Consider the following 72,089-nt stretch of genomic DNA (forward strand, 5'->3'; position numbering starts at 1 on the left):
TTCATATACATACTTAAACTCATTTCTACTCCATAATCACTTCTTTAAACTCAAAATTCTATCTTTCATATGGAATTCAAGAATCATACTAAATTTTCTACTTGTTCTAAATTCAATTCCATAACTTCATATCTCTTAATTAGGTTGAGGACAAGTCAAATTCATCCTTAGAATTTTAAAAATCATTATATATCAAGAGTTCATTTCTAAACTCTTAATAGAAATTCCTTTCTAATTCTCTCTTCTTGATGTTTTAAGCTTATATAAGCTTTCCTTAAGCTTATATAACCCCCAAAAATTCAAAACCAACTTATAAATTCAAGAAATTAACAGTATCAAATCAAACTTACCTTTAAGCTTAAGCTACGGGAAGAAGAAGAAGAGAGAAAGAAGAAGGCTTCCAGAAATCTCCCAAAACCTACGTGTATAACTCTTATTTAAAGGGAAAAAATATCCTTTAAGCTGAAAAGACTAAATTGCCCCTTTAATTATCCATCTATGATATTTAATCCATCATCAAAATTCTTTACTTAAATCCCATAACTTTAACTTATTTCAAAATTGAGCACAAAACTTTCAAAATTCTCATTTTAGTCACTAGCCAGATTTTGGGATATTACATATATAACACCCAACAATGAATTTTTAATTTATTTCCTTGTCTAATGACCATTATGCCCTTCCAACTCTCAATCTTTGCTAAAAAACCTACACAAATAATTTCCAAATAAATCTTTGAAGTTTTCCATTTATCTACTTTAAATCACAAAATTTTAAAATCTTACACTTTGGTCACTAGCCCGGTGTTTCGGATGTTACATCCCTTACAATGAGTGTGTTTGCACAATTCAGAACAAATATAACACTTGCTAAAATAAAATAAGGAAGTACACAAGTGTTCTTGAAAGCAAAAAGAATATTTGAGATTGTTGACTTGAATTTTTAACTCTATGTGATTGCTTCGGCTTTCTCTTTTATCTCTTGTTCTCACATATGAGTTAGAATATTGTTTTTACACGCCTTCATTTAATTCTAGTCGTTTGGGTAATTTTGGGAGTTAATAGAGCTGTTAAGATAAAGTTTCTCGCAATAAATGCTACTAAGACACCTCGAGTATTGGTACTCGAGCTTGGAGTATCGATACTACCTGCATTAATTGCAAAAATATAGTCATTGTGAAAATAAGGGAATCGGTATTGCATCAAAGGAGTATCAATACTAATGTTATAAGTAGTATTGATACTAGATGAATATCAGTACCAAAATGGTATACTGGAATCTAACATTCTCAAAAACATAAGGGAAGTATCGGTAAATCGATACTGACATGGTATCGGTACCAAAATAGCTTACTAGTATTTGCAAAACAACGGAAGTATAAGTACTACTATGTAATTTTAAGCTTTTAGCATCGGTACTACATCGATACCACATAAATAGTATCGGTACTATTCTTGAGGTATAGGTACTACTAGGCTTAAAATAATTTTTGATTCGATTAAAGTTCAAATCCCTTTGTAAAATTATTTTAAAAATAATTTTCAGTATATGACTCAATTTTCAATAAAGTAAGGAGTAAAATGGAGTTTTTGGCATTAAAAAGAATTTATATATTCGAATAATCGAATCAATTATAATCTTAAAATTTTAAAAATATTAATTACTTTTGGCATATCAAAATATCGAAGTATGTTCAATAGGACAAAGAGAGTATATGTTTTTTGTTGATACATGCACCAATGCCCATGATCGTGATTGAATGATTTTCCCATTTGGCCCAATCACACGGAAAAAGTCAAGACAACTAGAGGCTCGATTACGTGCAACTGTGCAAAATTTTGTAAGCATAATCTTCAAGCCTTCTTGAAGAATACAAAAATTACAGCAACATAATCATATATTTAAAAATGAAGCTCAATCGAGAAGCATAGTCTTCAAGCCCAAGACAATGTCGATGATTACAACCTGATAACCACCTGGAAGCTTCCACAAGCCCCATAGCTCTCGTTCGAGCTATCGTAACCCTCGTCTCCAAAACCTAATACGTGGGCATCACCTTAATCAATTGAGAAGCAAACTTTGCAGCTGACTCCATAACTGAGCTTCACACGAATCCTGATTGCTCCACCAATATCTTCCGGTTCCCCCTAAAACCCTCATTGATACTCTCTAGAGATAAAACTAGCTCTCCTCACATGAGGAGTGGTATTCATATGATGTAAAGGCTCTCTGCCTCTTCCCTATTCAAAAAAAAAAAAGGAAGCTCAATAAGAATGAAGTCTAATACATACCCACGTGCGTCCAATGATAATTGGGTCATTAGTTTACAATTAGCTGCCTCAATTAATCCACATGCTCAAGCCTTGGAAGAGAAGTCTTCAGTTAATTGTGAAGTCCATTAGTGGAGTCAATTAATTGTAATAATTCAACTCAAATCTAACTTATAAAGTCTTTTAAACCAACAAATTTTTATTTTAAGGGTAAATTATATGTTTAGTACCTAAAATATCAGTTTTGGCCCGTTTTGGTACCTAAACTTTTAATATTTCAAAATCATACCTAAAGTTTAGTTTTTATTTCATTTTAGTACACTCGTTCAAAATCTAATGTTAAATTTTGAATTTCTTTTAAGTTTAGGTACTAAAACTGATCAAAACTGATAGTTTAGGTACTAGATGTGTTAAACTTTTTAACGGTAGGGTGCTAAAATGAAACAAAAACTAAACATTAGGTATGGTTTTTGAAAAAAAAAATAAAACTTTAGATACTAAATACATAATATAACCTTATTTTAATTATGCTGTAGGCTTTAAATTAAATAATTAGTGATCCATGTGACTATAACTTTAGTCGTTGCATCTAAAATTGGTGAAGATTCAGTCGCCAAAATCTTTGTATCTAACGCAACTTTTATTTTAATTTTAACCTAAAGACTAATATTATTGAAAGAAACAACCTTGGAAGTTAAAAGTAACGTAAAATAAAAAAAAATTATATTAACTCTCTATAGTACAACTAAAAAAATATTAACCCTCTACATAATTAAGGTAAATCAAGTGAAAACAAATTATTAAAAAAATACACGGAACCATTAAACATAACCAATGAACACCTTGGTTTAGCTATAGGCTTTTCTTCTTTATATGTTTCTAAAACTTTTCAAGCCTTTAGGTTTAGCAATGAATATGGATGGATATTTAGGTGACCAAAAGCTATCAATTTAATGCACCTTCGCTTAGTTGGTAAGCTATAAAAGACTCAGCCAGGTCAAGAGAATACCCTTTTCATTGTTTTTATTTAACGAAAACAAAATCATTTTGGATACGTAAATGGGCATACAACTTTTAAAAATGTAATTTATTAAAATAATATTATTATTCTTATTATTAAACTTGATGTGCTGTGTGATATATGAAAATTGTATACATATTTTAGGATCATAATCGGTTACTTTCTTGGTAATCTCTGTATAAAGAAGCATTGAGGGTTGGTACGGCCTTGAGCCCCTAAATGATAAAGTTATTGTTTAATCCCTTTAAATTTTAGATTAAGACATATTCTAATTTAACATAATACTTTAAATTTAATACATTAAACATTTAAAACAAATACTTTAATACATTGTCAAAATTTATATTTTTGAGGATCATCTCTATAATTCTCATTTTTTTTTAAATTTTAGTCTACTAAAAATTACTTAAATTTTACATTAATGTAATGTCTAAATTTATATTTCTGACGTTTGTAAATAGAGCATATTGAGTTAGAAAGATCGTCCTTCAAAACACAATCTAATAAAGTGATCGTATATCATATTCCGATGACTAAACCAAAAAAATTATATTTTGACTTGTTAAAACAATGAATTTAACATTGACTCCTCAAAATTTATTACGGCGTCGTCTCGATCTCCTCACTTATGTTAAAACATGTTTGAGACAATATCTTTTTATATATCGTAATAATAACGGTATTAATTAAATCAAAATTCAATCAACAAGTTGTAAATGCACATTAAGAAGTTAGTAAATAGTTTATTATGATGGACGTGCAATAAGTGATAAATATGCTTATTATATGTACGCATTTTCAATATAAACTCACAAATGGGCGTACTTATACATTACATTGTTAATTTTATAATCTGAACTCAATCCAAGTTGTATGACAAATTTTCACTATTATACTAAACAAGTTTCCAGGCATATATCAATATATTTGTTGAAATATCAATTTCCACCAAACAAAGGAGACGAGACTTTTTGGAATAAAATCAGTTGTGATGAGTTTGCATAGTAATTTACAATCATGTCCACAAAAGATTATTTTTTTATTTTCATATGCAGTTTAAGTGTTTAACCAAATTAATATCAATTAAAAAATGCAACCATTAAAAAAACTCCATTAATATTCTATCGAATAATTATTTTAAACTAAAAATATTAAATATTGTTATTAGAACATCAAAGAAAATCCAAGCAATAACTACATGAACAGGTGGCACCAATTCATGGTACTTCATGTTTGGTTATACGTGCATATACACTATAATTCATGGTCCCCTTCAATAGTGACGGTACTTTTAGGACTGTGCCTTTCATAATTTGGATTAATTTTCTTGAGCAATGAAAAACGTTTTTGTTTATATTTCATTCTAAAATGTGTTCAAATTGGTATATTTTTATTTTATTTTTTAATATTTAATATCAACTCTTATTTCAATCCCTAAATCCACGTCAATCATCGTTGTTTGACGTCAATCGGACCTCCACCAAAACCTCCACTCTACGACAAGCCAAACTCGACGACAACACCGCATCTCCAATGAAGGAAACGACAAAATCGTGACACCCACAAACCCTAAATTCGTGACACCCAAGCAAGGAGACAACAGACGACAATGGAGATGACAAGGGCGGCATCGACGACGACCGTGGCCAACAAGGGTGATTACGGTTAGGGTTAGAGATTTGAGATTTTTAGGGATTTGTGATTTTTTTGTAATTTTAGAAAAATAGTTTTTTATAAATATTTTTTTAAAATTTCTTTAAAAATATTTTTTTAATTACCAGAATGTGACACAAGTCACTTAACAGAATTATTTAACGACTTTTACAGTCCGAACACCTAAAATGATAACGTTTGTAACACTAGACACCTAGATGAATAAAAAAAATTGGACACTTATTTGAGAAAAGTGGTATAACTTAGGCACTTATTTTCTAATTAAGCATTATAGATAATATCTTTTTTTTTAATATTTCCTTACCGACAAAACTAGGGTAAATACTTGCTATTAAATGAATAGGTCAAAAGTTCTCACTGGTCCTTGTATTGGACAAAAATTATAGATTTCATTTATATGCCCTAATTTAGTTAATTTTAGTCTTTATACTTTTAAAATTTGGAATTTAAGTCTTAGCACTAGTAATACATGGATAGTATACCTAAATTATAAGGACTTCAAATAATCAAATTAGTGAAAAGTAATTGAATCTACAACTTATGTAGAATATACGAACTAATAGAAGAATTTAACTCAAGATTAAATGCTGCTGTTTGTGTTAGGATCAAATTTCAAAGTTTGAGAAGCACAAGGATTAAAAAAATTATGCACAAAAATAAATACATTTCTTAATCATATCATAAATACCAATAAAATAATTTTACCAAAATAATAGCTTAGAAGTAGAGTACACCACTTAATCGTGTGTTTGGACGAGAGATTTCGAGGATAATTTCTATTTTTTTTCAAGGTTTTAAAAGTCTAAAAAATGGATTCTAAAAAATAAATTTTATTATTTGAGAAAAATTAGGAAAATTTTAACAGTTACAATCAATTTTAGAATAAGATTTTGATACTCCAAATTTCTTATTCAAATATCATTTAAAAAAGCTTTTTAATATAAAGAAAAAAAATATTTTATTTTTATTTTCTAAATACATATGATTTTTTATTAAATAAAGGCTTTTTTGAAAAATGAATATTCAAATTATTTATTTTATTTTAAGTGTTTGAAGATTGTTTTACCAAAATACTTACATAATCTTTTATTTCGTAATAATTTTCAGATCGTCGGTTAAAAAGTGGTTAATGAATTCTCCAAGTCATGCAACTTTTTTATTCACTCACTATTAAACATTTAGTACTTAAGTTATTATTATTTGGTAAATTACATGTTTAGGGTTATAATTGTATTTTTTTCATTTATGATGTAATGTGGATTTATATTGTGTATTATATTAAGTGTTGTGTATATACCAAATAACAGAAAACACTTTGATTGGGAGAAGACAGTTGTGTACAGAAAAATGAAAAAGAAAATAAAAACTGAGTCCACTCAGTCAGAGAGTGTACAAAAAGTTCTTCCATTACCCCTTCGACACTGCTGATCATCCACGTGTACGGATTTGGATTTGGATTTGGATTTGGATTTGGATTTGGATTTGGATTTGAGTGTTTTTTTTTTTGGTTTTAGCTGAATTAATTCGATTAATACGGTCGGTCACCAAATTAATTCGATCGGTTAACGATTAATAATTTTTTTAGAATTCGGTTAACGGTTAATTCAGTTCGAAATCGATTAATTAACCTAATTAATCGAAATTAAATTTTAAATTTTAAATATATTATATATAACATATAGGGTCAGCTCAAACCATTTAAAATCTAATTAATAATTTAAGATTTAATAACTTTTAAACCTAAATCAATATTAATTAATTAAAAAATCATATAAAATTTTTATTTTATAATTATATATTATTTAAAGTAATTCTAAACTGTTTTTAATTAAAAATATTCAATTTTTATATAAATTAGAGAATTTAAAAAAAATCGGTTAATTCAAAAATTAACATAAATTTATTCGGTTCGGTTAATATTTTGAAAAAAAATCGGTTCAATTAACGGTTAAAAAAAATTTGATTAATGATAATTCAGTTCGATCGACCATCGTTTTAACCGAATTAACACCCCTAACTTCGCCATAAAAGTTTGAGTTACACCCCTCTTCATTTTTGCAAAATACACTATATTTTAATCTCAGTTTATTTCATCATATGTTTAATTTACGAATCTATTGTAATTTTAAATATTTTTTAAAATAAAATTAGTTGTTTTATTGAAAAATATATATTAAAACGTCACCATATGCGAAATTCAATATCCGAATAACATTTTCTACCCTACTAATATTAGATTTAGTTGTTTTAATTTATCGAATTAATTTAAAAGTGATAACATACATTTAAATTGATGTGATTATTTTATTAGTATTGAAGTGATGATGCCAGCTAAATTATTTTGATAAATTTGACCAAAAATATTTGTATTAATATTTAATGTATATTAATGAAAAACTGCTAGATATATAGTTTATATTTAGATTTTTTTAAATAACATTACTCTATTTTATTATTGAGATTATTTAATTGATTAATATATTAGAGATTAGAAACTTTTATTTTCTGATTAATCGAGATTAGAAGCTTGAATAAAAGGAAAACAACTTGGGATCTTACTGCAAAATATGAACTAGAGATGGCTTATACTTTAACTCTTTTTTGTCTGTATCTTTTTTATGGTTGGTTTTGCTGTGCGGCGTCTAAAAACGGCTAAAAAACGACGTGACCTGTTAAATAAGTGACTGGTTAAAATTTAGACCGGTTATGTTATATCATTTAACCGAAAATATTTTTAAGTACAATAATATATTAGGTAGCGCTTATATAATGTAATAGATAGCGCTTATATTGACCTATTTTTTAATTAAACATGTATATTTAAATCGGAAACATTACAAATTTACCTATTACATTATAATTATCGGTTTTGATATTTTTGGGATTGATACAATTTTAAATGTATCGACACTTTATGTGTGCACCTCGTTGTGCTTTCATTTTGGGGAAAAAGTATCGACACATATTTAAAGAGTGTGATACATAATGTTAACCTATTTGTTAATTAACCAGTATATTTTTACCGGTTACATTGTAAATTTACCTGTTACATAATAATTATCGATTTCGATGTTTTTTGAATCGATACTTTTCATAAATACTTCGACACTTATGCGTGCACTAGTTTGAGTTCTTCAATCATAAGTTTATTCTTTAAGAAACTAAATCTGACCTAACTTTATCCTATGGAGATAATAAGAGTATATCATAAGTTTGCGTTGAGAGATGTTTGTTTTTCGGTTTTTGTTCTTTGAGAAACTGATAATATGATGGGTTTCCCAATGTTATTATTTTGTTACTGCAAAGTTTTTGTTATTTTCTTACTAGGTTTTGCTTAAAATATCCAACTTTTTGTATTAAAAAATAAAAATTCTGAAAAAAAATGATTACAGAAGCACACTTTTTTACTATCGATTTTATCATTTCGAGATCGATTTTATCATATTTTTACTGTTATATTGTTATGGATTAATACATTTTTATAAATTATCGATACTTTATTGGTACTATAACTTCTTTTCTTTTAAATTCCAAAAGTGTTAATACTTATAATAAAGTATCGACACTATCAACATATCCGGTAGCTCTTTACCTGTTTTGTCATTTATAGACCGATTTTATTATTTTTTTTACCTGTTTTATTATTATGGATCGATACATTTTTATAAAGTATCGATACTATCAACATATCCGGTAGCGCTTTACTTGTTTTGTCATTTATAGACCAGTTTTGTCATTTTTTACCTGTTATATTGTTATGGATCGATACATTTTTATAAAGTATCGACACTTTCAATATATTCGGTAACGCTTTACCTGTTTTGTCATTTATAGACCGGTTTTATCATTTTTTTACTGTTATATTATTATAGATCGATACATTTTTATAAAGTATCGACATTTTCAATATATCCGGTAGCGCTTTACCTGTTATGTCATTTATAGACCGGTTTTGTTATTTTTTTATTTGTTATATTGTTACGGATAGATACGTTTTTATAAAGTATTGACACTTTCAATATATCCGGTAGCGCTTTATCTGTTTTGTCATTTATAGACCGATTTTGTCATTTTTTTACTTGTTATATTATTATGGATCAATATATTTTTATAAAGTATCGATATAAATCGATAAATTAAATTTGCCGGTTGTCAATTTTTTTAATATTTCTTTATGATTTCCAATGCTTGCCATCTCTGTTAAAGTTTGTCATGGATAGTTCTTGCTTATAACAGCGGCAAAGCTAACGACTCTCTCGTTGAAAGACTAATGCAAAGAACCTCTCTTTTTTTTAAAAAAAAAAAAAGAAATTATGTTGCCTTTCTCACACTCCTTTTAGAGTTCGAAACTTTCAGACAACAAAGAAGAGAACTCTGGAACTTCAACTGAAAGTAAGGAATTTTCCTTTGATAGAAAACTTGTTGGTTATAGTAAAGACTTTTTTTTTCAAGACAGTTTGACTTGCTGGGTTGTCTTAAATTTTTTGAAGTTTAAGGTCTCAAATATGAGGTTTCTTTCATGTATTTGTCGTGCTTTTTAAAATGAAACTTTTTCAACCTACTTCATGCGCTTTCTGTGTTGGGATTTTAGCTTAGAGATCAAAGTCATTCAAAGCTCATGTGGGTGCAAACATAAGAGCTTTTAGTCTTTGGGTTTGTTTTGGTGAATTTGATTGGATTGGAAGGGGATTACTGTTCATACTGTGTTATGAAGGGGAATTGGGAGATTATTCTTTTGTTTGTGGTTGATTTGGAAGACTAATGTGATTTATGATTGTGAGGGAAATCTGAGTTCTTTAGTGATTATTTCCCAAAAGAGAAAACCCTTTCTGGATTTAAGCTTTGGCAATGGCCAGAACAAGGAAAAGAAGCATACAGTTGAGCAAACTTTGCTCATTTGCTTGTTGTCGGTCGGATTCGCTAGACGAACATGTGCAAATCGGGCAAAAAGGGTACTCGAGAGTGGTGTATTGCAATGAACCCGATAGTGAAGAGCAAATTCGACTCAAGTACAGGGGGAATTATGTCTCCACTACCAAGTATACAGCAATTAATTTCATCCCAAAGTCTTTGTTTGAGCAGTTTAGGAGGGTTGCAAATATATACTTTCTTGTTGTAGCTTGTGTTTCGTTCAGTCCGTTGGCACCATATTCGGCACCAAGCATCATTCTGCCCCTCATGGTGGTGATTGGAGCTACTATGGCCAAAGAGGGTGTCGAAGATTGGAGGCGAAGAATGCAGGTGATGTTTAAATATCTTATTCTACTTTCAGTGCTTTTCTATTACTATAGTTTGCTTCCTATTGAATCTTTAGGTTTAAATTGTATACGTTAAGTTAAAAGCAACAAATTTCGAGCTAAAACATGTATTTAGCAAAGAGGACAAATCATATCGTTTAAATTGAAACTTATTTAGCTATATTGTTGGAATTTAATCTAGATGTAATTTTCATTTTCTTATTGTTTACATACTGAAATGTATTTCTCGGTGTTTTATTGGCCCTTCATTTGTTATTTGGTTATGATATTTGTTACTTTTCTTGCTTCAGTAGGGTGCTCTTCCTTCCTGTTAGTTTCCAATTGAATTTATGTAAGACATCTAAAGTAGCTTTTCTATGGTTTTCAGGATATAGAAGCAAACAATCGAAAGGTTAAAGTTTATGATAAAATTTCTTGTTCGTTCAAACCAAATAAATGGAAGGATCTCCGTGTCGGTGAGCTTGTTAAAGTGTGCAAGGATGAATATTTTCCTGCTGATATACTCCTACTTTCATCTAACTACGAAGATGGTGTTTGCTATGTCGAGACAATGAACCTTGATGGAGAGACTAATCTAAAGTTGAAGCATGCCCTTGAGGTAACATCCTCCTTGCGTGACACAGGGCGCTTTAAGGACTTTAGAGCTTTGATCAAGTGTGAGGATCCGAACGAACATCTTTATTCTTTTGTTGGAACATTGTACTACGATTGTCAACAATACTCACTTTCCCCACAGCAGATACTTTTGAGAGATTCGAAACTGAAGAATACTGATTATATCTCTGGTGTGGTTATTTTCACCGGACATGACACGAAAGTAATGCAGAATGCAACGGACCCTCCTTCAAAGAGGACAAAGATTGAGAAGAGGATGGATAGGATAATTTATGTCCTTTTCAGTACTCTGATTTTAATATCATTCATAGGGTCCTTCTTCTTCGGAATCGAAACTAAGAAAGATATTAGTGGTGGAAATTATAGAAGGTGGTATCTCCGACCAGATGAAACGACTGTATTCTTCGACCCCAGAAGACCAGCAGTATCCGCATTTTTTCATTGCCTGACCGGCCTTATGTTGTATGGATATTTGATACCAATATCATTGTACATTTCGATTGAGATTTGCAAGGTTTTACAAAGCATTTTCATTAACCAAGATCAGGCTATGTATGATGAGGAAACAGATAGGCCGGCACATGCACAAACATCTAATTTGAACGAGGAACTCGGTCAAGTCCATACTATACTTTCTGACAAAACTGGAACTTTGACATGCAACTCGATGGGGTTTGTGAAATGCTCGATAGCGGGCACTGCCTATGGTCGTGGCATGACAGAGGTCGAAATTGCACTGGCAAGGAAAAGAAGTCAGCAATTGACTGAACTGACACCTATAGATGAATTTGAGTCAAAAAAGTCTGTCAAGGGTTTCAACTTCTGGGATGAACGCATTATGAATGGACAATGGGTGCTTCATGAACAAAAGGACGCCATACAGAAGTTCTTTCGGGTCCTTGCAACTTGCCATACTGCAGTGCCTGAAGTAATGGATTCTGGTGAGATTATTTACGAAGCTGAGTCACCGGATGAAGCAGCATTTGTCATTGCTGCTCGAGAGGTTGGTTTTCAGTTTTTCGTAAGGAATCAGACAAGCATACAATTGCATGAATTAGATCCCACGAGGGGCGAAACAGTTGACAGGTAACCTTTCCGTAACCTTTCACATCATGTGCTTAATCATTTTATGCATATTATCTCTCTAATTTCGGGGTAGAAAAAAATTATATCTATATTTTCTGATTCATGTATCATCACTCTCGACAGTTTCAACGAGGGCAAGAAATAGGGTAGTGTTTAACGGGCAAATTATTCATCATTTGAACTTAAGTCTGCTTTGCATGTGATTCTATTTTGCAGAGTATACAACCTTCTTCACGTGTTGGAGTTCAGTAGTGCTCGGAAAAGGATGTCTGTAATCGTAAGGAATCCAGAGAACCAGTTGTTGCTCCTTACCAAGGGTGCGGACAGGTCAGAACTCGGAACCCTCAATGCTGATATATTGTGGTAACATTTTATCAAGTTGTGAAATAGGTCAGGTAATGTAGTATTTTAGTTAATCTCTATGTATTCAGTGTAATATTTGAAAGGCTTTCGAAACAAGGTCGGGCATTTGAGGAAAACACCAAAGAGCATATCGAAGGATACTCTGAGGCAGGGTTACGAACCATGGCAGTTGCATATCGTGAGCTTGATGATGATGAGTATAAAACATGGGAAAAAGAATTTTTGAATGCCAAAACTTCTGTAACCGCTGATCGAGATGTTTTGGTGGATGAGTTGGCTGATCGGATTGAAAGGGACTTGATTCTTCTTGGTGCCACGGCAGTTGAAGACAAATTGCAAAAGGGGGTCAGTTAAACTAGTTCAGAAATCGTTGCAACTATTTTTTTTTTATAATTTCTAGTAGAACTTCTGAAATCACTGACCTATCTCAAAGCTTGCTTTTAGTATATCATCTTATCAATTTACATTGAAACATGCACAATATCTTGACAAAAGAATGTAAGTGCCAAATTGTGTACATAAATCGATCATGTTGCTATGGTTTCTATAAACTACTATGTTTCTCCGTAAGTAGGTCCCAGCCTGTATTGACAAGCTTGCACGTGCTGGAATCGGAATATGGGTCTTGACAGGAGATAAAAGGGGAACTGCTATTAATATTGGGTACGGTAACAAGTTGAATCGATCTATAGTTCAATAAATGCAAATGCTATAAATACTACATTTCCCCAGGTATGCATGCAGTCTACTAAGACATGGAATGAAACAGATTGTGGTCACTCTAGAGTTGCCGGAAATTGAAGCCTTGGTAAAACATGGGGATAAGGAGGCCATTGCCGAGGTATAGACTATATTGTTCGAAAGTTATGTTAATGCAATCCGTATTGGGAAAAATCTGAATATGTCATTATTATTATTATTAGGCTTCTCTTGATTGCGTAAAGAAGCAAATACACGACGGAAAATCGCAAGTGGGTAAAGAAAGTTCAACTGAGTTTGGTTTGATCATCGATGGCAAGTCCTTGACTTTTGCTATGGACATGACACTGGTGAATGATTTTATGGATCTTGCGATGAGTTGTGCTACTGTTATATGTTGTCGATCTTCGCCGAAACAAAAGGCTGTTGTAAGCATCATGTTTACAGAACTATGTATGCTATGGGATTTTCATAAAGATTAGCAGACATTGTAGTAATTGACGTGACAATAATTTGATGGAATTCTGGTTTATGTACAGATTACAAGACTGGTGAAATCTGTTACGGGTAAAACAACACTAGCAATCGGTGATGGAGCAAACGATGTCAGCATGCTTCAAGAGGCTGATATTGGAGTAGGAATCAGTGGAGTCGAAGGGATGCAAGTAAAAACATCTTTCTTTGACATCGTATTCTTCACCTATATTGCTCTTTCTTTTAAGAATTGGATTCCTGCTTATTCGATTCCAAGACCTTCTCATATTTTTGTTTCGACCATAAATGTCTTCAAGCTATTAACTTTGTCTTCTTTCAAACTTCTAATAACTACCTTGAATTCCAGGCTGTTATGGCTAGTGATTTTGCAATAGCTCAATTTCGTTTTTTGGAACATTTACTACTTGTGCATGGCCATTGGTGTTACAGGAGAATATCGATGATGGTAAGAATGCTTTCTTCAGTTTTCCCATTGTTGCAGAGCTAAACTCAGAATGATTGTCTTTGTTGCAGTTTATTACCTTTTCCGGGAATAGATTAGGCAAACATTTAACAAAAGAAAATGAACATCCGTGCTGAAATCTTAGTTCTCTTTCCGGTCATTGCAGATCTGCTACTTTTTCTACAAGAACATCACTTTCGGATTCACTCTGTTTTGGTTCGAGGCCTACACCTCTTTCTCTGGCCAACCTGCTTATAATGACTGGTACATGTCGAGCTACAACGTCTTCTTCACTTCGCTTCCTGTAATCGCGCTTGGTGTTTTGATCAGGATGTTTCGGCCAGACTTTGCCTCAAGGTAAACAATTCCGTATATTTATTTCATAGTTGCAATATCGCTTGTTTATCCGTATCCGGACCCACTATCTGTTGTGCCTATGAGCTTAGAATGTCGATCTCTTTGTGCAGCATCCTTTATTATACCAGGAGGGCGTGCAAAATCTCCTCTTCAACTGGACCCTTATTCTTGGGTGGATGTTTAATGGACTTCTTAGTTCAATAATCATATACTTCTTAACGACCAACTCGATAATCGGTCAAGCATTCCGCAAAGACGGTCAAGTTGCCGATTATTCGATTCTTGGGGTGACGATGTATACATGTGTAGTTTGGACCGTAAATTGCCAAATGGCGCTTTCGATCAATTACTTCACATGGATCCAGCATCTGTTCATATGGGGAAGCATTGCCCTTTGGTATATATTCCTGGTGGTTTATGGTTCAATCCCGCCAACATTATCTACAACGGCGTACAAGGTTCTTGTTGAAGCTTGTGGTCCGAGCTTTCTGTATTGGCTCACCACCCTTCTCGTTGTTACCTCCGCGCTACTACCTCTGCTTACCTATAGAGCATTTCAGATTCGATTTCGACCTATGGAATATGATAAAATACATATACAAAGACGTAGGCCGGAAAACTTGGAAAGCGATGTAGCACAAAGCAGACTTTCGGAAAGCTCGGAGACCCGGAATTCTAGTGAGTTGCCGGAAGAGGTTAGAAGAAGAATAAACAGTTTGAAGGGAAGTTCGAGGCGAAAGGAGTCGTAGGGATGTTTTTCTCTCTCGGCGGTTTTAAGCATAGGCGCCGTGAGATGGGGACAAACACCAGAATTGCTTCTGCTCGACACCGGTGTGTAGATTAGGGATGTAAATACGATTTATGCAAGTCTTATTGATGCATAGGTATGATTTTAATATACGGACCTCACCGATATGTAACTTTTTTTTGTTTGTTTGTCCAACTTTTGAATTTCAATGAATTTACTCATGGAGTTTTCTTAGCAACCAAACATTGTTTCCCCTAATTGGTTGATAGTATTCGATTATTATTTTTAAATTATATCTCATATTACGTTTAATTCTATTTTGATCACTCATCGTTAAAAAATTAACAATGATACTAGCAATGTATTTTTTAATTTATTCTTCTTCAATTTTCACGTAATTATTCTTTTTATTGTTTTTTATAAGATGGACCATGACCTGTTTAAAAGAGTATATGCTTGTTTTTTTTAGCGGTTGAGTGATTAATAAAATTTCTTTTTGTTTTGGAATAATGTCAAAAAATATTCATAAACATTTAATCAAACAGTCGCATTCACCCTTATTCTTATTTTAGAGTATTTTGGCCTCTAATATTTTATTTTGGGGGCGAAAAGGCACTTATGTGAATGAAAACTATTAGTTAAAAACATATAACGCTCCAAAATATGGCATTTTGACCTTAAAATGAAACGTTGAGGGTCAGAATACTATAAGAAAAAGAATAAGGTTCAAAGTAATTATTTGGCCAAACATTTGGGACTTTTTCCCCTAAAATGAAATGTTATGGCTAAAATACTATAGGTAAAAGAATAAAGGTCAAAGTAATTATTTGATCAAATATTTGGGATTTTTTACCCTACAATGAAACGTTAGGGTCAAAATGCTAAAAAAATATGGATCAAAATGTTAATTTTATTAAACGTTAGAAACTAATTTTTGATATTATACTTAATTTTTCTATTTAAAATTTAATGTATTTATTAGATAACTCGTTAATGAAAATACATTTCACAAACAAATTAATTTATTTTTACTTGTAATTTGGTTTTCTTTTCAATTCTTATTATTAAAGGACTTCAGGACCATCAAAATTTCAAACATGGGCCCGGACACATGCAATCACAACCTAGTCCAATCCAAATGAGTGTCAGTGTAAGATGAACAGGTACAGTCCTAGCAGCGTATCAAGAGGCGTAGGATAAGGCAACAACATATCCGTAAATCCTCATAGAAAATTTCGTAGTTAATATAACAACAATTATTATTACATAACAAACATTTTAAAAACATCTGAACCATCAACGACTATAATTTCACATGCCGCCGCAAATACCGTTAAAATCACAGCTGTAATTGCTACTGAACAACATATAACATGACAACAATAACCTAAAAATTCTTGGATCCTTTTGCGAGAATGGCAATAACATGACAACATCTTTAGGTACATAAAACACGAGGCATGCTATTTCCAACTCTTTAGCTTTCAAATATTCCTATGGTTTTATTTTAGGCTTAATTATACTTGAGGTCCTCAAACTTTTAAAAATAATCAATATGATCCTTGAATTAATTCTACATCCAATGTAGCCTTGAACCAAAAAAAACCCTTAATTTAGCCCCTTAACCAATTGATTACTTACGATACTGATGCGGTAGTCCGTAATGCTAACATGACGTTTATGATATAGACATGATGGTATATTATAGATGATGACGCAATAAAGGATTTAATTAATTCTTTTGGAAAATTCGAGGCTTAACTAATTTTTATAGGAATTTTAAAGATTTATTTATTTTTTTTAGAAAATTTAAATTAAGTGATTATTTGAATTTTAAAATATTTTAAATAAAAAAATAAATTTAAATATAAAAACACCAAAAATAAAAATATTAAAAATAAAAAACTAAAACCACTATTAAAATTTTTAAAAATAAATATTAAATAAGACTATAAACTGTAAAATGATAAATTATTTATTTATTAAAAATTAAAATTTAAAATATCTAAAAAGAATTAAAAATATAAACACTTTCATCCGGAACATCTTTATCGTCTCTTGTTAATCTAAAAGTCTTTAAATGTCTCTTGTTAGCTTGAGTCTAATTTATTTATTGGATATATTCTTTGTTAAAAATATAATAATTTTTATATTTTTTATTTTTTGAATACTTTATGCATACATTTAGACACAAAGGAAATGTAATTTATCATATAATCATACTCATATTATAAGTCATTAAACAAGACAAACACATTTAATCGTTGTTATAATCAAATCACTTAAAAAAATTATATTTATAATTTAATCGTATAACATTCATTATATATTTAAACGTATATATATATATATATATATATATATATCAATCATATTATATTGTTGCACAAACTTCTTTAATATAATATAAACACACCAACAACTGCAACAGAGTGGTTGAGCGTTTATTATCAAATAATTAAGAGTGTATAGAACATATAATACTTTATAATTAACTTAACTTAATCAAAACTAAATATAAACACACAAATATATTTTAAGAACGAAAATAATAGAAAGATATTATTTATCACAAACGTAATATGGTAACACCTAACGTACAAAGTACACTATCACTGTTATTTCGAATTAAATTTTTTATGAAATTATGAACTTATATTCAATGAATATTAAAAAATGAAAATTTTATTATTATACTTTTTTGCTGAAAACATGTTCAACAAATAGCAATATACTCAGGTAACGGGGCATAGTCGAGGATTTTTTTTATATAAAATTATAAAAAAATTAATTCAATAGTTTTAATAATTTATAATTAACCCTTTAATAGTTTCAAATATTTTTAAAATTTTATTTTTTAATAGTATTTTTTTAGTATGTTTATTTCTAAATTATCTAATTTTAGTATTTTTATATTTATTTTTTAAATATTTTAAAATTTTAGTAATTTTTTATTTTTTAAAAAACTAAATGAATCGTCACACTTTCTAAAAGAAACAATTAAGTCCTTGAACTTTCTAAATGAATTAATTAAGTCTCTTTACCTTGTTATCATCTATCATAGACGGTCACGTTGATACCGTGTAATGTCACATCAATATTATGAACCACCAAATTAATATTATAACGATCAACACGATGATTTTCATTGTCACATCAACATTATGAACTACCAAATAATATTGTAATGATCAACACGATGATTTTAATTAGTTAGTCAAAAAGGCATATTGATTTTTTTTCTTAGTTTAGAGGTCGTATTGGGTATAAAAAAATAAGTTTAGGGGCCAAATTTATTTTTTCCAACGTTTGAGTTAAGCCTTTGTTTTATTGTTAAAAATGTTGACACTTTTACAAGAACCAAACGATACATATAACATCAGTTTGCAATAATAAAGGATCCTCCGATTTTGTAGTTAAGGACGTCAAATACTCTTCAAAATAATTTGTAAGGGACTAGCAATTTGAAGATTCGCACAACTCACAGTGCTTGTTGGATCATTCATTTTTCTTGTGGAAGAAACAAGAAATTTACGCAAATTTTTCTAGGAAGTTGGATCGAATATGACCGTTTTCAGAGGGAGGCGGTGGGTTAAGCAAGCAAAGCCAGCCGTGCACGACGGACTGACCCTTCAACGCTACGCAATGGTTGATCGCCGGATATCCCAGCAGAGAACCAATCTAATTTAATTAGCTTTCCAGGAACAAGAATTTGGTGATGTCCAAACGGCATATGCTATGCTGAATTTCAATCGTTAAATTGCTTTCTTTTTCACCATTCCTCATGTTCTTTATCGAGTACTATGTTACTAGAGAATACTTATATTTAAATATGTAAAATACTATAATACTTATTTTGATCCCATTTTTTAGTTTGTGCGAAAATCCTTTTAGCCGAGGTACAACAGTGATAAAAATTAATTAAAATCCAGTGTCTCTGAAATTAAGGGTAAAACCATAGCTAGGTCCTCTCATCTCATGAGTATAGCATATTAATTTGTTCCTTTGTGAATGAAGACGTAGGAGAGTATTTTGTCACGATGCTAGCAAATGGAGAAAGTTGGAGGGAAGACAAATGAAGGGCATAGCGTAGAATATGTGGACATAACGCAAAAGTAAATGGTTTGAAAAGAAGATGAGAAGCAGAAAACAGATGATGGGGAGCCATGTTTTAGAGATAGGGTCTTATCTTCATCACCAACACCTCTAATGTTTTTCACCCATTCATTCATCTCTTCCTCGATCACCTTTGGGTTTGTTCCATTATATTACACGTGTTGCTCTCTTGTTTGTTTTGTTTTGATATTTATGTGGAGGATGGGCATTGCATGCATGTGTTAAGATATCATGGTAATAAATTGATGATCATACGTTTAGGAAGAGAGTAAAATAAAATTTGATCTCCAACGCCCAAACCTCATCTACAAAGGAAGAAGCTCTCCTTCACCAAGCTTTCCTTTTCATTATCCGGATTCCGGGTCAAGAATAGTTAATAAAAACATTGGTATAAATCTAGTGCATTGTGTGACACATAGTGGCAATGTCGACTGCTTCCATTAACGGCTGGTGCCTAACCTCCTCCGCCACCGCTTCTTCCTCTCCCCGCCAACCCACTTTACGTCCCTCCGCCATTGTTGCCTCCCTCAACTCTTCCCCTTCTCCTCCTACCCTCATTCGTAGCCAACCTGTTTTCGCCGCTCCTGTTCCTTTGCTCAACCCTTCTAATTGGGTACATACACGCACACCCTTTCTTTCCTTTTTCAATATCGTTTTTAGTCACGTAACTCACTTTGGTTCTATTTTAGTCACTTAACTTCTTTTTCCTGTTAATACTTTAAATCATTATTAACATGTTATGTTTTGATTTCATTTTGTTCATCCGGTGTTAAAAATTTAACAAAATTATTGATGTAACATTTCTTATTTTTCAATGATTATATGACATTAATTTATGGTGACATGTTAACAGAACTAAAAATTTATTATAGTGGGGGTTAAAATATTTTTTTTTATTTTCCATAAATACAAATTTTAATTGAGGGGCCGATAAATTTTTCTTTATTTATTTTTTAAAAATATATATTTTTCTATATTAATTCATAATTAAAAATATAATTGGAGGGGCCAAGGCTCCCCTTGCCCTCCCCTGATTCTGCCCATGATCACCATTAAATTTTTAAAAGTGGATGACCAAAATAAAACCAAAACATAATGTTAGTAATAATTTAAAAAAATTATTGGGTGACCAAAACAAAACCAAAATAATAATTAAATAACTAAATACGTAATTTACCCTATCGTATAATATATACATTACTCCCTTTTCCTTCGTTACTTTCATTAAAAATATATATTTATTTTTAAAAAAGGCATGTTTCATTGAGATGCAAAGATTAGAAAAAAGGTATTAATGTGGCAATGCGGTAGAGTTTTGCATGTGAAAATCTATATTCATTGCTTAAAGACGTTGGTAGATCGTGAAAATCTATATGCAAATCACGTTTTATCTCAAGATTTGGAAACAACGTGGCATGTCATCAATGGTTCTAAGACACTTACCTGGTCTAGTGACACCTGTGTTGCTTTGATTAACCCCCCAACCAACCAATCAAATTAATGCCATCTCCTTTTTGGCTAAATATCACTAACAATCCACCATAAAATAACTGAATCTGAGCTAAATTAAAATTAAACATATTCAATACAGACAGAGATTACATATATATATATATACATGCAATAACAAGTAAGTGTGAAATAGTTTATGAATGGTTTGAGAATTGGCAGAGAGAAGACATGGGAGACAAGACATACGAGGAAGCCATTGAAGGTCTCAAGAAACTGCTCAGGTAATATATGTACACACATTGACGTTTTAACTGCCAATTTTTCTCGTTTGTATTTGTTATTTGATTGTAGTGGGAAAGGAGAACTGAAAGCTGTAGCAGCTGCAAAGGTAGACCAAGTGACAGCTGAGTTAAAAACATCAGCATCTGGTGACTCAGTGGAGAGGTTGAAGCAAGGATTCATTCACTTCAAAAAAGAAAAATACGAGTTAGTCATCACCCTTACTACATTCATTTCATCATTTTTCTCTTCTTCTGTTGTACTTTTTTTTTTTTTGAAAAAAAAATGCTACGTTTTTGCAGAAAGAATCCTGCTTTGTACGCTGAACTTGCCAAGGGCCAAAGCCCCAAGGTACACACACTACAATATATGTATTGTTGCAATACTTTTTATAGTACTAAATGTTGGTTTAATTTGTTGCAGTATATGATTGTTGCCTGCTCCGACTCCAGGGTGTGCCCATCGCATGTGCTGGACATGCAACCGGGGGAAGCTTTTGTGGTCCGCAATGTTGCTAACATGGTGCCACCATACGATCAGGTAACTTTTTGATCCCTCCGGATAAGACCAAGTTATTACAGATGTTGAAATTCAGACAAATTTAGCTCATTGTCCATGTTATGACAGATTAAATACGCTGGAATCGGTTCTGCTGTTGAATATGCTGTTTTGCATCTCAAGGTAAAATATGTAAAAAATCTGGAACAGTTGATAGTTTATTGGAAATCTCAGCGTGAATCAACGTGTTAAAATCCCCTTTTCAGGTTCAAGAAATCGTGGTCATTGGTCACAGTGCCTGTGGTGGAATCAAAGGGCTCATGTCTTTCCCATTTGATGGAACCACCTCTACGTATGTGTCCTTGTTGCTTTACAAAACAACTTTCTACATTTACAAACAATAAGTTTATTGTAACCTGATTCATATTTGCAGTGATTTCATAGAAGAGTGGGTTAAGATTGGAATCCCTGCTAAGAAAAAGGTTCTAGCAGACCACGCTAGCGAGCCTTTGGGAGCTCAATGTACACATTGTGAGAAGGTGGACACCTTATCCCTCAGCTTCTCCATAAAGATAGATAGATAGATAAATAGATTGCATGAACCAATTGGGTTAAGTCCTGAGTTCGGTCCATGCAAGTTTCGAACTAATGATGGGTGTATTATAATTTGCAGGAAGCAGTGAATGTGTCACTTGGAAACCTGCTAAGTTATCCATTGTGAAATGGACTGGCCAACAAAACTCTGGCACTCAAGGGTGCTTACTACGATTTCGTCAAAGGAACTTTCGAGCTCTGGAGTCTCAATTTCGAGCTTTCGCCGCCTCTCTCTGTTTGAAACAACCAACCATGACCATCATCAGTTAGACAATGACACATCTTTGTGGTGTTCCTGAATCACTTGTCTTTTTTACTGCAATGTACTACTTTGTATGCTTATGTCTTTCTGAGCTAATAAACATCGATGGAGTTCTTATTTACTAATTAATATATATTTCAACAACTTTCGAGTCCTTCAAACTCATTCAATAGTGTTCATCTTTCTCACTCTTCCATTATTACACATCATTGAACAAGGGATGGGTTTCTCTGCTCTGTTCATTCAAGAACTTGGAGCACTTTTAATTGCCATTCAAGAGTCATGTGGACATGTTTCTCTCCAGTAGGGTATATATACATATACTATTATGTTCCTTTATTTATTGAAAAGATTCGAAACTTATATTACCTGATTTTTTTTTTTAAAAAAGTATGTGTTTAATATTTGAATCTTACATATTCGGTGGGTATAAATATATTTATATTAAATAAATCCATATCTGACATCCACCCAAATTTAAATAAACAAAATTTCATTCAATACTGTTTCTATAAATGTATACTGCATCTACGGGAAAAAAATTAATAATTGAATCTGACCTTACACAAAGTGAATGTATATTGAATAAAAATTTATTAGACCTTTTCGTCATGTTAGCATTTTATGGGTTTCAAACTATTTAACACCTTAATCTTCAAACACATGAAAGGAACATGGTTTAAAGGTTAAACAAGTGGTTTTTAATGTATCTGAAAATTGAACATTGTCATGTTAGACAAGCATCCATACCCGAAAATAATTCCCTAGTTGTAGCTACAGTTTGTAGCTATTAAGCAAGATCAAAAGAAGAATATCCATTGAAGTGGTCAATCATAGCAAGTGTACTTAGCTCATAATCAGCGTCAGGAATCCAGGAAGTGTTCATATAACTGGTGCTGACAATTGATTCTTGAGTGTCGTTTAAGACCCTATGATCAATGGCTTGCTTGTTGCTTTGATCCACTGTTATTTCAATGGTTTCAGTACTGGTGATGCCATCTCCAGGACTTGGATCCACGGCTGCCTGATGATGATCATGACCCGCTTTCACTTGCTTTTAACTTCGACGAAAATAGACCCTTTTCTCATTTTGATCATTGATTCCTAGTTTCTTCCTCAAATGACTGTTCCAGTAATTCTTCACCCGATTGTCAGTTCATCCTGGAACTCGTTTTGCAATCAAAGACCATCTGCGAAGAGATTAATGAAATATCACCTGGACTCGAAAAGATTTGAACTGGAGAGTTGTGATATAGGAGAAAAAAACCTGTTTCCAAGAAGCTAGTGAAGTCTAATGATAAGCTCTTCTTCTTCCCTATAGAATTCGCCCTTTTTAATGTTGGGGCTCAGAGAATTCATCCACCTTAGCCGACAACTTTTCCCACGTCTCTTCAAACCTGTAAGAAAACACACACAAAAACAATAGATTATTTATAACAAAGAAGAAAATAATGAAGAGGGTGTGTGCGTTGTTAAGAACCTGTTCTGTTGGCTATTTTATTCCATTGTCCTTTTCCATGGACCTTGACATAATCAATGAGTAAGTTGCACGTCTCTTCAAACCTGTAAGAAAACACACACAAAAACAATAGATTATTTATAACAAAAGAAAATAATGAAGAGGGTGTGTGCGTTGTTAAGAACCTGTTCTGTTGGCTATTTTATTCCATTGTCCTTTTCCATGGACCTTGACATAATCAATGAGTAATTTGTCTTCCTCCTTTGTCCATAACCCTTCTTTGTATGGAATTTCACCTTCTTTTTTCATGCTCTTTCTTGTTGGAGTTGGTTGATATCTGTAGAAGATCACGAAGGATAGGATCCTGGTTTCATATACAGGTATGGAGATAATGATTGGGATGGTAGATTTTTTTTCTTTTGGATAAATTGCTGGTTAGTAGCTTAGGCACACATCTTTATATATTGTGTGAGCTCTCTCTTGAATAGATGAATGCCAAATTAATGAGATTACAGTATGTCCAATAAAAGAAAATTACAAAACCCAAAGGTCGATGGGTTGAAAGAATTTCCTCTTACCTAATGTCTGGTTTATCCTTGAAAAAATAGATTACATAAATGTACTTGGATTGAAAGCAAGTTATAGAACTTCATTTTCATCAGGTGTAACTTTAATACATAATAATTAGACGGTTTTAAATATTAGGAGTATGAAAAGTATTAAATTGCAGAGCAACAACTAAGTGCATGTAGGAGCAGAGGACCTTAACAAATGCACATTTATCCAAAACTGGAAACCCCACCAATGCCTACGTGCCAAGGGCATCTCTTGCTTTTTGGGACAATCAATTCCCCTTTCCTCTTTTCTGTACTTCCACCTATACACTTTGCTGTGCTAAGCTTAGCTGGCATATCCTATTTTCATACTCAAATATTTGTCAACAATTCATAAACAAAAAAAAAAAGGGAGAAAATTTGGTGAACATAATTTCTATATATGTAAAGGAAAGAAATAGCAACATTTCCATGCCTCCAAAGGAATCTACGAACACTTATTAATCAACTTGTATGAAACATAGATGTATAAATAAACCTTTGCATGGCATGGCTAAGTGATCAACCTCTCAGAAAAATAAACCTGTTTTTCGACCTTTGCATCGACGACCCATTTTTCTTTCGAGTGTCCATATTCGACATATTTTCTATACAAATCTGAGAATGTGATCCTCCAAAACAAGGGATGGATGCATTTTTTACAAATGTAAATGCCTTCTGCTTCACAATGTGTCAAAGATGATACAAGTTGATGGCGTACGTACAAAAGGATCATTTCCAGTTGATAATCACATTTCCTGGCATATCTACTATACTTAAGGTTACACAACTTACAGAAACACATTTTACGACTCGTCCGGCTTTGGTTCGAGTACTACAGGGATCTTCTCCTTGTGATCTCCACGCATCACCTCTACGGTAACCTAAGAATTAAGATTATGTCAAAGTTTGTACATCAAAAATTATTTAACATATATATATATATAGAGAGAAGTTGATATAAGTAGTATTCAATTCTATACCGTATCGCCAACTTTGCATTGATCAAGAATTCTGTACAAATCACTGCCATTAGTGACCTTCATCCCATTAACGGATGTTATTATGTCACCCAAAACAAGTCTACCATAAGCATCACGCTTTGTCGGCAGCAGACCCTGTAATATATTAAAAGGTTAGCCTTGCAATAGAAACAAAAGAAATCTTCAACATGTCATTGAAGCATAATGACCAAAGAGTTTAATACAGACATGAACGTTGTAGCAAATTTCAATAAAACATTAAAGTCTGTTGCAGAAACATAGTACGCATACCGCCTTGCCGGCTGGACCATTTGCAGGAGCATCCAAGACAAGTACACCACTTACACCCAACTGTTCGACAGATTGATCCGGTGCAAATTTAATGCCTAAAATAGGTCTCGTCACCTTCCCGAACTTCACCAACTGATCAACAATGCCAATGACCTAGAAATGTAGGAATTCCAAGCAAAGAAAAAAAAAAAAAATACTTGCATCTCAGCACACACACACATCAGATCAAATGAATACAAGGTCTGCAGTAATACTCACTGTGTCAACAGGAATCGAAAACCCAACACCAGAAGGAGAATATATAGCAGTATTTATCCCGATAAGATTTCCAGAACTGTCTAGGAGTGGCCCTCCACTATTACCAGGATTAATGGCAGCAGAACTGATTTCTCTACGAAGCCCACTATAGGCAATAGAAAAGATCCATTAGCAAAACCCTAATTCACATAAAAACCAGTATAAGTAGGAGGAAAATAAATCAGACATATCAATCACAATAGTTGGTCTTGGAACCTGATAACGCCTGTTGTAAGAGTATGATCAAGTCCAAACTGCAAAAACATAAAAAAAATTAGGATACACACCTGAAGAAGCTATCAAAGAGAGCTCCAATTAGCAGTAAAAGAACATGATCACTGAAGTCTTCACCAGGCACTTACAAACTGCATTACCAGCAAGGACAATTTTCAAGTAATAAATACATAGACCTGCCAGTCTTCAATATGTATGCAAATTGAAAAACAACTCTCTTTTCCATGACAGTCCTTTTAAACATCATAAGAAACATGTTCGGATTTCGGAGAAAGCAATCCATTTCATATGGTGTATCAGTAATAAAACATAAGATATATGATGCACAAATGGTAAAAAATAACCGTTCATTCCTAGGAAATAAGAAATATTATTTTCTAAAGATAAGTAGATAAATATGTTCATATCTAGCCTCACCACAGACAATTTCCAATGAAATGAAAAATGAAATATTGAAGGGTATAGATTATAACTCAGTGTAATATAATAAACATTTACTCACTGGGTTACCAATAGCATATACTTTCTGGCCCACAAGCAAATCTGCCGAAACACCAACAGGTATAGGCCTTAGTTTGTCTTTGGGTGCGTCGACACACAATACAGCAACATCCTTGTCTTGGTCGAATCCAACAATTTTTGCATCATACATTGTCTGGTCAGCAAGAGTAACCCTGCAAGTGATTAGCATTTAGAACCAACATAAAATTTTAAACATTCACAACAGTATAAAATCATTTTTATCAATTATATCCCCAGGACCCAAGGCCAGGCAATTTCTAAGGTTCGCTCAAAGTTTTCAGTATAACATTACTTTAGTGTAAAAAAATTCGATGTAAACAGCAACCTAAAGTGAGTGCAAAACCTCCAAAATCAATCAAGTATTCCATCCGAATGATAGACATAGAATGATCCCTTCCGTTGCTCAAACAAGATCAAAACAAAGATACCATCGTAACCGACTGAACGTGTCACAAGCCCCATTTTGCTCCTATGCCAAATAGGCTAAAATAAACCCCTCCGGATTAAAGAAATAAAATAAACGCATCCCGATTCCCGGGCAAAAAGTTTTAAAGCATCTTTATCTTGTGCATCCCCAGGGTAGGAGGCCAGGTACTTTCCAAGGTTAGCTCACATTTTCCACAGGAGACTACTTTAGAGGCTTAGAACCAATGTTAACAGCAACCTAAAGAAAGTCTTAAACCTCCAAAAGCAGTCACGACTCACGAATTTCATCCCAGTTACAGGACGCACCCTTCCTTTGTTTGATCAAGAAAAACCAGCGACATCATCAAGATCATGTCTTCAAGCAAAGATAATGTTAATCCAACCATATACATACAAATCCAAATTTCAGCATCTCGCATCACCCTTCTCTTAGAGGTGGCATTGTTTGAGATTCAAATTTCAGCATCCGCATACCCTTCCTATATTATACAGGGTAGGATCCATTTACACAATGTAAAATTTTTAAGTTTTAACCGACTGAACGTGTCACAAGCCCCATTTTGCTCCTATGCCAAATAGGCTAAAATAAACCCCTCCGGATTAAAGAAATAAAATAAACGCATCCCGATTCCCGGGCAAAAAGTTTTAAAGCATCTTTATCTTGTGCATCCCCAGGGTAGGAGGCCAGGTACTTTCCAAGGTTAGCTCACATTTTCCACAGGAGACTACTTTAGAGGCTTAGAACCAATGTTAACAGCAACCTAAAGAAAGTCTTAAACCTCCAAAAGCAGTCACGACTCACGAATTTCATCCCAGTTACAGGACGCACCCTTCCTTTGTTTGATCAAGAAAAACCAGCGACATCATCAAGATCATGTCACAGACCCAATTCTCATGCCTAAATCACCCCCTCTCCCAACAAAAAGATGATTCCAATCCTTTCATATTTGTCCTTCAAGATAAAATGTTTAGGAATCAAATAGATTACAAAAGTCCATGCTTTTCCTATCCATCCCCAGAACTTCAAGCAAAGATAATGTCTAATTCCAACCATATACATACAAATCCGAACCCGGAGCTCAGCTCAGTTGGCTCAAGCAACCATCTCTTAGAGGTGGCATTGTTTGAGATTCAAATTTCAGCATCCGCATACCCTTCCTATATTATACAGGGTAGGATCCATTTACACAATGTAAAATTTTTAAGTTTTACACATTTTTAGGATAGTTATAGGAAAAAAATAAGAAGATAATTTCAGTTGTCTATTTTCAATTATTTAAAATTGTGTAACTGTATACTAACCCTATTATATATATATACTCATAGATACATTCACTACCATTCTACAATTATTCAATCTCAATCATTTACATTTACAGCAAACGCAGAAAACAGGAAACAATAAATTAAATCTTTTTTTATAAAGAAAAACGAACTTGAGATCAGAAGCTCCACGAATAACATGATAATTGGTGACAACATGACCATCTTTATCCCAAACGAAACCCGACCCGGATCCTTGTGGGACCTCCAGCACATCCAATGTAAAAGCATCCTGCCTAAAAAAACCAATTACCCAAGAAAACCCTTAAAAACAGAAGAAAAAAATTGGAAACTATCCAAAGAAGAAAGGGGAAATTTTGAGTGAACCTTACTGCGAGATTGGTGATGTAAACAACAGATGGAGTGTTCTCTTGAAATAGACGAACCGTAGCCAACTCATCGGTCTGTAACTTCCTGGGAGTGGTTACCACAAAGGCAGAGGCGGATCCCACATCGGTTACAAACAAGGAGAAAGATAGAGCAAGGGAGGCGCAGAGAAGAAACAAGGAATCGAAAGCTGAAGGAACAAGAGAATCATTGTCAGACTTAATGGCGGCATTGTTTTTGGTTTGATTCAAAACAAGACTGCGGAGGGGAGAGAGAGAGAGAGTTTGTTTGTTGGGAAGAGAAAAGAGGGTTTCGAGGTGGAAATGGGCTTTTGAGTTCTGTTTGGGAAGCGCGAAAATGCGGAAGGAAGAGATGAGGACTGAATGAAGAGTGTGGAAAGGAGTGAACAAGCTGCCATTTCTTTTTGCTGGTTTGGACAACTCCAAGGAATTATATCAGTATTTTGACTTTCTTCTTCTTCTTTAATTATCTTGGGTAAAATACTCAAACGATCACTTGATTATAAGATTGATATTGATATAAATGTCATACTTTTAATTTTGTTAATATGATCACATAATAATTTAAGTGGCAATGTAACCACTTATTGTAAAAGCAAATAACATAGTTGATGTGGCTTTTATTGGTTAACTGGGAGATAGAGATATACATCAGATACATAGTTTGTTTTAAGACTACATTAAATCACTTTAATAATTATATGATTATATTACAAAAATTAAAAGTATGATGATCATATCTACACCGACTTCACAATTGAGTAGTCATTTGAATCTATTACCCATTATCTTTTTCTTTGTTGAAAATTTTCCTCGCCCAACCATTATTATATATTTTTCGTAAATATGTGTAGTATTATAAATAAAAAAATAAAAATGATTTTAAAAATTATATATTTTAAAAATTAAAATTTAAATAATTTAAAATTTTATCTAAATAATTTAAAAATTCATTTTTGATATTTTCATTTTATACTAGTTTTTTTTTTTTAAGAATTTTAGAATTTCATTTATAAAAATATCAATTAAAAACTCTACAAATATAAAAATTTTATTATGTTTGGTTAAAAAGATAAAATGTGTGTTACGAGTCAAAGAAACATATTTACAATGATGATACATTTGTATAAATTTTATCTTTGATCCCTAAATGGGTAAACCTGGTAAATTTGATTCATATTCGATTATTAAATTGATTTATTCGAATTGAAACCTAAAATAGACCAAACATGATAACTCAAATTTGAACTGAAACCCAAAAAACCGAATTGAATTGAAAGTGACCCGAATTTTAGTCAAACTGAAAGTAACCCGAATGGAAAATAACCCAAACCGAAAGAAATCAAACTGAAAATAACTGAATTTAATTTATTCAAACTCGATATGAACCGAACATTGACATGATTTTAACCCGATAATCGAGTTAAAATGTATAAAATACTAAAATAACTTATTAAATTGGTTTTCATTTTATTTAAATCAAATTATGAATCATTAATGAGTTAATTGTATCATATGTCCCCAATCTATCACCCTTATTTCAAACTAGTCCATAAACTTTTAAATATTTCAATTTCATCCTTAAACTATGACTTATTCTAAATTAGTCATCAAATTTTTGAACATGTCATTTGCATTCCCAAGCTACGATCTTCTTTCTAAATTGGTCCCCAAACTTTTTCAATATTTCAATTTTATCCTAAGTTATTCATATATACTAACCAAATCACTTGTTAATAAAATCATTAGACAAGTTTACTATTACATGTTTCAAAAAAATAAAATTTAGATTAAATCATGGGTGAAATGGATTATTAGATTTTACTTTAGAACTACTAAAATAACTTTCCAAAACTCCCTACAAGGAATTTCATCTTTTGTATATGAAAAATATAGTTATTTAAATTTAATAAAAAGTACCTTATTTTTATACTACACAAATAACTTACTTTTACAATATAAACATATCTATTTTTTATAATTTAAAATTAAAATATTATCTCTGATATAATAATATAATATCATTTATAAATATATTTAAAATGATATTTATTAAAACATAAATAATATATTATTATTACTTTTAAGTTTAATAAAAATATTATATTTATAATTAAAAATTAAGTATCTAATTTAAAATTTTAATAGAAAATAAAATTTTATAATTAAAAATTTTATTTTTTAATCAAATAGTTCGTACCATAAACATTTCAGTCCGGATCAACAAAAAAATCACAAACTCTAACATATCTTATAGGTCGACTTTGAATTAAATTATAATCCATAAATAATAAATTAATTTGAATGAAATTGAACACAATTAATAAGATTTAAAAAAGACACATATTTTATAAAAATATATCAATAATTCTAAATATACTTGATTTGACTTATATGCAACTAAAGTTGAATTGACCTAAAGATCCAAAGTTGACCCAACCAAAAAATGACTATTTGGATATTGATCAGATCCGAAAATAACTGATCGAATATTGATTCGACCCGAAAATCAACCGATCTAATTTGACCCGACCCGAAATCAACCAATCTGATATTAGCATGACCCGATACTCATACTAGCCAGACTTACTGTAGACCCGACCCTGAACCAAATTAAATCTAAATCGAAATAACCGGACTGAATGACTCATTTTCCACCTCTATAAATGAGTGTATATTTGGAAAATTATATTTAAACACTTTTGAAAGACCTGTATTAAACAATGTTGAATTTGAGAATATTATAGCAATAATTTATTAATTTTGAGTTTCAAAAGATTTTTTCTTTTTGAATTGTTTTCTTAAAAATTTGACTAGACGACAGTCAAATACAATTTTTAATATGAAAATCTTAATTACTTCATAAGAAAACTATCATGTTTAATTCTCGTACTACTTTAGTCTTAAAAAAATAGGATAAACTATGTATTTAGTATCTAAACTATTGATTTTGATTTATTTTAGTACTTAAATTTTCAATTTTTTCAAAAACTATACCGAATATTTAGTTTTTATTTTATTTTAGTAAATCATCGTTAAAAATTTAATGGAACTTTTGCACATGACATTGTTTTATGGGTAAATTACATCATTCATCACTTAATTATCTCTCACTCCTATTTTATTCATTAGAGTTTAAAATTTTTCAATTTAACTACTCAACTTTCAAATTGCTTATGTTTTAATCACTCTAATTTATTTTATTAGTAATATTTTGTGACATGATATTTTTATTTAAAATAAAAAGTTAAATTTAAAAGTTATAGTGATTAAATTAGGAGTAATTTGAAAGTTAAGTAATTAAATAAAAAAAATTAAACTTCAATGACCAATATAGGACTTAGAAGAAAGTTGAGTAATGAATGATGTAATTTACCCATAAAATGTTAAGTATGATTTTAAAAGAAATTGAAGTTCAAATATTTAAATGGACCAAAACTTAAAATTTAGATATTAAACGCGTAATTTACCCTAAAAATATTATGACATTTTGTATAAGAATCAGTCAAAAGTTGCTCCAAACACCTGCAGGTTGGAGGAAGGGATATTGTAAAGAACTTTTTTTACTTTTTTGAAAATAAAGAAGTAAATGAAAAATATCGTTTTAGTTTTTGCTTGTGATTTTCAAGTTTTGATTTTGTTGTTTTTAACTGCGATGTTATTAAAGGTGACGAGTAATCAACGTGTAACCTCCTAGACCCGGCCTATGCGTTTCGACTAAGTCTAGAGGATCACATTATGATTATTAAAGACATTTTCCGAAATCGTTATTCCATCAATATAAAATCACATTATAAATAACATGAAATTATAAACAAATTATACTATCAAAATCCGACTCGTAAATATAGTACCAATAAATAATAATTTAATTTAAAACATGTCTTCAAATTCAAAATCACAATAAACCGAGCAGTAATAGCAAAAGAGTCATCATTATAAAAATCCGATATTTAAAATAAGGTCTATGTCACCAAAATAAAGTCAACTTGCAAGATAAAAACATTACAATCTGATTTACTTCAAGAGATATGTTGATCCTCCAAGTGCTCGAACCGAGGTATCTAACCAACAGTATCTGAAAGGGGGAAAACATTTTCAAAAGGTGAGCTAGGCTCAGTGTGTCCCAACATTTCCATAAAATGTCAATAGGTACAAATTATAGTCCAGTAATCTCACAAATTCGTAAAAGAGTTTAACTTTTGAAAATCATAGTTTAAACCCTTTTCTGGTACACCATCAGTAGTTCCCAAAATTATTTTCCATATAGCTTACTTTATGCACATAGCAAAAAGAAAGTTGACTTAAGGATAGGCTCTGAAGCTTGTATCCTTAAGCCCAAGTCAATAAGTCCATATAGCTTACCCTAAGCACACAACAAAGGAAAGCCGACCTAATGAAACATCTTGGGGCCCTCAAGAGTCACATTAGGCCCATTTAGCTTGATCAGAGCTATTCCATCGTAATTCAATTCCAAAATTCAATTGCACCGTGACATAAATTCCATAAATCCAAAAACATGGTAATCATATACCATTTCAAAACAAAAATTAGATAGCAGCCATATTCCATAAATTGTCACATTAAATTGGTGCATCCATAAAACAATAACCAATGAATTCGGTGTACCACATATTAAAACCAATAAAACAGTTCAGTAATAAGTAGAGAACACACCTCGACAATAGGTTCAAATAGCAAATCTACTGATTGCTGGTTTCACCGCGCTCTGCTACAGTTTTCGAACGCGTGAATAATGGTACACGTGGTTTAACTGATCTAGAAGAGCTGGGTCGAGTTGTCGAACGATCCGGAGAGTCTCTTGTACCTTCAAACAATAATAATCTATCAGTCCCAAATCCTATTTAATTGTTCAAAACTAGACTTCTGAAGTATATAAGCATTTTTCGGGTTTGACTATCAATTTGGGGTATTTCGAGTCTGAATTTGGCCAAACGGATTGCGGAATCGGAATCAGGACGTCAAAAAACATAAAGTATGACTTTTCGAAAATTCAGATTCTTGGTCAAAGTCAAAGTCAACTACTTTGACCATCGATTTGGAGGCCTTCGGGTTCGAATTTGATGAAACGGATAGCGGAAACGGATTTGGCACGTCGAAAACTATCAGGATAGGTATACTCGGAAAAGATTAACGGTCGTTTAATGCTCGGTCAAAGCCATTTTAAGTTTTGGTCAAAGAAAGTCAACGGTCAACGGTCAACGGTCGGGTCGGGTCGTCGGGTCAACGGTCGGGTCGGGTCGGTCAACGGTCGGGTCGGGTCAGCCGGGTCAGACCGGTCAAATCGGTTCAGACCGGTCAAACCGGTTCGAACCGGTCGAAACCGGTCAGAACCGGTTGAAAACCGGTTTCCAGCAGCCACTCGCCCTGCGGCGGCGCGTGTGGCGCGTGAGGCGTCCTCCGGGGCCCTAAAAATCCCGGAAAAATTTCTAAAAATTATTTTGAGCGATTTCAAGATACTTACAACGATCGGTTCAAATTTTTGAACGGCGGAGAGCTCGATTTCAAATCGGTCGAATCTTTGACTGCACCACCTCCTCATGCGCCGCCGTCTACAGCGGACAAGGTTGACACCAGTGAACTCGAAACGACACAAGGAACACGATGGTGCAGGAGGTGTCGTAAACTGAGCAACGATCGGCGGTGAATTTGAGATTTTCTCGGCGATAGAGCTAAAAAAAACATCGATGCTTTGACTTGAAATTCCCGACGTTTAGCAGCGTTTCGCTTCAATTAATTTAAGGGGATTGTTCCTGACTCGATAACGAACACGATGGTGGTTTCAATTTGACGATCGGATGTCGAACGGCGTCGGAATCGAACTTGAAAGTCGAGGTGCGGGAGGAGTGAAAGTTTAAGAAAAGCTTTTGTGTTTTCTGATTGAAATCAGAAAACACGTTAGTTATAACCAAACCTGCCGACCCTTTTAGGGGAAATTCAGGGCTTGGTCCCTGAATTTCCTTTACTTTGAAAATGGCATACAAGTTTTTCATAAATTATACTTTAGTCACTTAATTTCACCAATTTTCACAATTTACCTCCAATTTCAATTAATATTATTTTGTAAATAGTCGGGTTGTTACAATTCTCCCCCTCTACAAGAAATTTCATCCTCGAAATTTACCTTATGAGAATAGTTGAGGAAACTGAGCCTCCATTGACTCAAATGTCTCCCAAGTAGCTTCTGAGGGGCCTCGATTACTCCACTGAACTTTGACCATTGGAATTCGCCTATTCCGAAGAACTCGTTCATCTTTCTCTAAGATCTGAATGGGCTCCTCTTCATATGACAAATCAGGTCTCAGCTCTACTTCTTCAACCTGAATAATGTGACCTGGATCTGGACGGTATCTCCTCAACATTGATACATGAAAGACATCATGAATACGACTTAGCTCAGAACGCAACTCAAGCTGATATGCAACAGGTCCTACCCTCTTCAAGATACGAAATGGTCCAATAAATCTTGGACTCAATTTACCCTTACGCCCGAATCTCAATACTTTCTTCCAGGGTGAAACTTTCAAAAAGACTTGATCTCCCACTTCAAACTGTATATCCTTCATTCTTTGATCTGCATAAGATTTCTGCCTATCAAATGCCTCTTTCAGACGGTCACGGATTAATCTGATTGTGTCCTCCGTCTCTCGCACTAACTCAAGTCCCAACGTTTTCCTATCACGCAACTCAATCCAACAGATCGGAGTGCGACATTTACGCCCATAGAGTGCTTCATAGGGTGCCATACGAATGCTGGTCTGATAACTGTTATTGTAAGCAAATTCAGCCAACGGCAAAAAGTTCTCCCAACTACCATGAAAATCGATTACGCAACCCCGCAACATATCCTCCAGAATCTGAATTACTCTCTCAGATTGACCATCAATTTGTGGATGAAAGGATGTACTATAATCCAATCTTGTTCCCAAAGCCGTATGTAACGCCTTCCAAAATCTCGAAGTAAATCTCGGATCTCGATCAGAAATAATAGACAATGGAACACCATGCAATCTGACAATCTCTGAAATATATAATCTTGCCAACTTATCCAAAGTATAATTTACTCGCACAGGAATGAAGTGAGCTGACTTTGTAAGTCTGTCAACAATCACCCAAACTGAATCTTTTTTCGAAGGAGTCATACGCAAGCCAGTAACAAAATCTATAGTAATACGCTCCCATTTCCATTAAGGAATCTTGATAGGCTGTAACAAACCTGATGGATGTTGATGTTCTGCCTTAACTTGCTGACAAGTTAAACACCTAGCCACAAAGTCAGATATGTCTTTCTTCATACCAATCCAATAATACCTCTCTCTCAAATTCTGGTACATCTTATCTCCTCCGGGGTGCATAGCATATGGACTACTATGAGCCTCAGTAAGGATAGTCTGCCTCAACTCAGCATCATCAGGCACACAATATCTACCTTTAAAGCATAAAACTTCATCTTGATCAATTGCGTAATCTGAGTTTATCCCCTGCTCTACTTGCTCAAAGATGGAAAGCAAGGAGCTATCAAGGGGCTGCTTAGCTTTGATCTCATCAACCAAGGTCGACTTAACTTGCAATTCTGCTAACAAAGTGCCATCGTCATATAAATTCATCTTGGCCATTAAAGACCTCAACTCCGATACCGTCTTTCGACTCAAAGCATCTGCTACAATGTTAGCTTTACCAGGGTGGTAATCAATCACGCAATCATAATCCTTTAGAAGCTCTAACCAGCGACGCTGTCTCAAATTAAGTTCCTTCTGGGTCAGAAGATACTTTAAGCTCTTATGATCCGTGAAAATGTAACACTTCTCTCCATAAAGATAGTGTCTCCAAATCTTCAAGGTAAAAATTACTGCTGCCAACTCTTAATCGTGAGTAGGATAGTTACTCTCATGCGGCCGCAGCTGACGGGATGCATAAGCCACCACCTTACTTTCCTGCATTAAAACACAACCAAGTCCTGAATGTGAAGCATCACTATACACTGTAAAATCCTTCCCGGACTCTGGTTGAATCAACACCGGTGCTTGAGTCAAAACCGCCTTTAATTTCTCAAAGCTCTCCTGTTGTGCCTCACCCCAGTCAAACGGCACATTCTTCCTTAACAACTTTGTCAAAGGAGAAGCAATGATCGAGAAGCCCTCAACAAAACGTCGATAATAACCAGCCAAGCCCAAGAAACTGCAGATTTCAGATATGTTCTTAGGTCGTTTCCAATTCATAATAGCCTCTATCTTGCTGGGATCAACCTAAACACCTCGCGCAGAAATAATATGCCCCAAAAATGACACTTCTTGAAGCCAAAACTCACACTTGCTTAGTTTGGCATATAGACGATGCTCTCTCAAAGTCTGCAGAACGATCTTCAAATGCTCGTCATGCTCTGCCTCAGTACGAGAATAGATCAGAATATCGTCAATGAAGACCACCACAAATTGATCCAAATATGGTCGGAACACCCGATTCATCAAATCCATGATAGCTGCAGGAGCGTTCGTTAAACCAAAAGGCGTCACTAAAAATTCATAATGACCATATCTAGTGCGAATGGCCATTTTTGCAACATCAGATCCTTTAACTTTCAATTGATAATACCCCGAACGAAGATCAATCTTAGAGAATACAGTAGCTCCTCGCAATTGATCAAATAAGTCATCAATCTTGGGTAATGGGTATTTATTCTTGACCGTCATCTTGTTCAATTTCCGATAGTCAATCATAATCTTAGTGACCCATCCTTCTTTTTCACGAATAGAACTGGAGCTCCCCATGGTGAAGTACTATGTCGGATAAATCCTCTATCGAATAATTCTTGCAATTGGACTTTCAACTCCTTAAGTTCCTTTGGAGCCATACGATAAGATGCCATAGAAATAGGTGAAGATCCCGGATAAGTCTCAATCTCGAACTCTACCTCTCTATCAGGAGGTAACCCAGGCAACTCCTCCGGAGAAACATCAGGAAACTCGCTAACTGTACGAATCTCCTCGATCGTGGACAATGCACCTTTGGTGTTCAAAATACAAGCAATGAAGGTCTCATATCCCTTCTGGATCATACGATCAATTTCCATCGCTGAAACTATATTGGAGAGATAACCACGCCGTTCACCAATTAACACAACAGTCCGACCATCTGAAGTCTTCAGAGTAGCCCGCTTGTATTCGCAATCCAGCTTTACCTTGTGTTTATTCAACCAATCCATTCCAAGAATTAGATCGAACTCCCCTAAAGGAAGTTCCATAAGATCAGCGAGAAAAATTTCTCCCTGAACCTCGAGAGGACAACGCCGAAATACTTTATTCACTAATACCGCTTGTCCTACTGGACTTGTAACTGTAACAGTATTTTCAGTGTTCTCGATCGGAATCTGAAGGTTTCGAGATACTGAGCTCGATACATAGGAGTGAGTGGAGCCATTGTCCAATAATGCAAAGTATGGGGTAGAATAAATAGTAAATGTACCTGCAATAACCTCAGGCTCATCTCTGTCATCACGACGTCTAGTTGCATAAACCAAAGCTGGCTGTCTAGCCTCAGAAGCTGTTGGCCCTCTATTTTGCTGAGGTCAGGCTCTACTGTCTGTCCTGGACGCTGATCCTCGAGTCTTTCCTTGACTATTATCTCTAATTGGGGTCTGTACTGTAGTCTAACGCACAGGAGTTTGGGTAGTGGTCTGCTCAAACGAAACTAGCTGAGGACAATCCCTCCGATAATGACCACTAGATCCACACTGATAGCAAAGACCCATCTTCTTACGACACTCTCCTGAGTGCTGTTTACCACAATACTCACAAAGGGGCCCATTATAATACGACGAGTAACCGCCTCGACTGCCAACTAACGGTGAGGATGTTGCAGGCCTGAAACGTGTATTGCTTTTCTGAGGGGCTGAAGTACGTGTCCTCTTCCCGGACTGTGCTGATGACTCCATCGGGCCTGAAAAGTTTTTAGATCGTTCCTGATCAACACGCTCTCTACCAGAAGCTAAAACCTCCACCTCTTCAGCATCTTTGGCTCTGCCCACCAGCACATCAAATATTTCATCCTGATGGGTTACAACTTGCCTACGCAGCTCGTATCTGAGTCCAAGGGCAAATTTACGACATCGATCTCTCTCAGTAGGTACCATACTGAATCCATACTTCAGCAACTTCAAGAACTCGATCTCATACTCAGAAACAGTCATGTCTCCCTGAACCAAGTCTTGAAACTGTTGTCGTCTCTGAGCTAAGTAGCGCTCTCCCAGAAAATGACTCCGAAAGCGATCCTTAAAGAAATTCTTGGTCAAACGATCGGTAGGAACACTACTGATCACTGACTCCCACCAAGTGTAGGCATTACCATCTAACATTGCTACAGCACCCAGATATCTCTTAGTTGAGTCCAAACCTAACTGATCCATGCGTATCTCTGTATCCTGGAGCCAATCCTCAGCTTCAGTAGGAGCTCCACCAATCTGTTCCCCAAAAGTTCTAACTCCATTGGCAATCAACGTCTGTGAAATAGGAACCTCAGATACAACACCAGTAGCTCTAACTGCTCCCTGTATTAACTGCAGAAACTGTCTACTAAAATTCTCATCCAATGCAACTCCAGTAGACTCTGACTCAATATCGGTCGCTCCTATGATCGGTGTAGTCATGCCAATACCATCGATAGGTGGCATATTCGTTGGGGTCGTAGGAGCAGGATCACCTATCGGAGGTGGGGGATCTACTCGTATCTCATCAATCGGATCTGCAAATCTAGCCACTCGACCTCGTCCACGACTAGTTCGACGACCACGTCTAGCACTCATTTTGGTATATCTCGAGATTACTACATAAGATAAACTTAAGGTTAGATAAGCACTTGGAGTCTCGAACATAGTTAAAATCTTAATAACTTTGTGACATGGCCTTAGAAACTCGTTTTGTAAAATATTTCAAAACTGTATTTTCAATGTGGACTCATACACAGTCCGAGGGTTAAAAACCAAAAGCTCTGATACCAATAAATGTAACCCCCTAGACCTGGCCTATGCGTTTCGACTAAGTCTAGAGGATCACATTATGATTATTAAAGACATTTTCCGAAATCGTTATTCCATCAATATAAAATCACATTATAAATAACATGAAATTATAAACAAATTATACTATCAAAATCCAACTCGTAAATATAGTACCAATAAATAATAATTTAATTTAAAACATGTCTTCAAATTCAAAATCACAATAAACCGAGCAGTAATAGCAAAAGAGTCATCATTATAAAAATCCGATATTTAAAATAAGGTCCATGTCACCAAAAATAAAGTCAACTTGCAAGATAAAAACATTACAATCTGATTTACTTCAAGAGATATGTTGATCCTCCAAGTGCTCGAACCGAGGTATCTAACCAACAGTATCTGAAAGGGGGAAAACATTTTCAAAAGGTGAGTTAGGCTCAGTGTGTCCCAACATTTCCATAAAATGTCAATAGGTACAAATCATAGTCCAGTAATCTCACAAATTTGTAAAAGAGTTTAACTTTTGAAAATCATAGTTTAAACCCTTTTCTGGTACACCATCAGTAGTTCCCAAAATTATTTTCCATATAGCTTACTTTATGCACATAGCAAAAAGAAAGCCGACTTAAGGATAGGCTCTGAAGCTTGTATCATTAAGCCCAAGTCAATAAGTCCATATAGCTTACCCTAAGCACACAACAAAGGAAAGCCGGCCTAATGAAACATCTTGGGGCCCTCAAGAGTCACATTAGGCCCATTTAGCTTGATCAGAGCTATTCCATCGTAATTCAATTCCAAAATTCAATTGCACCGTGACATAAATTCCATAAATCCAAAAACATGGTAATCATATACCATTTCAAAACAAAAATTAGATAGCAGCCATATTCCATAAATTGTCACATTAAATTGGTGCATCCATAAAACAATAACCAATGAATTCGGTGTACCACATATTAAAACCAATAAAACAATTCAGTAATAAGTAGGGAACACACCTCGACAATAGGTTCAAATAGCAAATCTACTGATTGCTGGTTTCACCACGCTCTGCTACAGTTTTCGAACGCGTGAATAATGGCACACGTGGTTTAACTGATCTAGAAGAGCTGGGTCGAGTTGTCGAACGATCCAGAGAGTCTCTTGTACCTTCAACAATAATAATCTATCAGTCCCAAATCCTATTTAATTGTTCAAAACTAGACTTCTTAAGTATATAAGCATTTTTTAGGTTTGACTATCAATTTGGGGTATTTCAAGTCTGAATTTGGCCAAACGGATTGCGGAATCGGAATCAGGACGTCAAAAAACATAAAGTATGACTTTTCGAAAATTCAGATTCTTGGTCAAAGTCAAAGTCAACTACTTTGACCTTCGATTTGGAGGCCTTCGGTTTGAATTTGACAAAACGGACAGCGGAAACGGATTTGGCACGTCGAAAACTATCAGATATGTATACTCGGAAAAGATTAACGGTCGTTTAATGCTCGGTCAAAGCCATTTTAAGTTTTGGTCAAAGAAAGTCAACGGTCAACGGTCGGGTCGGGTCAACGGTCGGGTCGGGTCGGTCGGGTCAGACCGGTTCGAACCGGTCGAAACCGGTCAGAACCGGTTAAACCGGTTTCCAGCAACCACTCGCCCTGCGGCGGCGCGTGTGGCGCGTGAGGCGTCTTCCGGGACCCTAAAAATCCCGGAAAAATTTCTAGAAATTATTTTGAGCGATTTCGAGATACTTACAACGATCGGTTCAAATTTTTGAACGGCGGAGAGCTCGATTTCAAATCGGCCGAATCTTTGACTGCACCACCTCTTCATGCGCTGTCGTCTATGGCGGACAAGGTTGACACCGGTGAACTCAAAACGACACAAGGAACACGATGGTGCAGGAGGTGTCGTAAACTGAGCAACGATCGGCAGTGAATTTGAGATTTTCTCGGCGATAGAGCTAAAAAAAACGTCGATGCTTTGACTTGAAATTCCCGACGTTTAGCAGCGTTTCGCTTCAATTAATTTAAGGGGATTGTTCCTGACTCGATAACAAACACGATGGTGGTTTCAATTTGACGATCGGATGTCGAACGGCGTCGGAATAGGACTTGAAAGTCGAGGTGCGGGAGGAGTGAAAGTTTAAGAAAAGCTTTTGTGTTTTCTGATTGAACTCAGAAAACACGTTAGTTATAACCAAACCTGTCGACACTTTTAGGGGAAATTCAGGGCTTGGTCCCTGAATTTCCTTTATTTTGAAAATGGCATACAAGTTTTCATAAATTATACTTTAGTCACTTAATTTCACCTATTTTCACAATTTACCTCCAATTTCAATTAATATTATTTTGTAAATAGTCGGGTTGTTACACAACGACTTTGGTTTGGTTGTAGTTTTTCCAAAACGATAGTGACTAAACTGAAAGAAAATTAACGTTACAAAGATCAAATTTTAAAATTGAAGAATTTTGCATCTAAAAAACACTTATCAATTTTTTTATGAATAACTATATATTTCTGTGAGAAAAAATAAATTTTTGAGTCCGACAAATTAGAAAAAACAAAGATAAAAGATCTAAAAATAAAAAAAATATCACGTAAAATAATTATACTTTAATTTGATCGTAGGGACATAAAAAATGTCACGTAAAATAAAAATACGGATGAACCTTTATTCTAAAGTATATTCTAAAAATTAATTAAAACAAATACTCATTTAAAAAATAATTTTCTAACCAACCGGGTTGATTCAAGTGGTAAGTAACTTAATATCGCTTAAGTAAGGTCTCAAGTTCGAGTCATTGTGTATGCAAAAAATAATATAATTTAAATATAGAAATCACAAAAAGCATAAATACATAATTGTCGTAACCGGTTTTCGCCCGGGTACGAATTTTTTACTTGGCGGGAAAAATGACGTGAATAAATGGTTTTAAAATATTTTGGGAGTCGCCATCGGCCTTTTGGGTCAGGTAGGTCGAATACCTAAAAATTATCTTTTAAAAGAGTTTTTAAGAAAACATTAGTTAAAAGATAAACCGATCTGCGTTTTAACCAAAAATTCGTTCTTTTTAATAATAAAAAGGGATTCGTGGTCGATTACGTTTGGGGAAGGATTAGCACCCCACAACGCCCATAATTGGTACTCATTAATTATAAATTGTCTTATTATTGGAAATTTAAAAATTTAAAAACATATTTAATTCATAATCTTGTTATTTATTAATATAATATAATATATTAATATCTATTTTTTAAACAAGATACTTATTTACTTAAAAATATCATAAAAGGACTTCTAGGTGCTTTAAGACAACTCTTTTATTAATATAAATAAATAAATATTAATAAAATATTTATCTAAAAATAATAAAAAATTAGATTAATATATATAATTGATAAAAGTAAAATATTTATTTAAAAATATTAGAAAATGGACATCCAGTTGCTTTAAGACTGCCCTTTCTTAATATTTAAATATTAAAAATAATAATTTTCTCTAATAAAATAAAAACAATATGTGTTTTCTGGTTTTTATAAGTAAGATATTTATTTATTTTTAAAATATCAGAATAGGACATCTAGTTGCTTTATGACTGCCATTTTGTTTGATATTAAAAATAAATAAATATTATTATTTAAACCAATATATATATATATACATATATTTATATTTATATAATAAAAATAATAATGAAAGTAATAATTTACATATATATTAAAAGTAATAATAATATTGAAAATAAATAAATAAATGAAAAAAACTATAGTATTAAAATATAAAATATCTAAATTAATGAACATAACTTGAAATATTATAAAACATAACTATTAACAATGTAATTTAACCTATATAATTATACGGGATTAAAATAAATATTAATTAAATAATAAGGGACTAAATCGGTTATTTACCCTAAAGTATGTAATTATACTGGAAAGGACTAAAACATAATATATTAAAATTTGAATACCAAATTAAAATAAATAAAAATAACTTGTAATGACTATTTTGTAAAGATTACAAAATCAGAGGGGCTGCGGAAAGGGTTTTACCGTATGAAATTACACAGATACCCTCACCAAAACGACGTCGTTTTGATGAGGGTATTTATACCCATTTAAGCCGGCCCCAAGGGCCAACCTTCTCATTTCTTCCTTTCTTCTTTTCTCTCTAACAGAGAGAAATTTTTTTTCTCTCTAAACCCTCCACCGGAGGGAGGCAATTTTCGGCCGGCAGCGTGTTCCGGCACCGGTCACCACCGCCGGAAATTTTAAAAATTCCCTAGGATATAGATCTATTTATTTTAAGGCCAAATCCGGTATCTATTTCCTCTAAAAATTCCTATAATTTCCTAGATCTAAGAAAATACCTTCGGTATTTTCAGTTTTCCGGCAACGTTTTGGGGTTCTCCGGCGAGATAAGCTCTCTTCTTCTTCTTTTTTTCTTTCTGTTTTGTGGATTTGGTGGTTGCTGCGTTGCTCCTCTCTTTTCTTTGCAGGTTCGGTGGTAGTTTTTATAGCCACCACATGTCCTCTTCGGACCAGATAATAGGGCAAAGTTCGGTGAGTCACCAAACTATAGTGGTGACTCACGCTGGACTTCAACGTGTGCGGCTGCTCTGGGTCTTCTGGAGTCTTCGTCGGAGGCGTGACAGCAACAAAGCGTCGGCAGTGGATGATTGGGTCACCTGGCAGTGGAGTGGCGGCCGTTTTTCTTCCATCCCAATGGCGGCGCATAAGAGGGTTTGAAACCCTAACTGCATATATAAAACCTTAATAGGGTTTTAGGTTTATTGGGTCAGATCCGATTGGGCATGTATTATTTATTTAATAATAATATTAAAATAAATATTTATTAATAATAATAATATTAATAATATTATTATTAATATTAATAATGATAATATAATAATATAATAATAATAATTAAAAATAAATGGATGAAGAAAAAAATTAGTCATCTTTGCTCATTCTTGTGTTAACAAGAATAGGACAAAGAAAAAAAGATAATAAGTTTTTTTTATCCATTTGACTTCACTTGATTACGATGGAAATGTTGAGCAAGTTCTTCTCATTATGAACTCTTTCATTTTTCCACTGGGGATGATAATCTATTTTCTTCTGTGATGTAATATAGAAAAAATTGAACAAGCTCTTCTCATTATGAACTTCTTTTCCTTTTTCAGATGAGTTCTTCTCATTATGAACACTTCTGGAAATATTAATGTTGATCTATCTCCTTCTGTGATAGAGTCATGCAAAAGGTTGAACAAGCTCTTCTCATTATGATCTTCTTTTCCTTCTTCAGATGAGTTCTTCTCATTATGAACACTTCTGGAAATATTGATGTTGATCTATCTCCTTCTGTGATAGAGTCATGCAAAAGGTTGAACAATCTATTCCCATTATGAACTTCTTTTTCCTCTTCAGATGAGTTCTTCTCATTATGAACACTTCTGGTAATGTTGATCCATCAAGTGATGTATTAAAGCGAAAGGTTGAATAAATTCTTCTCATTATGAACTTCTTCTGCCTTCTTCAGATGTGTTTTTCTCATTATGAACTCTACCTGGCAATGTTGATCCATCGAGTGATGAATTTGAGTAAAAGGTTGAACAAATTCTTCTCATTATAAACTTCTTATGCCTTCTTCATATGAGTTCTTCTCATTATGAACTCTACTTGGCAATGTTGATCCATTGAGTGATGGATTCAAATCATGCTAAAATTTTTGAAATTCCTGTCAAATATTTAACATGGATAAAATGATGAAAATGCTCATATTTTGCAAATGTCTAAATATGATGCATGAATGTTAAGTTCCTCTCAAAGTGGTGAACTTGATCTTTCTTCAATTGTGTAGAAATCCCAAAAATCTTTCTTCTTTGAAAAGAGAATTTATCATCTTTAGAGAGTGTAGATGTAGATATGCCTGAATTTTTGCATGATGTTACAAAACCACTTGAGAACAAAACTCAATGGTATAGGCTCTTGAAAAGTCTGCACTCATGCAACATGTTGATTCTGATAACTACTCATCTGATTATGAAGTGATTTTTCAGGATGATTTCACAGATATTGATAGTTCTTTGATACCGAGGAAATCCTGAATTCTGATTCTGATGAGGAGAGTAAACTGTTATACTTGACGAAAATGGGATACTCAGATGCTAAGTCTTCAATAGTCATAGAGATGTGGTCCGGATTCATCAATTGCAGAGTTGATAGATTTTATATGTGCTGCTCAAATGGCTAAGGCTGCTGACACACTTCTTCCGGTAGAAGATAGGAAGCCTTTATGCAATGATCTCAATTACAAGAAAATGTGAAACTTGGGCTTATGATTTTCTTAGAAAAAGAAGAAGCAGAGGTAGCTTGAAAAGAAGCATTTTAATGAAGACGATCATGCAGTTCATCTTCCAAATCCAATGATTGGTTTTGGAGTTTCTATTGAACCAGATCAGATAACTCAAAGAACACTTCCAGAAGATGCTATTAGGCCTCCTTATTTCTACTACGAGAATGTAACATTTGCTCCAGTTATATTTAGTCTGAAATGTCACGGTACTTATACGATGTAGAGCCTAGAATTTGTAGATTCGAAGCTTTTTTGTACTGATGCACGGAAAAGGTGCTATATTCATAATCTGCCAATTGAGAACAGATTTCCTTTTGTTCCGCTTCCAAATGACTCTATGATGGACATAACTTGTTTTCTTTTCAACAGTGATTGCAAATGTCGATAAGACTTACTTTAGATTCCATGCATTTAAAAGTATTAACATGAAGTAATAGCCAGAAATATTTTGTTTGTTTTTAAGATTATGTTAATCTATTTTACAGGATGTTTATGTGAAAAATAAATTGAATTTCAAACAAAGGAAATTGAATTTCAAAAATATAATCTTGGAATAAATATATAAAAATGTATTCAAAGTCATGGCAAACATAAAAATGATAAAAATTTAAATGACTCAACAAATCATTAGCACAAGTATTTCTAAATTAATCAACTTGATATAATTTAGAGCACTGAAGTAAGCTTTTGTCTGGAAGATCTCAAACATTGTCAGAATGCTTGTAGATGTGAAGTTCCTCCCAAACTATCAAAATCTTAAGAGGGTTTAATTGCCAGATGCCTAATATCAACTTGCATTTGAGCAGCCTTTTTAGGTTTTCAACTCAAATCCTTCCTTTAGTTGCAAGACGCCCTTTTCGGGTTTTCATCTTGACCCTTCTTTTCTCTTTCACTCATTTTTTTCATTTTATTTTTCTTTTATTATTTTTTCATTATTTTTTTCTTTCTTTCTTTTTCTTTTTCTTTCTTTTCATTTTTTTCTTCAAGCATAATATTTCTTGACAGAATCTGAGTTTATTGAGTTTCTCAGAACTTTTCCATCCATTTCTGCCAAGATCAAAGCTCCTCCGGAAAAGGCCTTTTTTACAACGTATGGCCCTTCCCAATTAGGCATCCATTTCCCACGGAAATCTTTATGTATAGGCAAGATCTTTTTCAGCACTAGATCACCCTCTTGGAATTCTCTTGGATGTACTTTCTTGTCATGAGACTTCATCATCCGTTTTTGATACACTTGTCCATGGAAAATAGCTTTCAATATCTTCTCCTCAATAAGGTTCAATTGATCAAATCAAGCTTGGATCCATTCTGACTTATCCAATTTCACCTCTCTCAAGATTCGAAGTGATGGAATCTCAACTTCAATTGGTAAGACTACCTCCATCCCATAGACTAAAGAAAAAGGCGTTGCCCCAGTAGATGTTCGTACAGTAGTTTGGTATGCATATAAAGCAAAAGGTAACTTCTCGTGCCAATCTTTGTAAGTTTCAGTAGTCTTTGTAATGATTCTCTTGATGTTCTTATTTGCCGCTTCAACTGCCCCATTCATCTTTGGATGATATGCCACTGAGTTTGCATACTTGATCTTAAACTGTGCACAAAGTTCAGTCATCATTTTGTTATTCAGGTTCAGAGCATTATTTGTAATGATCCTTTTTGGTAGCCCATACCGGCAAATTATTTATTTCTTTATGAATTTGCATACTGTAGACCTCTTGATATTGGTATATGAAGCAGCTTCAACCCACTTGGTAAAATAGTCAATTGAAACTAGGATAAACAATGTCCATTTGATGCTTTTAGTGTGATTACCCCAATGACGTCTATTCCCCACATAGAAAATGGCCAAGGTGCAGTCATTACATGTAAAGGCGATGGGGGTACATGAATGTTATCTACATATATCTGGCATTTATGACATCGCCTTGGATAATCAATACAATCTGTATGCATGGTAGCCCAATAATATCCATATCTCATTATTTTCCTAGCCATGGAAAGACCATTTGCATGTATTCCACATATTCCACTGTGTACTTCCTCAATGATGCTTCTGGCTTCGCTAGTATTTAAACATCTCAACAGCATTTGATCATTGCTTCTCCTATACAAAGTTTCATCATCAAGAATATATCCAGCAACCATTCTTCTCAATGTTCTTTTATCAATTTCAGATGCATTTTGTGGATAACTTTGATACTTGATATATTGCAGGATATCATAATACCACGGTTTGCCATCTGCTTTTCTTCCACACTATAACAATGTGCAGGAATTTCATATAGTTGCATTTTGATCGGTATCATATCAACTTTTTTAGTTGCCTGAAACATACAGCTAATGTAGCCAAAGCATCTGCCATTTGATTTTCCTCTCGAGAGAGATAATTTAAGGTGACTTTCTCAAATTCTTTCACTAATTCGAGGGTAAAATTTCGGTATTCCAGCAATTTGGGATCTTTTGTTTCCCATTCTCCTCGTAATTGATAAACCACTAATGATAAATCTCTGTATATCGTGAGAAATTTAATTTTCCTTTCTATGGCTGCCTTCAATCCCATGATACAAGCTTCATATTCTGCCATGTTATTAGTGCAAAAGAACTCCAGTCTGCTTGTGAAAGGATAATAAATATTTTCTGGAGAAATTAGCACTGCTCCAATTCCTAGTCCCAAGGCATTGGATGCTCCATCAAAATAAAGCTTCCATGATTCATCATTTGTTCTGACTTCTTCATTCATGGATATGCACAACAAATCTTCATCTGGAAAATTAAAGTTCAGAGACTGATAATCCTCGGATACACGACTGGCCAGAAAATCAGCTATGACACTTCCTTTTATTGCTTTTTGGTTGACATATACAATATCAAACTCGGATAATAACATTTGCCATCTAGCCATTTTTCCTGTCAAAGTTGGTAATTCCATTAAGAATTTTAAAGGATCAGTCTAGATATCAGCCAAGTGGTATGATATAACATGTATTGTCTGAGCCTTCGAGTAGCCATACCAAGGCACAATAATTTTTGTATTAGTGGGTATCGAATTTCACAATCAGTAAATTTCTTACTCAGATAATAATGGCTTTCTCTTTTCTTCCAGATTCATCGTGCTGTTCCAGTACACATCCCATCAAATTTTCAAAGACTGTTAAGTAGAGAATTAACGGTCTGTCAGGCACTGGTGACACTAAAATGGGGGCATTGGATAAATATTTCTTAATAATATCCAAAGTTTCTTGACATTCATCATTCCAAACTTCAGGATTGTTCTTTCGGAGTAATTTGAACACTGGATCACATTTGTCAGTTAATTGAGAAATGAACCGAGATACATAATTTAATCTTCTAAAAAGCCTCGAACTTCTTTCTTTTATTTGGTGGTGGAAGATCTTGAATTGCTTTTACCTTATCTGGATCAATCTCGATTCCTTTTTACTGACTACAAATCCCAAAAGCTTCCCGAAGTTACCCCAAAAGTGCATTTAGCGGGGTTGAGTTTTAATTGATACTTCCTCAATCTTTGGAAAAGCTTTCTTAAATTTTGAATATGTTCTTCTTCGGTTCGGGACTTGGCAATCATGTCATCCACATATACTTCAATCTCTTTGTGCATCATGTCATGAAACAGAGTTACCATGGCTCTTTGATACGTTGCCCCTATATTTTTCAATCCAAATGGCATTACTTTGTAGCAGAATGTGCCCCACATGGTTACAAATGTTGTTTTTTCCATGTCCTCAGGATTCATTTTTATCTGGTTATATCCTGAAAAACCATCCATGAATGAAAACCATACATGTCCTGCAGTATTGTTCACCAATGTGTCTATGTGAGGTAATGGAAAGCTATCTTATGGACTAGCTTTATTGAGATCTCTGTAATCCACGTACATTTGAACTTTCCCATTCTTCTTTGGTACTAGAATAATGTTGGCTACCCATTCTGGGTATTTGGCTGCCTGTAGGAAACCTGCATTAATTTGCTTCATTACTTCCTCTTTGATATGTAACAACATTTCTTGCCTCATTCGTCTGAGCTTTTGTTGAACAGGTTTATACTCTGAACTGATTGGAAGTTTATGGACCACTATATACATACTCAAACCAGGCATATCTTGATAAGACCATGCAAAGATATCTTTGAACTCTTGGAGAAGATCTATCAATTCTTGTTTTATCTGGGCTGACAAAGTAGTACCAATTTTCACTTCTTTCATTTCTTCATCGGTTCCCAGTTTTACAGTCTCAATCTCTTCTTTATGAGGTAAAATTTGATTGTTTCTTTTTCTACTAGTTTCAATAATTCGGTAAGAATGTCACATTTATTTCATCCTCATACTCATTGACTTCCTCCAAACATGTGGGCTCCTCTAAATTTATCTCATGATTAAATTTAGAATAATCAGGCTATTAACATTGTGACACCTGCAAGTTTAAGTCGGATATATTTCCGAAAAGATATAGTAAATTTATTAAGAATGAGAAATAATGAATGTAAAAAAATGTAAAAATGTAAAGAATGTTTGTCATTTGAGAATTTTAAGAAAACGTTTTATATTTGATATTAAGCGAACTTAACAACTGCCCTTACAAGATAACAAACAAAAAAACTTTTATATTCTTGGGCTAAAACATAAAGATTAGTTCTGAATATTACTTGTGTTAATACTAAAAACTACATGGAGGTCTTCAGCAATCCAATTGTTGAGTGTTTCATCAGGAAGACAAGGGCGAATTCCAACCAAGTACTTGCCAGTCTTGTTGTCATTCGTGATCATGTTGATAACTAATCTTCCTATAGCTTCTTCAACCATGCTTTGATCTTTTATCAAATTTTCTTCTTTGAGAGCATCAACAAGCTGTTGTTCTACATTAACCATTCCTCCGGATTTAAATGTGGACTTTAAAGGAGGGAAAAACATGTGTTCCCAAGGAATTTCTTCTCCCTTCAATTTTGCCCTTCTATTTTCACCTCTTTTTTTCATCACTTTGTTCCTTTGCTGAAAATTAGGCTTAAATCCAAGCCCAAAACGATCTTTCTTCATCTTTATCTTTACAGGAACTAAACTCCCCTGAAGATTCTTTCCCAAACCTTTCCCAATTTTAGCTCAAATGCCTAAAGTCTGTCGTACAGTCATCTTGGTGCAATCAGACAATCTGGGATGTGGAATTTTGCTTCCCTCAGCAATAAAGGTTGCATTGACACATTCAAAGCTCGGAAAGAGCATTCAAGATCGTCATCATTGGTTTCAATAAACGGAACATCACTTGTTACAGACGCAATGATTTCTTCCTCAACTCCTACGCATATTAGTTGTCCATCAACAACGAATTTCAGTTTCTGATGTAATGAAGAAAGAACAGCTCCTGCAGAATGAATCCACGGCCTCCCCAATAAACAATTATATGTAGGGTGGATATTCATTATCACAAAATCAATGTTGTATATGACTGGTCCGATAAGCAGTGGTATTTCCATTTTTCCAAGCACTTCTTTCTGAGTGCCATCGAAAGCTCGCACTACATTCTAAATTCTTCATGTGCGATTTATCTACTGGAATTCTTTGAAGTGTAACCAGAGGCATTAAATTAAGAGCAGATCCATTGTCAATCAATACTCCTGGAAACACATGACCATGACAATGTGTGGTAATGTTTAGAGCTTTCACTGATCCCATTCCACCTTCAGGTATCTCATCATCCGTGAACGTTATGTAATTGTCAGCGGCTATATGCCCCACAATCCTGTCAAGCTTGTTGAGGGATATATCTTCAGGGATAAAGGTTTGATTAAGAACTTTCATCAAGGCATTTCTGTGTGCTTCTGAATTCATTAACAGATCAAGAATTGAAATCCGCGCTTGCTGTTTATGTAGCTGTTCAACACACTATATTCTCTATGTTTCAGAAATTTCAAAAATTCTTGCGCTTGTTTTTCTGTTACAAGCTCATTGAATGCTGGAGGGAATTCATCATCAAATACCTTTTGGGGTATTACCGTAGCTTTTCCTTTTGCCTTTGTCTGTTCTGATGCATTTGATGTGTTAGGAGAATAACATCTCCCACTTATTGTAAAGAATCCGACTTCACTCACAGCTTCAGACGTTGGATCCACACTCTGTATTTTCTCTTCTGCTTTTTCCAGAGAACAGATCCTCCTACCATTGAAACATTAGTAGTTTAATTCCAAGGTACCCTGCGAGTATCCTTATATAGAAATGGTAAAGGAGTCATGATAACCACTTTCGGCTTTGTTGGTGCAAGATTCACTGTAGATGATTTCACATTAATATCACAGGATCACTTGTTTTCTGCTTAGGTTTAGAATCTTCTGATGAGCAAACGTCATCTTCTCTTTTTCCTGGTTCTTCTTCAAAGAATTCTATCTCTTTGTTATTCATCAATTTTTGCACCAAATCCCTAAATTCAGGGCATAGTTGAATTCCATGTCCTTTATCTTGATGATATTCGCAATAATTCTTGCCTTCATTATGCTTTGGCCTGAATTCTTGTGGAATTATACTGGATAAGGAGAGTTGTTGAAATATTCAACCAAAAGGAGATTTAATCTCAGAAACGTTAGTTTTTGCTTTCTTTCTGTTCTCTTCCTGAATTGCGTTCACATTTTTTCTCCATGATTTGGCATCGGATGATTTGATGTAGCTGGTGAATTGAATTCCATCTTTCCAGTGTTGATCAAATTTTGGACCATCATTTTAAACGCCAAACAGTTTTCAATAGAATGACCCATAATTCCTTCATGGTAAACACAGTGCACTTTTACATCATACCACGAAGGGAATGGTGGTTGCATAGGAACCAACAGATAAGGCCGTATGACATCTTCTTTTAACAACGACTCATAGATCTCAGCATAGGGTACTGGTAAAGGTGTAAAAGACAACCTTTCACTTTCCCTTCGAGATCTTCTGGACTCTACTTGATTAGTGTTTGTTTCTTCTTTCTTAACCCTTAGCTGGGTTATTGTAACACTTTTCGAGGTATCTTTGTTATAAGAGTCCGCATTGTTGACTTCATTCTCTTTTTTCCAGTACATAGGTCTTTTGGAACTAGACCCCTCATTTGATTCAATTTTGCCACTTTTCAAGACATTTTCAATGAGTTCTCCAAAAATGACCAGATCTGCAAAATTTTTGGTTGCATTCCCCATTAGATGACTTAAATAAGGAGCCTTTAAAGTCTGGACAAACATTATTGTGGCCTCTTTTTTTGATAGAGGTGGCTGAACTTGGGCTGCTGTGTCACTCCATCTCTGAGCGTACTGTCTGAATGTTTCATTATTCTTTTTCTCCAAATTTTGGAGAGTCCATCTATCAGGGACCATATCTGTCACGTGGTGGTACTGCTCTAGGAATGCCTTTGCCAGATCTTTCCAGGATCTAATGTTGGCTTTGGTCAGTTGAGTATACCATTTTAAGGCTGGTCCTGTCAAACTATCTTGAAAGCAATTAATTAACAATTTCTCGTCTTTCACATGACCTGTCATTCTACAGCAAAACATGGTAATATGGGACGAAGGGCATGTAGTACCGTCATATCTATCAAATTCAGGAACTTTGAACTTGATGGGGAGGATTAGGTCTGGAACCAAACTCAACTCGCTAGCGTCAAACCCATAGAATGATTCAGTTATTTCTACGGATTTCATTCGTTCCTCTAAGCTCCTGATCTATCTGGTCAATTCTTCATTTACTTTTTCTTTCTCATTTAGCTCATTCAAATTTGAGATTAGATGCTCAACATTAAAATCCCCTATTTTCACATCTGATATAAGTGGATTTTTGCTTGAAGATGCAGATCCACTTGTTGATTTTAATGTGGTTTGGCCTCTTGAAGTGCTGATGTGCGGGCATGGATTTGTATAGGTGTAGTACCAGAGTGATAAATTGGTTCCGGTGGGAAACCTAGAGGATACATAGGTTCTTGGTCGAAAGATACAGGATTTTCATGAATTTTTGCAATGGTAGCCTGCTTTTTGAGCATGTCTTCTATTTTCTGCATCATGCTGTCTTCTGAGTTTGTAATACTGGCTTCAATTTTCTCTAACTTCATTCTCATCTCTGCTTGTTTTTTATTATGATGTTCCTTAATACTTTATATTTTCTTAGTAGCTTGTCTAGTACCGTAGTGATGTTGTATTTCTCGTTTGGCCAGAATAACTGTGATTGAAAATTCTTTTGACATTATTTTTTCAAATTTTAATTAATGAATGTTTATCTTAATGTAAAATAAAAATTATACATAAAGAAAATAATGCAATGAATAATAAATGTATGCAAAATGCATGTATGCAAAAGGTATTGATCCCAAAAAGTTAACTGTCATAGAACAACTTCCATCGGCATACAAAAGTTTCTTATAATAGTTCATAACTACAAATACGGCATAGCTTTCCTATTAAGCTCTATTATTTCTTTCATCAGCCATGACATCTTCTTTCCGAATTTAGAAACTGGATTAACGTGATGCTCAATAATCTTTGCTTCAGTAGCTAACTCCCCAATATATCTGGAAACTTCACTCATTTGTACTATGGCCTTGAAGACCATATTGCTTCTTTCTACATAGAAATTAGTCGATTTTTGCCATTGTTCATTAGTTCCCTCGAGAGTATGCTCTAACTCAATGATTCTGACTTGACAACTGTGCAGATTTTTTCAAGATCTCGAATGCGTCTTCTCAGTGAAGCATTCTCCTCATAACTTTCTTTAAGATCACTAGGTCCTAGACAAACCTTTTCTTGAAATAATGACTCTTCAAGTTACAAAATATAAGCATTAAACTCTGAGTTTTTGTTTCTAGAATGATCCATATCTTCTTCGAGTTTTGTTCATGCTTCTTACGTCCTTTGACTAAGCTTCTGGATTTGAACATTCTTGTTTCTACATCGTTGCATCCAAGTGCTGGCCACTTCTTGCTCTACTTCAAGTCTGGTGTTGAAATTCTTCCTTTCCAGCTCCCATTTTTCTTTTTCAACATCGAACTCTTCAATCCTTTGGTCCCTGACTTCAAGTTCGGTAATCATATTATTTATTTCAGATTCAAATCCCTTGAACATAGTGTTTTTCTCAACCTCAAACCCTTCAACCATACTGTTCTTCATCTCTTCTAATTCTTTGGCTCGATCCCTTTCTCTATGCATTTCATTCATAATCTCGCGGCTTTCAGCTTTGTGCTTTATAATTCGCTCCCTTCTATCAACCTCAAAATCCTCCATTTTTTGCTTTCCTTTCTCATGGCTTTTGAGTAGACGGCTATTATTTCCTTTCAAATCTTTAACTCGGCTTTTCTCGATGTTCAATTCTTTAGTCATCTGTACTATTGATCTGCTCGGTCCTGATGCTTTCCGGGATTTATGTAGCTCATGGTAATTCTTCTTTAACGTTCTGAATTCACCATCAACTCTTTCTTTGTTTTCCCTCAGCATTGCACATTGTGCGGAATGAAAGTTAACATCAACGCCTAGCATAGCTTTATCCTGTCGCATTTGTTCTAATTCTCTCGACCAACCTTCTCTTTCTGCTTCAAATTTAGCTTTCAGGATTTCAATCTCTTATGGAACCACCCTAATACGATCTTCCATAGAGATATCCTCATTTTGGTCTGGTAGAGGAATATTTTCATTTTTCCTGATAGATCTCCATTCCTCATAATTGGGAGTTAACATTTCTTTTGCTGCTTTAGCTCGAATACAAAAAGTTGTTTTCCAAGCTGTAAAGGCCTCCATGACATTTCTTTTATAATTTTTGTTGTGGAATGCGAACTCAGACTAATATAATCCAGCAGTAACAGGAACAAATTGATGACCTTCATACTACCTTATAACCAGAAGTGGTGCATATCTGATTCCTCCCCATAATCCAAGCAGCATCACCTAGTTGTAATCACCACATTTGTAAAAGAATTCCCTTTGGATTTGCCACGGGGCTCGCCAAACAATGTCATCGCTTTCCAGATTTCGAAAGGTATTGATCCACATATCTTTCGTAATTTCTTTTGGCCATTCTTGCTCCAGAAACTCTTTCAACGGTGAATAATCAGCATTAAAGCGACGGTAAGAGACCTTTTCCGTCCTCCAAAAATGGCTACGGATCCATACGTATAACAATTATGCACATCCCGAAAATCGTCCACCTCCTAGCCTTCTGCAAGCGCTTAACGATCGAAAGGTCTCTTCTAGAATTGCAGAAGAAGGATTGATCTTTTTTGGCAACTGCTCAAACAAATCTACTACTGCAGCTCGATGTATCCCAATGCTTTCGGGAAAATGACCATACCATATATACCCAGAGCAAAAAGATCAAATCGTACTTTATCATCTGGATGACTCTGAATAATTTCTTTGATGTTGGTCCAAGCAATGCCTTTGCCCTCGCCCTTTTGTTTTGTGTGGGATACCACCCATTCCTCTCGTACTCCGGCAATCTTTGCTAATTTAACTAGGAAAGGTTGAGTTTTAACTGACCTTGAATAAATTCGATTTTCCAAGGCCGTTCTATATATAGAAAAGTTGTGTACTCTTCAATAGTAGGAACCAAGTCCTCCTTATTGAAAGTGAAACAATTATAACCAGAATTCCAGAATTGAATCAGGGCTCGAAGCAAGTCATCATCAATTTCTACATAGAGCAAATATAGGATGTCCCCGTAAGTCTGAAAAACTACAACTTTTTGTTTGAGTTCCAACTCTCCCAAATGCCTCGTAGATCTTGCATATCATTCTTTTTAGAGAAACTGGAGCATAACTGGCTAAATCGGATACATAGTCATCTTGCAGACTGTCTCCCCCTTGTCTTTGTAAGTCCTCAGCCCACTGTCTTACTTCTGAGTTTAGAACTATTTGATTTGAACACTTTTTATCCATGGATGAAGGTTTTTCAATGAGACGATTAACACGAGGATCAATTCCTTTAATCCTGTATGATGCTATGCAAAAATAACAGAACACACAAAAAGAAATTAATTAGTTCACATAATAAAGAAGTAAAAATTAATTTAATAACATCTATCCAAATATTTCTAATTAAACATGCTTTAAAATAATTTAAATTTTCATGCAATTTATTTAGCAAGAAAATAAATAAATAAAGGGAAAAGTTAGAAATCATTTCTCCTTTGTGTACGCCTATTTTGGACAACATTTCGGCATGGCTTCAGATCAGAAGAGTTTCTAAGGTTTACTATATGTAGAGTTTCAGTTCTAAGAGTAAAGGTACCCGAATTGTCCTTGTTAGTGCCCCCTTGGGCTGATAACCCTCAATCCTAGTCCATCACAGACTAAAGTGGATCGAGTTCAATTCGAGGGGATACACTTCTCTATGCCTGACACGGAGAATAAATTCCCACGAAGACATAGAGCATATAAACCCCGAAAGCTACTTGCTAGGTTGACACGGAGAATAAATTCTCATGAAGACGTTGCTTTCACTCCCACTTAAAAGGGACAAACTTGATTAAAAAACTTATGTTATGCAATGCATGTGTTGTGTGTGAGGAGAAATGTTCAAACCTCTGACAGAAAAATAAATAATGAAATAAAATACTTGAAAATAAAATGAAACATTAATAAAATAATATAATATAAATATTATGAAAATAATAAGTATATATAAAAATTTTGAAAAAAAAAATTAAAAATTAAATATATTAATTTTTAATTTCTAATTAATAGAGACAATTATAATTGATTTTAAAGTTTGACAGGCATCCCCAGTGGAGTCGCCAAGCTGTCGTAACCGGTTTTCGCCCGGGTACGAATTTTTTACTTGGCGGGAAAAGTGATGTGAATAAATGGTTTTAAAATATTTTGGGAGTCTCCATCGGCCTTTTGGGTCAGGTAGGTTGAATACCTAAAAATTATCTTTTAAAAGAGTTTTTAAGAAAACATCAGTTAAAAGATAAACTGGTCTGCGTTTTAACCAAAAATTTGTTCTTTTTAATAATAAAAAGGGATTCGTGGTCGATTACGTTTGGGGAAGGATTAGCACCCCACAACGCCCAAAATTGGTACTCATTAATTATAAATTGTTTTTATTATTAGAAATTTAAAAATTTAAAAACATATTTAATTCATAATCCTGTTATTTATTAATATAATATATTAATATCTTTTTTTAAACAAATACTTATTTACTTAAAAATATCAGAAAATGACTTCTAGGTGCTTTAAGACACCTCTTTTCTTAATATAAAAAAATAAATAAATATTAATAAAATATTTATCTAAAAAAAAAAAAATTAGATTAATATATATATTTGATAAAAGTAAAATATTTATTTTAAAATATCAGAAAATGGACATCCAGTTGCTTTAAGACTGCCATTTCTTAATATTTAAATATTAAAAATAATAATTTCTCTAATAAAATAAAACAATATGTGTTTTCTGGTTTTTATAAGTAAGATATTTATTTATTTTTAAAATATTAGAATAGGACATCTAGTTGCTTTAAGACTGCCATTTTCTTTGATATTAAAAATAAATAAATATTATTATTTAAACCAAAATATATATATATATACATATATTTATATAATAAAAATAATAATGAAAGTAATAATTTACATATATATTAAAAGTAATAATAATATTGCAAATAAATAAATAAATGAAATAAAAAAACTATAGTATTAAAATATAAATTATCTAAATTAATGAACATAACTTGAAATATTATAAAACATAAATATTAACAATGTAATTTAACCTATATAATTATACGGGATTAAAATAAATTTTAATTAAATAATAAGGGACTAAATCGATTATTTACCCTAAAGAATGTAATTATACTGGAAAGGACTAAAACATAATATATTAAAATTTGAATACCAAATTAAAATAAATTAAAATAACTTGTAATGACTATTTTGTAAAGATTACAAAATCAAAGGGGTTGCGGAAAGGATTTTACCGTTATGAAATTACGCAGATACCCTCACCAAAACGGCGTCGTTTTGATGAGGGTATTTATACCCATTTAAGCCGGCCCCAAGGGCCAACCTTCTCATTTCTTCTTTTCTTCTTTTCTCTCTAACAGAGAGAAAAAAATTTCTCTCTATCTTCTCTCTAAACCCTCCACCAGAGGGAGGCAAATTCCGGCCGGCAGCCGTGTTCCGCACCGGTCACCACCACCGACCGACCACCGTCAACGGTGGTCAGAAATTTCAAAAATTCCCTAAGGTATAGATCTATTTATTTTAAGGCCAAATCCGATATCTATTTCCTCTAAAAATCCCTATAATTTCTTAGATGTATTTTCAGTTTTTCGGCGACGTTTTGGGGTTCTCTGACGAGGTAAGCTCCTCTTCTTCTTCTTCTCTTTTTTCTTTCTTTCTATTTTGTGGATTTGGTGGTTGCTGCGTTGCTCGTTGCTGCTCTCTTTTCTTTGCAGGTTCGGTGGTAGCTTTTATAGCCACCACAGTGTCCTCTTCGGATCGGATAATAGGGCAAAGTTCGGTGAGTCACCAAACTATAGTGGTGACTCACTCTAGACTTCAATGTGTGCGGTTGCTCTGGGTCTTCTGGAGTCTTCGTCGGAGGCGTGGCAGCAACAAAGCGTCGGCAGTGGATGATTGGGTCACCTGGCAGTGGAGTGGCGGTCGTTTTTCTTCCATCCCAGCGGCGGCTTAGAAGAGGGTTTGAAACCCTAACTGCATATGTGAAACCCTAATAGGGTTTTGAGTTTGTTGGGCCAGATCCGGTTGGGCCTGTATTATTTATTTAATAATAATAATATTAATAATATATATATATATATATATAATAATAATAATATTAATAATAATAATAATATAAAAATAAATGGATGAAGAAAAAAATCAGTATCTTCAATAATAATTCATGTATCACAAAATATGTATATGTAGAGTTGTAAATGAGATGAGATAAATTGTGAGGTACTCGAGATTAACTCAAAACTAGATAAATACTCGATTTGAATGGACTCGAGCTCCCCGTGAATATATGTATATTTCTTTTGCGTACACGTATTAACTTTATTAATTTATAAAGTCACTACATAATACAAAGCACAACCAATGAGCAGCAGCAGCCATTGGAACTTGGAAGTGAAAGACAGAAGCCCGCCTCTTATTGGCTTATGTTATCTGCTCTATTGGCTAACTATGTATCGTTTCACCTTTTGTGTTCCCTAATAAGCCCTGAAAATTATACAGAAGCCTGAAAGGTTTGTTTGTATCAAGCTGTGGGGGCTCAGTCAATAGTAACAGCATCGAATCCTCCCTAAAATTAGAATCTGTCCTTCATTAACTCCAAATTCAAGAAGAAGAAAAATGTTTTAAAGATTACAAGTCTGGTATGGTTCTAAATCTAATAATAGTTTCAGAGTTATGGTAGAGGACTAGGAGGGCTTGCAAACACCAGGATGATGTTATATATAATACATCATCTTCTTCCCACAAATCCCACGCTATCACTTGATATGTTCATTACGCCAAACTGAGCATGTTGTTGTGAGGCGGAAGATGATCATTACGCCAAACTGTAAACGTGGAATGAAAACCCATTTTTCCATTAACCTTTTTTAAAAATAATAATAATTGAATATGCTACAATCCATCACACTCTTTCAGGGTGGGGTTTTGCAAGATTTTTGAAAGCTACTGCAATTTCACCTAAAAGATTCACCCTACTCTTTCAGATATTTGTACTACATGGTGTACATGAATAAATGTAAGAAATGATTACTTCATACAATATCTAAAAACACCCATAGGCAATCAAACCAAGCAAAAAAGATTGAAAACAAAGGGTCTTTTTCACCAACTCTTCACTGCAGATTTGATTACACACGAGCTAGCTACCTGGAACTGGAAGATGAGAAGATGCCCCCAAAAAATCATGGGATTATGAAGCTAAACATGCTTTTATTAATTGAGAATAATTCTTGGAGGAGCACAAGCACCTAGTCCTAGTGTTTCCTCCTCAGAAGGAAGGTAAATGGATCGTCTATGGCAGTGCTTACAATCATCCATCAAAGCACATTACCTAGGAAGACATACATTACAGTGAGATAGCTAATATGTGGGATGCAGAGCGAATTATTAACGGCTCATTCTCTGATCCACCTGTTTCAATTAAAGAACCATGTGATGATGATAAAGAAAAAAATAGCAATCATGGCATGTTATATTGTAGTTCACCATAAGACAGATTTGAGTCTATATCCTGAGACAGAATTAATTATAAAAATGCATCAGTTTTAGGATTTATGCATGTGACATTAAATGCAGGCAGGCATTATAGCTGTGGGATAGCATACAAAAACTCAGCCAACTAACGGAATCTGTCACCAAATTGCATTTTGTTCAATGGCTCATTCTTTTGACCCGTTAGTTTTAATTAGAGGAGAGGTGGTCATTTTCTCATCATTATATATGATTGTGAAGCTTTTATCATATTAGCTTAGACTTTAGACAAGTAATCAAGCTTTAGGTAGCTAATACATGGTTTTATTTGGTGTTGTGCAACAATCTAACCTTGATTACTTATAATGAAGGGAATGTGAAGGATGGTTCATAAATTCCATTCAACTGTGGCTGGTTAGTCAATTCTTTCACTTTCACCATGGAACCTTGATTTACCAATGCCACCCACTTCCATCTAGAAGGCTTGAAATTCAACTTATCTTTGGTCAATTTGATCTCCCATATCAAGGAACTTCCAGCAATGAGATGATGTGACACGATATTGACATTCAGGCTCGATATATAATTGGATATAAGTACAAAAGTAAGATCTTCAAAAGACACTAAATACAAGAAAAATGAATAATACCTGAATCTGAGTAGCACGACCATGGAAGCATAGGATTGGATGCAAGTTGCTGTTGTAGAGATCACTGGTGGATCTCTTACTTTGATGTGGTAGAAATTAACATCCAAAAGAATTTCATATAACCAGAATGCCTCCATTTCTTTATTGATAAGATTGAAACATACATATAAGAAATGTTAACATATATTTTCTTTTGACCCCTCAACACAACTATTGAAACCAGGTTTCTCTTTATACATGCGACAGGGAATCGGATAAACCAATCATTTAATCATCCCTTTTACAATGAGAATTTTTACATTATTTACCTACAAACAAAATTATGATACCTTAATGCCATCATCTTTGATTATTTGAGTGCTGGTGTCAAGGAGCGTGACTAATGCTCTTGATTTTCTGCTTCGGACCTTGCCTGCTTCCTTCAATAATTCACTCAACCTTCTTTTCTCATCAACCTTCTCTTCTCTCATGTCAACAACATAATCCAGGATTTCAATGGCCTGTGAAACATAGAATTAGTAAGAAAGAAACACGGACCTATGTGACTCGTATTCGAGTGTGAGTGTTGAATATGAAATGTATTTCACAATTGATATTTTTCTAAGTTTTACCTCACCATTGCATCATAGGTGCCAGCCATATTGCTATATACCCCTAATGTTTCAGGGTGATAAGGACCATATTCCTTTTCTAAAATGCTCCGTGCTTCTTCGAACAGACCGGCTGCCTCGTTTATCGAGTACTGTTGTATGCAGGCTAGCCCCATTTGATTGAGTGCAATCCCAAACAAAGCAGACTTCTTCTCTCCACTCACTCGAAACTTCGAGATGGCACTTTTAAAGGTGTTGTAAGAGTCAGCATAGCTCCCCATCATGTAATACATGACTCCCATTTGTGCCTCAATGCATGCAATTGTGGTTTGTTTCCTTGGGGCTTCACTGAAAATACTTAAAGCCTTCTTAAGTAGTTTGAGTGCCTGATCCAATTCATTCATAGATTAACAGATTGCAGCAATGTCAATGAGGCCACTAGCGATCTCTTCTAAGGGAATTCCAGGATCTGGCTTTACATAAATCCTGAGTGCGTTTTTGCAATATGTTTTGGAATCGCTTAACTTTCCTACCTTATTGTACAAATCAGCCAACCGAAAGAAAACCAAAGAAACTGATAGATGCCTAGATGGTTCTCTTCTTTTGCAGATTTAAACAATGTGAGTGCCTTCTGATAGGCAAAAACTGCCTCATCGACCTGAGCTAATGATAAATATGCATCTCCAATGCTACAATAAATTGAAGCAAGGTCGAGTTCACATCCATTGGCTGCCATGGCCAAGCTAGCTAAAACATAATGCTCAAGTGCTGATCCGTAATCTTCTTTTGCATCAGAGATGAGTCCCATGAGTCTTCTATCAGCAGCTTCTTCAAAAGAAGCTGGAGCCTGGAGCACCATTCTCCCTGTGGATGTCAAGAGCCATTTGACAAAGCTTTTCGGCCTCATCGAACTGCAGTGCTTCAGCCACATATCGAAACGTTTTGCCAACTCGAGGATCGATATCCCCTAAAACTTGTTTTTGAATCTCCAAACCTGCTGTATAACACAAAATAGAATTCTCAATTTGAACCAACATGGCATAAGTGTCATCCAGTTGCATGCATCCAGCAAATTTAGCAAGTGCATGAGTTTGGCCATCCTCAATCACTGGGATTTCGATCGAACGATCAAGAACTGGAACGACCTCATTGGACTGGCCCAAACAACAGTACAATGCTGCCAAAACATGCAAAGACATTACTAGCTCCATACTTGGTTTGTCATCGCACATTTCTCGAATGATTTCGTTGCTCAAATCGCCAATTGAAGCACTTTGCGTGGATTTTCACTCGATGAAATCATATCCCTTGTCCATTTTAGCAGAAATGGGCCAAGTTCAGGATTCTCCAGCCCTGCCTCTAGAGAATCCACTGTTCCATTCTAAAACTTGGCACCAAGTAAACCAAAATTCCTTTGTTTCCTTTCATTCTTCTCATACCTCTTTCCAACAGGAGTTTTCTCTCGAGATGATTTGCTCTTTGGACTCGTTTTCTCAATGCTTCAGACTCCGATTGCAAGTGGCGACCGTGCTTAGCACCACCTTGAGTTTAGATCTTGTCATTGTTCTTCTTCACGGGATACCACCACCTTGTTGGTTTTTTTGGCAAAGTCCCACATTGGTTGTGTATAAGGAGGAGGGGAAATTCTTTTGTTATAAATAAAGCCATCCTCCTCCTTAGTTAAGCATCCCACAAATATAAGCCTTCTTCACTATTAAAGGCTATTTGTACTCTTTCTCTCTTTATAATATTTCCTCAATTAGTGAAATATTATTTTAGTAGTGTTCGAGGAGGTAGGCATAATTTTGGCCTAACCTCGTTAAATCTTGGTGTTCTCTTTATGTCTATTTAATAGCTATTATCGGGTATAGTTGTTGTTAATTATTGTCCTATTAAAATTACTTGTCTTGGTAGTTCTGTCTAAGGAAAGTGGGTTTTAAGAGGGACCATTGTGACCCCTCCTCTTTCCTGGAATCTACCTTGGGGTGATTTTTAGTACAATCGTTTTCACACTAGTCACCTAGATAATAGTTTTCAAGTTGAATTTGTTATTATTGGTGGAAATTAACCCGAATTCCACAACAATTGGTATCAACGTTTTTGGTTTATTTTAGTATGCTCTGTGGTTGCGGCTTAGGCTGATCTTCCACATCAGAAAAAATTTCCTTGGGATAATTGGCATTTCGCATTGACAGCTATTAAATAGAATTTGTAGCAAAAATGGCAGACGCAACAAAAACATCCACATCGTCGTCAACAGCTGTGACAAATGTTAGATTTGCAATGGAGATTTTTGATGGCACCAGTTATTTCGACATATGGCAAAGTGAGGTTCTAGATGCCCTATTTCAGCAGGGTCTAGACATTATTATTGAAGGAGAGAAACCAGATGATGTTGAGGAGAAAGAATGGAAGAGGATCAATAGATTGACATGTGGTACTATTCGATCATGTCTTTCTAGAGAGCAGAAGTATGCATTTTCTAAGGAAACTTCTGTAAGTAAATTGTGGAAAGCACTGGAGGAGAAATTTTTGAAAAAAGCGGTCAGACAAGCTCTACATGAAAAAGAGATTGGCCCACTTCAACTATGTACCAGATACCACTATGAATGATCACATTACTAGCTTTAATCATCTGGTGACTGATCTGATGAATATGGACGTGACTTTTGAAGATGAAGATCTGGCTCTGATGTTGATAGGATCACTTCCTGATGAGTTTGAGTATCTTGAAACTACTCTACTTCATGGGAAAGTTGATGTGTCTCTTAGTGAAGTAACTGTTGCCTTGTATAGTTATGAATTGAGAAAGAAAGACAAACAAGAAAACACAAGTGTCGAAGCAGAAGCTCTTGTTGTTAGAGGCTGTTCGAAGAGTAAGAATAAAGGAAGGAGAGGGAGATCGAAGTCAAAGTCCAGATTGAGCAAAGATGAATGTGCCTTTTGTCGAGAAAAAGGGCACTGGAAGAAATAATGTCCCAGGCTAAAGAACAAAGGCAACCCTGAAAGGGGAAAGGTTGTCTCAGAATCAGATGTGGTCGAGTATGATGATGCAGATTCAGATTTTGCATTCGCTGTTAAGCCATCAACTGTTGTTCCAGTTCATGGCTGTTAGATTCAGCTTGTAGCCACCATATGACCCCCAATAGAGAATGGTTCTTTGATTTTAAAGAACTAAAAGGTGGAATTGTCTACACATCAAATATTTCCCCTCTTGACACACTTGGGATTTGTTCAATTCGCTTGAGGAATAAGGATGGATCAATCAGAACCTTAACAGGTGTCCATTATGTACCGTATTTAATAAGAAATCTCATCTCTGTGGGAACCTTAGAGTCAAAAGGTTTAGAAGTGGGGGCAAAAGATGGGATTATGAGGATTATCTCTGGTGCACTAGTGATAATGAAGGGAATCCGGAAAAGAAACAATGTGTATTACTTTCTGGGTAGTACAATTGTTAGGACAATAGCAGTGGCAGCTTCTACTGATGAACAGGAGTCAGAAGCAACCAGGTTATGGCATATGCGCTTGGGGCATGTTGGTGAAAAATCCTTGAAATTGTTGATAGATCAAGGATTATTGAAGGGTGCTCGCGCTTGCAAATTAGCTTTTTGTGAGCATTGCATCAAAGGGAAGAAGACGAGGGTGAAATTTGGAACAGCAATCCATGATACTAAAGGTATTTTGGATTATGTTCATTTAGATGTATGGGGGCCTTCCAAGACAACTTCATTGGGAGGAACACACTATTATGTCACCTTTGTTGATGATTTTTCCCGGAGAGTTTGGGTGTATACAATGAAGACAAAGGATAAGGTGCTAGGATTTTTCCTTAAATGGAAAAAGATGGTGGAGACTCAAACAGGCAGAAAATCAAACGTCTCCGTACAGACAATGGTGGAGAGTACAAAAATGATCCATTTCTGAAAGTCTGTGAAGAAGAAGGTATTGTCAGGCACTTCACTGTCAGAATTACACCACAACAGAATGGGGTGGCAGAGCGTATGAACCGAATATTAGTGGAGAAGGTTCAGTGTATGTTGTCTAATGTTGGGTTAGGCAAAGAATTTTGGGCTGAGGCTTTGGTCTATGCTTGTCACCTTGTTAATCGCTTACCATAGACTGCTATTGGTGGTAAAACACCATTAGAGAAATGGTTTGGAGTACCTGCTACAGATTATGATTCCTTACATGTGTTTGGTTCCACTGCATACTACCATTTTAAGGAGTCAAAGCTGGATCCAAGAGCAAAGAAGGCGATCTTTATGGGGATCACCTCTGGTATGAAAGGATATCGTCTTTGGTGTCCAGAAACAAAGAAAATAATCTTTAGCAGGGATGTTACCTTTGATGAATCTACCATGTTGAGAAAGGTGACTTCAGAAAAATTGGAGCAGACAGATGGAACTCCCAAACAGGTGGAGTTTGAAGGAAGCAGAATTGACCCAGCCAGTAAAGAAACTGATGTTGACTCTCCTATGGTAGTAGAAGAGTCAGATGAAGAAGTGGTTCAGACCCAAGAACCTCCACAACAACATGAATCAATTACACTCAGAAAGGGAAAGAGAACCATTAGACAACCTGTAACACCCCCAACCCGTACCCGACCCGGATTCGAGTTTGCGGTGTCACATTAACTTTTCAAACTTTGACTCTTGACAAAATTCAAGAAAATTTAAAACTTTCATTAAAGTAAAAGTGGTTTATTTACATAAATTGACCACAAAAACCAAAATCGATCAGAGCATATTTAATTCAATCAATTAGTACATGCCAACTATATTCAAAATAACCAAAACCATTTAAATCATCTATTTTCTGATCTGAAATTTTGTAAGGAAGATGCTGACCTGTCTTACTCTTCTTCGCTTCTCTTCTAGTGTCTGTAACCTACGTGTGAAATAATCACACGCTAAGTCTATGACTTAGTGAGGCATAAAAACTTATAATGCACTTTATAATATATATCAATACATGCATGTTCTGTTCTATCATGATATACCAAATTACATGATTTCCTCATATCATGTAAAATCATATCAGATTAATTAACAATAAATACATACATACACATAAATTATCATTAGCAGTTTATCATGTAATCACATACTTTTATGCTTAACCTTTTCAATCAAACACTATACACACACAACATCATATCATTTGTATAACATTTATCATATCACTAACATATATTTGTTTATATCTCTTGATTAACCCATGTACATATGTGAGAACTATAGTTATATGAGTCTATGGAGGTTGTGCACTAATGCTGTCACCACAACTCATATAAATGCACCGAAGTGCCACGTAGAATTGCACCATAGTGCCGCGTAGAATTGCACCGTAGTGCCATATAATAATGTCCATAAGGACCACATATCATTCCTTAAGAATCATATACATATACTAGGGATCAAGTATGTGTTTCACAAGACTTCACACATGTTCTAAAGAATATATATATATATATCCCGAAGGACCGCGTAGACCCTCTACTCTTGGCATGCCAACTATACCCCTAGCTCTCATGACACACAACATGGGCATTGTCATTTATATAATTTCATATTCACACATGCATATTAATTATCTTTTATCACATGTCTGATCTCTTATAATCATGTAATCACATAGCTCATGTCATTTCTTGCAAAATCACATATATCATGTAATACATATAACTTATACACTTTCTCATATGTTCACATGGTTCACATCACATGAATCATATCTTTTCATATAGTTTATGTTTTATTCTCTTATATTCCATACATGTAATACATATCAGGCATGGTTACACAACTCCTTTCTATATAACTTGCATGTACCTATATTCTTTTTCATATACTCACATAGTCATATAGTATGATATTTCATATAACCTCAATAATCACATCACATGGATACATACTCAAATACTCATAGTTACATATCACTTAAATTATTCATATTTACCTAATCCATGGTCATATAGCTTCTATCACCAAGACACTTATCTAATCTCTTATTATCATATGTTCATATTTATGATATAGCACATAAGTTTTATTGCATATTTATATCTCATTCCTACATCACTAATTCATAATATAATTTACATCATATCATCTACCTTATTCTGTATTTCGTGGTATGCACTTGCATTACCTAACCTACATATACTTATAAACCTAAATATATTACTTCTATTATTTCTTTTATATACAATTTAATCTATTTACTTAATTCAATTACGTACAACTCCTATAATCATTTCATATCACTCCATAGCTTCTATTATACAACTAATGTATCATAATTTTATTTAAGCATATGAATATTTCTCCTCTATCTTATCTTATATGCTCATAGTATCACTGAAGTTCAAGTCTCCTAGTTAATATATTATTTATGTAGCCTTTGTTTACTTAGTTCATATCCTTTCTCATAAACTCACTTTTACCATATTCTCATATTATTACTTAAATTATCTCATAGCATGTATTCACGTAGTAATATTTCATTTATATATATGTATATATCAAAGATCTTATCACATAACTTATCTTTTATATTCATATAATTTATTATCATATCATATGGTTTATATCATCATAACATAGCACATATTCACATCAACCATATAATACATATATACAATAACATGTCAACACATATAAATCATACACATATATACTTATATTTATGAATTCATGCATTTTACTATGGAAAATAGACTTGTCGCAAGTCTTATTTCCATTTAACATCATATAATACTAATATGCACTCACCTGGCCTCACTAGTCCATTCCAATCTCTTATCTTCCCTTTTTATCGATCTTACTTGTTAATGATTCCGGAACTCGTTTAGGCTCTGAATCTACATAATTATACATTTTAAGGCAATTATTAGATACCTACACCTTGTAATTTGATACTAGCAACTTAAACGAACTTATTAAACCAATATTTACAATTTTACTTTAGGGGGAATCGGTTCCCTCCTGTGGGGGTATCGGTTCCCCCATGACATTCTGGAAATTTTTATTCGCTTGAAGGGGTATCGGTTCCCCTTGAATGGGTACCAATTCCCCTAGCTCAGAATTACATTTTCAGCATGAAAAATACTTCATTTAAACTTAAACACTTCCTATTTCAACCTCTTTTATATACTAAACTCAAACACATATACTTAAACCCATTTGTACTCATTTATCCCATCTTAATTCTCAAAAACCTTTCATCTTATGAAATTCAATAATCATACTCAAATTTCAACATGTTCTAAATTCCTTTATATCACTCCAAATCTCTTAATTTAACTATTGACAAGTCAAATTTAACTTCAAATTCTACTTATCAATTCTTTTCCAAAATTTCATATAAAAACTCCAAATCTTTAATCTCTCTCAACCCATCCATTCTTTGATTTTACCGTAACCCAAGCTTTCCTTAAGTTTATCCATCAACTAAAGATCAAAACCAAACTTAAAATTCAAATAATAATAAACTAATAAAACTCTCACCTTTGCCTTTCTCTCCCAAGTATGAAAAAGAAGAAAGGAGAAGAGAACTCTGGATGTTTCTCACATTTCCCACGTTTATATTACTCAAAAAGGGAGGATAAAAATCTTTCCTACGAAAAGACCATTTTACCCCTTTAGTTAATCCATCTTTACTATTTAATCCAAAATCCTTTACTTAAGTCCCTAAACTTTTAGCTTATTTCAGAATTGAGCATAAAGTTTCCATATTTTACATTTTAGTCACTGACCCAGCTTTTGGGATGTTACACAACCTGCTCGTTATACTGATATGGTCTCTTTTGCATCACCAGTTGCAATTGATGACGTTCCTGCTACCTTTAATGAAGCAGTCCAAAGTTCAGAACATAAAAAGTGGAGGATCACCATGAATGAAAAAATGGAATCCCTTCAAAAGAATCAGACGTGGAAACTAGCTAGTCTTTCGAAGGGAAAAAAGGCAATTGGGTGCAAGTGGGTATATGCAAAGAAAGATGGATTTCCTGACAAGAATAACATCTGTTACAAAGCAAGATTGGTGGCTAAAGGCTACGCTCAAACGGAGGGAGTTGATTATAATGAAGTATTTTCTCCAGTTGTAAAACATTCCTCCATCAGAATTTTGTTGGCTTCGGTAGCACAGTTGGATTTGGAACTAGTTCAGATGGATGTAAAAACTGCATTTTTACATGGAGACTTGGATGAGGAAATCTACATGACTCAGCTAGATGGATTCAAAGTTACTGAAAAAGAAGAGATGGTGTGTAAATTAGAAAAATTGCTATACGGATTGAAGCAATCTCCAATGCAGTGGTACAACCGATTTGACAAGTTTATGATAGGTCAGAAGTACACAAGAAGCAAATATGATCATTGTGTGTATTTACGTAAGCTACAAGACAGATCCTATATATATCTTCTTCTTTATGTTGATGATATGCTGATAGCTTCTAGGAGTCAGACAGAAATTACGAAACTATAGACTCAATTGAACAGGGAGTTTGAGATGAAGGATCTTGGTGAAGCAAAGAAGATTCTAGGCATGGAGATGTCAAGGGATAAGAAATTGGGGAGGCTTTGTTTGTCTCAGAAAGAATATCTGAGGAAGGTACTAAAACGTTTTGGCATGAATGAGAAGTCAAAACCAGTTAGTACACCTCTTGCTCCTCATTTCAAGCTCGGTGCATCCATGTCACCTAAGGATGATGCAGAACGGGAATACATGTCAAAGGTTCCGTATGCAAGTGCTGTTGGTAGCTTGATGTATGCAATGGTATGTACGAGACCTGATATTTCACAGGCAGTTGAGGTTGTGAGCAGGTATATGCATGATCCTAGAAAGGAGCATTGGCAAGCTGTGAAATGGATTCTGCGGTATATTCTAAACACCATAGATGTTGGTTTGGTCTTTCAGCAGGACAAACAAGATGGTCATTGTGTAGCTGGGTATTGTGATTCAAACTATTCATGTGATTTGGACAAGCGTCGATCAACTACTGGTTATGTGTTTAAATTTGTAAAGGCACCAGTCAGTTGGAAGTCCACCTTACAGTCAATAGTGGCTTTTTCTACTACAGAGGCATAGTATATGGCAGTTATAGAGGCTGTGAAGGAGGTAATTTGGCTTCAAGGGTGAATTTGGAATGGAACAGAAGCACATCAAAGTGCATTGTGACAGTCAGAGTGCTATTCATTTAGCAAAGAACAAGGTTTACCATGCAAGGATGAAACATATCGATGTTCGATATCACTTTGTACAGAGATTCTAGAAGAAGGTGGAGTCATAATCCAGAAGATTCAGACCACTGAGAATCCTGCTGATATGTTGACAAAAGTGGTAACTGCGGTCAAGTTTAAGCATTGTTTAGACTTGGTCAATATTGTTACAAATTGAAAGATGAATTTGCAGACACTCTGAAGATTGAATTTTTGAGAGATGTGTGTGGAATTTGCCAAGGTGGAGATTTGTTGGTTTTTTTGGCAAAGTACCACATTGGTTGTGTATAAGGAGGAGGGGAAATTCTTTTGTTATAAATAAAGCCATCCTCCTCCTTAGTTAAGCATCCCACAAATATAAGCATTCTTCACTATTAAAGGCTATTTGTA

At 34.2% G+C, this 72,089-nt stretch overlaps 2 protein-coding genes and 3 pseudogenes across 2 annotated transcripts; 2 read left to right on the forward strand and 3 right to left on the reverse strand.

The window, feature by feature from the left end:
- Positions 1–9,308: 9,308 nt before the first annotated feature.
- Positions 9,309–15,198, forward strand: LOC120187916 (probable phospholipid-transporting ATPase 8). Its single transcript, XM_039191510.1, is given in 12 exon segments — positions 9,309–10,206; positions 10,591–11,924; positions 12,141–12,251; positions 12,356–12,632; positions 12,862–12,950; positions 13,020–13,128; positions 13,211–13,414; positions 13,526–13,651; positions 13,828–13,926; positions 14,090–14,240; positions 14,243–14,280; positions 14,391–15,198. Coding segments are annotated over 12 exon segments (3,570 nt in total). The 5' UTR covers positions 9,309–9,813; the 3' UTR covers positions 15,030–15,198.
- A 4,355-nt stretch (positions 15,199–19,553) lies between these two features.
- On the forward strand, positions 19,554–22,351 carry LOC120187918 (carbonic anhydrase, chloroplastic-like). Its single transcript, XM_039191511.1, has 9 exons — positions 19,554–19,757; positions 20,816–20,877; positions 20,948–21,082; positions 21,178–21,226; positions 21,299–21,415; positions 21,503–21,556; positions 21,640–21,725; positions 21,807–21,912; positions 22,047–22,351. Exons 1-9 carry the CDS (start codon positions 19,569–19,571, stop codon positions 22,092–22,094), a joined length of 846 nt encoding a protein of 281 aa, XP_039047442.1. The 5' UTR covers positions 19,554–19,568; the 3' UTR covers positions 22,095–22,351.
- Positions 22,352–22,987: 636 nt separating this feature from the next.
- Positions 22,988–24,148, reverse strand: LOC120187878 (annotated as a pseudogene).
- Positions 24,149–24,924: 776 nt separating this feature from the next.
- Positions 24,925–29,128, reverse strand: LOC120187886 (annotated as a pseudogene).
- Positions 29,129–62,002: 32,874 nt separating this feature from the next.
- LOC120187803 overlaps positions 62,003–72,089 on the reverse strand; it is a 10,721-nt pseudogene continuing 634 nt past the window's right edge.

The sequence above is a fragment of the Hibiscus syriacus genome, unplaced genomic scaffold, assembly GCF_006381635.1.
Source record: "Hibiscus syriacus cultivar Baekdansim isolate YM2019G1 unplaced genomic scaffold, ASM638163v2 tig00113726_pilon, whole genome shotgun sequence".
NCBI classification, from domain to species: Eukaryota; Viridiplantae; Streptophyta; class Magnoliopsida; order Malvales; family Malvaceae; genus Hibiscus; species Hibiscus syriacus.

Excerpts from the sequence above, each read along its gene's own strand:
- LOC120187918 (XM_039191511.1), top strand. The coding sequence starts at position 19,569 with ATGTCGACTGCTTCCATTAACGGCTGGTGCCTAACCTCCTCCGCCACC. Across the intron at positions 21,416-21,502 it reads TGGTGCCACCATACGATCAG|ATTAAATACGCTGGAATCGG; the intron begins GTAACTTTTTGA and ends ATGTTATGACAG. Across the intron at positions 21,726-21,806 it reads TTTGATGGAACCACCTCTAC|TGATTTCATAGAAGAGTGGG; the intron begins GTATGTGTCCTT and ends TCATATTTGCAG.